Here is a 65,076-nt window from a genome sequence, read left to right as displayed (position 1 = left end):
CACATAATTAAATAACTCTAATTTAAAATTTTATCATTTTTATTTTTATTTTAAAATTTTAATTTATTACTTAATGATCCAATTTCATATATGGAAGGAATATGGTGCATGTACATATAAGAAAATGTAGAAAATAAATAAATGAAAAGCATGCATATATGGTAAGATAAGATCAATGTTTAGGAAAATTAAGAGGGCTTCTGAATAATAAGATTTCTCTAAAAATGGGAATTAAATTTAAAAAGGAATATCCATTTATTTGTTTCAATTTATTATGGAAAACACGCAAAAACAAAACGATGAAATGTAATAAAACAATATTAGAAAAATATGCTAAATTCCCTTGTTTGCTCTCACATGCAAAAATAGAATAAAATATAATAAGAAATCATGGAAAAATTTTATACTTTTAAATCCTTTATTCTTTATTTGAAGGTGGAATAGCATTAAATAAGTACAATATAAGAAAAAGTTTATTAAATTAAGCTTATATTTTATTTTCTTAATTTTTTGTTTTCTATTTTGTACTTTTATTTTACTTTTTGTTATTAAATTACGTTCAAAATCTTGCTTCTTACTTAAACTAGTGTAAAATTAGCAATAAAGCAATTTTATTATTTTTGAAAAGATAATGTTTTATCCACCATCTATTCTCAAACTCGTGCCGGTTGCCTTAAAAAAAACCAATTAATTAATTAATTTTAAAGACATGATTGTCACTTTTATTAATGTCCCACATCAATTTAGCGTATGAATTTGCCTTGATGAATTGATAAATTAAGATTAAATTTGAAAGTAATTGATTATTTGAAAAGGTGTTCGTGGTGATTCATAGACTCCGCCATTTCGCCTTACCACGGCCGCCACCCTCGTGCACCTCCGCCAGTAGCGGTGGCGCTTCCATTTACAAGGGCATGATTCTAGATGGTATACGTGTAAGGTAATTTCCATATAGATTGTTAATTCCCACATTTCAACCAAATTAATGAATATGATGTGGTGGTGATGGGTATGTATGGTTATGTTAAGGTTGGATTATTGTTCTTTAGATAAGGTAACTCATGGAGCAGATAAGGAAATAACGTATCATAAATTAGAAAATCTATTTTGGATTCCATAAATCTTGTCCTACTAAAAGGTAACGTAAACTTGATGGTAAAAAATGATGTATATTAAGAATTGTGGTTGAGGAAGACTGCACGGCCCATCCGAACCTCCTCTACTCTAAGCTTTATCTTTAGTGTCTTGCCATTTTTGTGTAATGAAATGAGCTTGGAATCAGATACGTTGCCATGTATTCCAGATACGAGCCATCCGCCACTTCTCTCCTCTTATATAAATCTCGTCTTTCGCCTTTCTTCCCACACTACAAGCCCATTTTCTTGTCCACCCATTTCATCCCTCTGATCTAGAATCGATCTGATCGATAGGAGATGAGTGGCAAAGGTTGCTCTATGACGTTGGCGACGTCTCCTTGCGGAGGTGCTCAGGAGAAGAAGGAGGCTCAGGGTCAAGAAGGCCCCGTACGGGAAGAGTTGGATCATGCGCTGGACTTGAGGCTGTCCAGTGATGTGGTGGGGGAAAGGGAGCATGTTTCCAAGCATGATGGACCTAAGGGGTCTGAATCGGCCAACGGGGTGGATCAGAATGGGGACGAGAAGAGGGACTTCTATTGCAAATACTGCAATAAGAAGTTTGCTAATTCGCAGGCGTTGGGTGGGCACCAGAATGCCCATAAGCGTGAGCGGGGCTCGACGAAAAAGGACAAAGTGGACGAGGAAGCCCTTGCACACATTGAATCTCATCTCTACTCTTATTCCTCCATTGTACCCTACAATCGTCACTATGGTTCTTACAGCAAGCCCTTAGGGATTCAGTCGCAGTCCATGATCAACAAGCCCCTCCACTCTTGGTCCCGAGGTGGACTCGGATACGGCTATGGTGGAGTTGGAGGGTGGTCTAGGTACTCCATGATGAACCACGGCCAGTTTCCTATGATGAACTGTACACGTCAACTCAGCATGGTGAACCAGCAATATGGAACGCAGCCGTCTCCAAGGACCAACAGCTACTGGGGTGGAAGTGGAGTTGGCGTTGGCGGTGGCGGATACCAACAACCACCACCACCACCATCACAGGCCAGACAGTTCAACATTGCTGGATATCAACAACCGCCGCCGCCGCAGAATAGAGGCTTCAACCTCAGTGGAACGACAGCGTTTCGGCCTCCCTTTGAGGGCGCTTATTTGCAGATAGGAACTTCAAGGTCTGTAGATAACAGAATTGATGGTTCTGCCGAGTATCGGGCAGGACAAAGAGGCAGCGTTGCCGAGAATCCAGGACAAGAAGTAGGAGGTAGCCTTTTAGAGAAAGGGAAGCAACAAGAAGCCAAAGACATTGACTTGACCCTTAAGCTATGACGTCATAAGGAGTGCTGGAGTAGTAGCAGTGTTATTGTTTGGGCACAGGGATAAAGATAGAAGCGAGTGGTAGCAGGAGCTGCAAAAATTGCAGCAAAGGCTACCTAATTTTTCTTTTAAAATTGTAAGGGAGTTGCATGTTTGGATGACACTTGTGAGTAGGCAGGTGAGTAAATATTTTGGAAAATAAAGAAAAATACTGCATGTATTCTAGAAGATGAGATTGTGTTATTTTGTTATTTTTCTTCATTTTAAAAATATTTATGATATATGGAAAATGCTTTTATTGGAATGACATTGGTTGCCATGTTTCTTAAAATACTTCATCAAATGTCTTGCATATTAATTAAAAAACACTTACATTGTGTTGTGGAAAAATCAAAGGGACTAGTCTTTTCTTTATATTTGGAAATGTCTACCATACTTCCCATCATTAATTTACTATTCTAATATCCACTAGATTTTTATCTTTTATATCATAAATTTTAAATACACAATCCATCCGTTAGAGATTAATATTTTTTAAATTAAGAATTAGTTTAAGAAAGTCCACTTGGTTCCACGTGGGATAATTAATATTATATAATGATACAACAACATAGATATTATAATATGAAGTTTTTAAATACTTATACTACTCATTTTTTTTTAATAATAATTTCATAGATTGAATTAAAGATATTAGCAACGCATGATTCAATATTTTAGAGGCCTCAATTATTTGAAACATAAAATAGAATTATAATAATAATATTCATATCTCTATATTTTAGATCAAATAGAAGAGAAAGTTCTTAATGTTATATAAGTTTGAATTCTTCTTAATCATATAAATGTATTTTAAAGTCATCAATTTACACGATTGAGTGCAAATTATTATAAATGCTATCAAAGTTAATCCTCGACCCCTCGGTGTGGGAATTTGTTTGACCCAGTGAGAGGTATTTGTATGTTTGACCCTACAGTCTTGTGAGATATAATGATGATATTGGATCGTTGTTTGTCATATCTTATATTAGATAGGTGAAAAAGTTCTTAGTACTATATAAACATGAATTCTTTTTAATTACGTAGATGCATTTTAAAGCCATAAAGACCTATTTTTGTCTTAAGAGTGGACAATATTTATATAATTTAGTGTGGGTCGTGAGTATCATTTTGGGTACCACAACAGGTGGACAATATTTATATAATTGGGTGCGTAAGAATAATAATTTTTATTTTTTAAACATGAAATATGGTTTTTCTTTTTGAGAAAAGAAACCTTTTACGGGTTTTTTAAAGCCCATTTCACATATGGTACTTTAAAAAACACATGAAAAAAAAATATTTATGTACAATTAGGTTATGTTTGTAATTTTTTTCAAAACGAGATGATTATTTATATTTTTACCTAAATTTATTTTATTTTTCTTGTTTTTGTGGATTCCATTTCCTTTAGTTATATTTAATACCTAAAAAATACTATGGAAAGAGAAAAACATTAGGAGAAATAATTTTCTTATGTTTGGTTTTACGGAAGAAAATACAAATGAAAATAATATATAATTAAAATTAGTTAAAAATTTATTTATTTTAAATTTATTTAATCTTTATATAGAAGAGAAAAAAACAAGTAAAATAAATTTAAAATAACATATAAAAATAATTTATTGACTTTAATTTTTATTTTTTTTTATCTTATTTCATTTTTTTCTTTCTTTTTTATTTTCTTTTCTCATTTTTATAGGAACCAAACATAATTTTTAGATTTTCTTTTTCCTTATTTAATTCTTGCGAACCATTCTCTAACATTGCATTTCTACACATGAACCCTTCCTTATAGGCGCCTTATAGGAAGGTAGCATTTGTTTGTTTGTTTTTTTTACTTAAATTTAAATTGTAATTCGATATAAAGCAAAAGTCATGGAGAAAAGTGAGTTTTGTCTCATTAATTTAAAATATATTAAAAAAACCTCTTAAATTTTGTAAGTAAGTTTTATTTTCATCAATTTAAAAATATTTTAAAATACATATACTATTTCATAAATCAGATAATTATTTACCATTTACTTGATAACATTAAATAAAATTATCAAAAAAATTATCATTTTAAGTTAATAAAAATATCTTACAAATAAATATATTATAAATTTTATTATATAATATGAGGTGCAAATCAATGTGGAAAAATTCTATAAGATCCTCAAATGATAAACAAAATTCTTACTAATCTTCTAATTAATAATGATTTTATATTTTATATTATATAAATCCTATCATTTCCTTATCTTTTAAAATAAAAGTGAATAAAATTTTTGTTGGTTGACATCAATAATAAAATAAGAAATTAAAAAATAAAAATAAAAATAAAAATAAAAGCTAAAAATATAAAAATAAAATATTGGCTTTCACTTTCCTTGTAAAATATGCTCATTAAAAATCTAAATATGGAGAAAAAGAAATAAATAGGAGTCAATTAATATTTTTAAAATTTTAAGTTTTTTATTTATTTTAAATGTGTTTATTTTTTATGTATTTTAGTTTTAATTGTATTTTTAATTTTTAAAATTTCTTATTTAGTGTTGTTTAATATTCCTAAGGAAGTTTGTTTCTCAAGAAAAAAAAAATCCTTCTCTTGATAAAAAAAATAATCAAAAACTAAAAAAGAGATCGGTTTTTTATAATTAAACATCTACATATTTACTCAATGTTATTGAAATAACATGTAAAAGAGTTATTTCAAGAAATGATTATCTAACTTATGAAAAAATGAATGTATTTTTAAATGAATGAAAAGAAAATTGATTTGTAAAATTTGAAGTTCTTTCTTCCGTATTTTTCAAATTAGTAATTCATAATCTACTTTTACCAAAATTGCCTTATTTTATTTTATTTTATGAAAAAAAAAAAAAGTTATAAGTAAAAATCGATTCTTGAAGAGGGCATTCCAAAATATCTTTAAAAAATAAAAAATAAAAATTGAACTAAAATCTTTTCTTGAAAAGATCTTTTTTTTTTTATTAAAAAACAAAATTATAAGTAAAAATCATATTTTTGAAGAAACAAATTCTGAAAATTCTTTTTAAAAAATTTAAACAAAAAAAATTTCTTAAAAAGATGATTTTTGCTTATAATTTTTTTAAAAATAAAATAAATAATTTCTTCAATAGACTATTTTTACTTTAAATCAAATTGCAAAACAATTCTCCCAATAACTTTCATTCTTAAATTGACATAAACTACGATAAAATTGAAAAATCTTTTTTCCACTTACAAATTATCTTTTTAAATTTCCTTACACACTTGTCAAAAACCCAATGTTATCCTCGTGGGCCCAATGTTTCTATCTCTGCCCTTTTACTTGTAAATGTAAGTTTTTCCATTTACATTCTTACTTACCATAATATTCCAAACAATATGACATCATTATTCTCACCATCCAGTTAAAGAGTGGATATGAAATATGTAGATTGACGATTCTGCTTTTAAAATTAATTTTCAAACTTGGTAAACTATAATCTTCTCAATAAATAAAGAAATAGGAAAATCATAAATGAGATGATCAGCCTGCAACCCATGAATCCTCTAAAAAAAAAATCATAAATTTAGAATTTTTATGAATCTTAATTTTAAACATTTAATTAACATAAGAAATATAAATTCTTGAAACATTGATAAAATTAGTGTCTAAACACATTGAACTCAATTATATAAATAGATTATCATAAAATATTTCATAGTTCTATTGAATTGGTTAGCATGTTATTTCAAATTGTTATTCAAATCATCTACTAAATTATTAAGACTATGTTTACCTTCCAAAAAATTTGAAGGAAAATGTTAAAAAAAGAAAAAAGAAAGGATAAATAGAAGGAAGGAAAAATTGAAAAAAAAAATTAAAAAAATTGATTTAGAGTCGATAAATTATTTTTATATATTATTTCAAACTTATTTTATTTATTTTAACACTTGGATTCAATGATTTGAAAAATATATAAATTTATAATTAATCTTAATTATATTAAATTTTCTTTGATATTTTTGATAGAATAATTAAACATGAGAAAATCATTTTTCTTAACATTATTTTTTTCTTATACTTTATGTGAATTAAACATAACTTAACTGTTTTCTATTTTAAATGAATCATTATTATAATTAAATATTGAAATTTTGTTCAAAAAGATAGAAAGATTATTAATTTCAAATAAAACTTTGTTGCAATTCATCCCCATTAATTAATTGAATGACACCCAAGAATTTATTTTTTTGATAGACCTTATTGATAATTTTCTATAATGTTTACCTAATATAAAGATTTGCTAGTGAAGACTATATTATGCTTAGTTCTCAAAAAATTAAAGGGAAAAATACGAGGCAAAAAAAATAAAAAAAATATATGTAAAAAAAGTAAAGAAAAATAAAAAATAAATTTGAAGTTAATAAATTATTTTTATATATTTTTTCGAACTCATTTCGTATTTTAAAATGCATAAAATTTTAATTAATTTTCATTTATACTTTTCACAGTAAAATTAAATATGAGAAAATCATTTACTTTAATATTTTTTTTCTTTCCATTGTTATTTTTAAGGAACCAAAGATAACATTAATGAATAAAATTTATGAGAAAAAGATTCTTGAATCTATACCAAATCGAATAGAGCGTGAAGCCAAGAAGTTCAATCCAGTAGCCTAACAAGTCTAAGGGCAGTTTTGAAATTTAATAGATTTAGTTTTAATGAAAAAAAAATAAGGCACTAACATGGATTTATGTATCATTTATGGCATCACTTTTAAATTTGATTTAATAATTTTAGCAATTATTCATGAAAAAAATAAACTACTTCATATTAATTATTCCATCAAAATTAATATGGTTGTTTATAAATTTAAGCCATGCTTGATATGAGATGAGACCCATATTATATGCCACTCACATATAAACAATCAACCACTAGTCAAATAAATATAAATAATTTTTTTTATAATTTACCCATTAATTGAAACCATATTACGCCATGTAATGCAAAAGTTTTAATTTTCTGTTATATAAATACGACAAGGATGGTATAAATTGCAGTGAAAAAATGAACAAATATTAGAAAAAATTTTGAAGACTAGTTTAAGGTTACTAAAAAGGGGTCTAATAAAGATATTATAATCATTAAAAAAGGTTATGAACTAAATTCACACAACTTGTAGTACATAAATGTGAGACAAGTTTGCTATTTTAAAAAGTAATTTAATTTACAAACTTGAGTTAATTGGTCATTTGAAACATTTTTAGAGGCATATGAACAGAGTGAATGTGCTTGACTATAATTACAATTATTAGCAAGATTAATAGGTATTAATTTGTATGCTACCACTTGTACTTTATTATTACATATATGTTGATGTGTTGCGATTCGTTTATCTAATTATAAATGTGTTAATTAAATATTTTTTATACCTTAGTTTCTGTTTCTTGGTTGTCATATTATAATCGAGCATCATATTATTTAATGTAATGTCTTATATTAAATAAGGAATAAAGTTCTATAAAAGTATGAGTTCCTCTTAACCAAGAAAACGCGTTTTAAAGTTATGATAGACCCCTTCAAGTCTATAATCCTATGAACAGAGTGAATGTGCTTGACTATAATTACAATTATTAGCAAGATTAATAGGTATTAATTTGTATGCTACCACTTGTACTTTATTATTACATATATGCTGATGTGTTGCGATTCGTTTATCTAATTATAAATGTGTTAATTAAAGATTTTTTATACCTTAGTTTCTGTTTCTTGGTTGTCATATTATAATCGAGCATCATATTATTTAATGTAATGTCTTATATTAAATAAGGAATAAAGTTCTATAAAAGTATGAGTTCCTCTTAACCAAGAAAACGCGTTTTAAAGTTATGATAGACCCCTTCAAGCCTATAATCCTATGAACAGAGTGAATGTGCTTGACTATAATTACAATTATTAGCAAGATTAATAGGTATTAATTTGTATGCTACCACTTGTACTTTATTATTACATATATGCTGATGTGTTGCGATTCGTTTATCTAATTATAAATGTGTTAATTAAAGATTTTTTATACCTTAGTTTCTGTTTCTTGGTTGTCATATTATAATCGAGCATCACATTATTTAATGTAATGTCTTATATTAAATAAGGAATAAAGTTCTATAAAAGTATGAGTTCCTCTTAACCAAGAAAACGCGTTTTAAAGTTATGATAGACCCCTTCAAGCCTATAATCCTATGGGATACGATCAAGACATTGTGTTCTCATGGGATGTGAGTCTTTACATTTAAAGACCGAAAATTATGGATTATGTAAAAATTTATCATAAATGAGAAAAATCAGGATATATCCCATGAATCTTCTCCCATTAGAAACATAGAAAACTTAGTGACAAAAATGATCCATATTAAGAAATATGACTGAGAAAGACTCCACAAGCATTCAAAATGTCTGCAAACTTAGGTTTATCTCTAGTCTTTACATGTCAGCGCAATCCAATCATTGTTTTATTTGTGGATAAATATACATAACCTGCCATCAAAGACACACAGGCTGTTCATTCCTCCCTCTTTAAATCTCATCTTTGTCCTTCTTCCCCACAATCTAGTGGGCCTTCCTTTTATATATACATTCTCAATGATGTCTGCTCAGGAAGAAATGAGTCCTAAGGGTTGTTGCTCTCTGAAGTTGGCAGAGACTCCATCCAATGAGGAAAAGGAGAAGCATGCCATTGATGATGAGTCCTTGGTTCGAGAAGAACACGAAAGAGATATGAAGTCGAATCAAGCTCTGAATCTCATCAAGATATCTGGTGCTGCTGCAGTAGAGGAACATGGCCAAGGTTGTAAGCTCGATGATGGCCCCAAGGAGAAATCCCCAAATGGATTCAAATCCTCCAATAGGGTGGTTGAGAATATGGTGATTGAATATGTAGGAGCAAGGAGGGATTTATATTGCAAATATTGCAATAAGAAATTCTCGAATTCTCAGGCATTGGGTGGCCACCAAAATGCCCACAAACGTGAGCGTGCCCTTGAAAGAAAGGAAAAAATGGACGAGATCACTCTTGCAAATGTAGCGTCTTGCTTCTACCCTCCTTTAACCCTTTCATCATACTATAGTCGTCATGCTTCTCTGAAGAGGCCCCTTGGGGTTCGCTCCCAGTCAGCCATACATAAGCCCTTCAACTCTTGGTCCTGCGGTGGAGTTGGACATGGCCATGGAGGAGCTGTAGGGTGGTGGTCAACCTACTCCAATCTAAACCGCCAAATCTCAACCATCAACCAACAACCAACCCTTATGGTGAATCCACAACCCCCCCTAGTGAACCAGCATTATAGAACGCAGCAGTACTCTCCAAGTATCGACAGTTATTGGAGTAGAGTTGGTGTTTTTGGGCATCAACCACCATCAGAGACTAGAACTGATCATTTCAACCTCGGTGGAAGAATGGCATTTCACCCTCCTTTTGAGGGTACTTCTTCTCAGATAGGAACTTCATCAAGCCCCGCCGATAATAGGAGTGGCAACGCTGATCATCGCCCAGGTGGCGTCGTTCCAGAGAAAGAGAAGGGAGAAGCTTTCGAACTTGACTTGACCCTTGCGCTCTGAAGTTTTCACTTCCTTCCTAGTCGCCAGTATTGTAGTTTAATTACTTCTCCTTTGGCTTTTAGCAAAACTGAGTTCTTCTGTTTCTTTAATTTGATTTATTGTTCTTGGGGTTTCAGTGACATGCCAATACTTCATTCAATAAAAGAATTTTGTCCATTGATCTGATATTGGATCTTCTCAATGATAAGATTAGTATTTTCTGTCTATGAGATTATGCTACCTTTCCCTCGTATTTTTGGACAACCAATATTTAATTACCACTATATTATTCCATGATCATATAAAAATCTTTGAATGGGGATGAAGTTAAAAATCAGGTTAATTAGATTTTGAGTATTAATGAAGATAAATTACTATCTAAATGCATTGAATTTAATTAATCGGAGTTGTTGTTCTAATCATCTAGTGAATTGGAAACTCTTTTTCATTGCAAATGAATGATCATTATAATAAAATATTAAAAAGTTGTTTGTTGGAAGGATTTTAATTTTAATTCGTTCTCATTAATTAATAATATCTAGAGGTGCAACTTGGACGGGTTGATCCGACGCAACTTGAACCTAATCCAATGTTTGGATAGGTTTGAGCAAACATTTTCATTACTCGGGTTGAGTTTGAGTTAAGTTTTCTCAACCCGAGATTAATTTGGGTTGGGCTCGGATCAAGGTTCAAACAACCTAAGTATAACTCGAATCCGATTTAATGTTTTTATAATATTTATAATGTTTATTATTCTATATAATAATATTCATTTTAAAAAAATATATCAAATCATAATTATATCATATATTTTTTTCTTTTTAAAAAAAGATATATAAGTTTATTTTACTTTTATATCATACACCTTTTTATTTAAAAAAAAAAGATATATAAAAGCTTGTTTTCATTTTTATTATGATTATCTTGAACTTTTATGCTAATATATATATATATAACCACTATTAGATTTTGAATCTTGCAATCTAATCAATTTGACTAAGTTAAGTGTCTGGATCAACTCAAGTCTAATTCAACCAATCCGAATATAGAAAAATAAGATTGAGTTGGACTTGAGTTGAGTACCTCGGGTTAGAAGTTGAATTGGGTTCAGTTTGAGTTAATTATTTCTTAATTCGGATTAGGTTTGAGTTAGTGATCAACCCAATCAATTTTTCCAAGTTGCAGACCTAATGATATCCAAGTATTTATTCTCGACAAACCATATTAGTAATTGTATACAATATTTTCCTAATATAAAAAGATGTCATTAACTTTTTGTGTAAACTAGTAAATTGGATCCTATTTATATAGCACTGGTGGATTGTGTAAGAAATTTAATTTAACGACTTTTTTAGGCATTCATGAAAAAGTTAGAAACTATTCTATATAAATAATTCCATTATATAATTAATTAATTGAATCATATTTATTTGAATGCTAGTACAAATATATAGTACAAATGTATAGATATGATACAAATAAATGAAATCAAATTACAAATAAATAATATTGAGATATAAAATAATGGGACCAAGATATAAAACAATGAAATATATATGAAATATGAAGTAATAAGACTTGAATTACGACATCATCTAAATAGTGTTACTTTTTGGTGGATACTAAATTAATACTGTAGTATGAATAAATGATAGAATCCTTTATTTGTAATTATTTTAATATATAATGTATTGTAATAAGATCGGATACATAGGTATCATATATCTCATAAATCCTTTGGTTGTCCTTATTCTTATCCATTTCTCACACCTTTGTTATCAACTTAATCACTTCTTGATATATAAATTTTTTACCCATACAATTAAATATATATTTGGTACAAAAATAAAAGAATATATTTATATTTATAATATAATTTAAAATAATATTTTAATATAATATTTAGCCTATAATGTAATTTTATGTTAAATCTATGATATAATGTTTAATTTATGTAAAAAAATTCAAATCTTTATCATAAATATTATTAATAAAAAATAAAAAATTCACTAAGAATTGTGAAGTGATGAATCTCCAAGAAATAATGCTCTATGGATAAAATTTTTCATATATATATATTTAAATACTAGACATTAAAATAAAATATATTTTTTCTTTTCCATAAAATATGTGAAATAGATATTTTTGATTATTTTCTAGGTCATTTTTTTATTATGGGACAAACTAAACATTTGCCTACCATATCATATCTCATGAAGACAATATCCCATTACATGTTCATCATATCCCTAGCCAGACTAATACCACTTGTGATGTACTAAACATGACTTTAGTGATCATGGTAGAAGGTGTGAAAAAGTCATAAATTCATGCTAGATTTATTATTTTACATCTTTTGAGCTCCTTGTATGAAGCATTAAATTTTTTATTCAAATATAGTCTGATTAATTAAATATGCCTTACCCAATATAATCTCCTAAGTTGATTCCTTGAATTTTGTTTAGTGTGGTTAGAGTTTGGTGATGTGAATTTTATTTTGTCCAATCTGAAAAACTCGTCATGTGACATATGTGGTAAAACTATAATTATGAGATTTTTTGGGAGGTTTGTGGTAGATTTTCTTCTTCTCTTCCTATGATCGATTTTTCTCATTTAGGGCTTTCTATATAAATATGTATGTCCTTATTCTGTTTTTTTTTTTTGCTTTTCCTCGTTATTGTGTAATAAGTATAATATAATCCTTTATTTTAATATTAATATAGAGTACATATAAAAAGAGATGAGATGTATTTGGTTGAAAGAAAAATTAAGAGAAAAAAATAGTTTAAAAGAAGATAAGTAAAAAAAAAAAAAAAAGTTGTAAAAATCTTTTTGCTAATTAGTTGTTCATGTAAATATTATAGGAAAGGGAACTAAATTTTTAAGGAAAGGATGTTCTTCTCCCAAACTTCCTCCATTTTTAAGGAAAATGATAGGGAAAATCTTTATGTTTTCCTCAAGATTTTTTTCCTAACTTTTTTCATATCATTCAAATATAAAAAAAAAATTATTTTTTTAACATTTTTTTTTTCTATCACTAAGAATCAAACAAAGTAAGCAGAATGGAAGAAAATCTTATCAACCTTAGTACTAAAGTGAAGAGAAAACTTGATTTGAAAATTAACAAATCAGTAAATCTAATCCATATTTGTATTATTCTATCATTCATTGTTAACATCCACAAAGGGACAAGTTTAATTAAGGCAAATCTTGATTAAAAAAAAGGCTTCACTTTTTCCTTTTTTAAAAACAGATAGAGAACTATTTAAATCAAACCTTAAAAGTGTGATTTTCTCTATATAGCTTGATGAAAATGAGGGAAAAAAAAACAATATTGTTAGATTTTATAGATTTGTTTTGTTTATACCCTTAAATATCATATACTACATCAGTTTGATCTTGCATTTAAGGCCAAATATGTAATTTCATTGGACTTTTATAGTACGTCATCCCACATCTCAACAAACTTGCTTTTTATTCTTAGTAATGAAAATTCGATAAGTTGGCTCTGTATTCCAAGTGTGTAGACATAATAGATTATGGTAACAATTAAAATAATTGATTTTTTTTCTAGTATTATAAATAAAATAAACTATTGTCTCTTTAATTAAGTGTGCACATGACAAATTATATTGGAAATGGATAAAAACCCATGAATCGTCAATCAAGGGATTAGAGAAGACAAAGACCAATAAATTATCGGTTAAAAAATTAGAGGGGATACAAATATGACAAAATATAGTTTCTTTAGTTCACAGGTGTGTTAAAAACTAAAAAAAAAATGATAAATATTTATTGTTCAATTATTTTGGTGGTGCAAATACGATAAATTATAAAAAAAAGATGAATAAAAAACAAGTATATAATTAATAAAGAGATTAGAAAGGAGTTGAACCTAGTTAGAAAAACAACTACATTACAAGTCTAGCTTAATTACCTCAAAGATCTTTTACAAGTAACCTTTTAAGTGAAAAACAACATCTAATGTTCATGTCTTGTTGTGTTTTGCAAGTTTGATAAAATACAAGTGAAGTTACGAAACTATTGGCTAGATGATTGATCCAAAGACCTACTTGGAGTTAAACTTAGTCAAGGGATCAAATGATAAAAATAACTAATAATATGAGTTCAATATATCTCCTAGTTGGGAATCGGTAACCTAAATTCTTCATCTTTGTTATAAATGTTGCATGTGTCGATATAACAAACTATGCAAAAACTAAAATGAACCAATAATGACAATAAATAATAGTTACCTAGAGAATAATAATTAAATCTAGTTAATTAAACGGCTAGCCAATAATCTAATCTACTAAATTGATAACGATAATAAATAATGGTTTACTTGGAGAATAATGATTAAACCTAGTTAATTAAGCGACTAACCAACAATTTGACATACTAAATTGATAATGATCATAAATATGGTTTACTTGCAAAATAATGATTAAACCTAGTTTAATTAAACGATAAACCAATGATCAAATCTACGAAATTGATTTATTCATTTGTAATGAAGTTCGGTAAATAGGAACCATTACCCTATAATATGCATGTTATCATAGTTTTGGTGTGCATTTGGTAAAATAAAGAACATTAATAATGTGCTTAGTAGTGATTTTAGTAAGTATTTTTAATATTTTTAATATTTAAAAAATAAATATTTTTAAGTGTTAACAAAACTAAAAATAGTTTTCAGAATTACTATCTCTAAGAAAAACTACTTAATAATTGATGAACAAATTATGAGTTAAACTTGAATAGGTAAAATATACGTATCAAGGAAGGGAGTGTCATGTTTACATTAGCAAAAATTGACTTTCATACTCACAAGTTTGTATAGAACAACTAAAATTTGAAAATTTTGTTTTTAACTTGAAATTTTTGTTTTTATAAGTTACTGAGATTCAACTTTATTTTATCAAATATAAAAAAATTTAGGGTAGGCCATTTTAAAAAATTGGTAATTTATCCATAAAATTAATTTAAAAACATTATTCTAAGGTTCTCCATTGCAATTGTGACCTTCAACCCTCCAATATAATTCCTTTTGTTATTCCATAATCACCATGGCTACCAAGACTATTGATAGAATTTATGAATGAATCAATGACATTACCCCATTATGGTAGGAGCATTGTTGCCATGCACCACCATCTTTTAATTAAGTGACTAAAAGTGTGATAGACATTCTAGATTATGTATAGGTTAATTTCCATGTGTGCTCTTACTTAACATATTTTGATAGAAGAATATGATTCAAACCCAATGAGACTGAGTCAAAGAGTGGATTTGCGTTATTTGGATGGTATATTTCACTTTAGAACTTCTTCTCAAACTAGGTAAAACATCCAGACAATTAAGGAAAAACATAATTATTATAATTTAGAGAATCAGATTTTATAAATTTGGTGTCATTAAAGGCAACGGGAGCTTACTTCTAAAAAAATATATACAAAGAAGAACCCATACACTCTAGCCTTTATCTTCAGTTTCTTGCCATTTCAGCGCCGTGCGATAAGTTGAGAATCCGATATCCTGTCATGTATTCCAGATACGCCATTCACTCTTCACTTCTCCCCTCTCTATAAATCTCATCTTTGCCTCTCTATAACCCCACAAAACATTTTCTTGGTCATCTGTGTCGAATCCGGTCAATGGTGTCTGCTGTGCAGGAAATGAGTTCTGAGAATGTGGCAATGAACTCTCCACCCAGAGACGGTGAGGAGAAGGAGGCCATGGAGGAGTCTGGGAGCAATCAAAAACCCAGAACAAGTGCAGAGTCGAATGATCCAGCTCTGGATCTGAAACTCTCTAATGATCATGTGCAGGAGCAAGGAGGTGATCGTTCCAAGATTGCAGCACTCCCCGGGAATATTAATGGGCCCAAACAAAATTCTCCAACTGCATCTCAGTCATCGAATGAGGTGGAAATGGATGCAGATCCACCCCATGAAGGGGAGAGAAGGAACTACTACTGTAAGTATTGCAATAAGATGTTTTCTAACTCACAGGCGTTGGGTGGGCACCAAAACGCCCACAAACGCGAGCGAGCTGCGGCCAAAAAGGAGAAGGGATTGGAGGAGGCTGCTCGTGCAGCCATAGAATATCGCCTTTATCCTTTTTCCACCATTTCACCCTACAATAGCCGCTATGGCTCTTTCAGCAGGCCCCTTGGGGTTCAAAGACAGTCCTTGATACATAAGCCCTTCAACTCCGGGCTCCATGGTGGAATTGGATATGGCAGTACTGGAGGAGTTGGAGGGCGGTCTGGATACTCCAATCATAATGGCCGGTTCCCTATCACAAACCGACCAACCCCTATGGTGAACCACCAATATGGGATACAGCAGCCTCGGAATATGAGCAATTACTGGGCTAGGGGCATGTCTGTTGGTGTCGGCGGATATCAACCACCACCACCACCACAGGCTAGACCCTTCAACATTGGTGGATATCAGCCACCACCGCAGCCTAGAGCCTTCAATATTGGTGGATCCACTGCAAATCCCCCTCCTTATGCTGGGCCGATGGGTGCTTCAAGGCCTGCTGATCACAGAATTGCCAGCGCTGATCATCGCCCAGGCGGTGGCCTTTTACAGTTTCAGAGACACGAGGCGCAAGGTGGTGTTCTAGCGACCGAGAAACAAAATGCCCCGGCGATTGATTTGACCCTTAGGCTCTGATGCTTTGTGTTGCTTTCCAGTCGATTTGTCCCTGTGTCTTGTTCATATATAAAATATGTATATGGGTTCTAGATAATATTCTGAGCTAGCTCCTCCTCTGTGTGTTAACGTAGAATTTGTTGCTTAATTAATTCAATGTTTTTCTTTCAGTCTTGAATATCCATAGCTAATACATACGAAATGATCAATGGGTTCAATTCAATAAAGTCATTTCTTTTTTTCCGTTCAAGACATGATTAAAAATTAACCAGCATATAGACAGCACAGAAACAATAGATATTACCGATGAATTCATCAAGCAAATCATCTCTATACTTAAATTTAAAAAAAAAAAAAAAAAAACCTTAAAAGGTTATGTTTGATGGTAAAAAGATTAATTAAGAAAAAATTTTAAAAATAAAAATTAAATTTAAAGTGAATAAATTATTTTTATATATTATTTTAAATTCATTTCATATATCTTTTTTTTTCTTTATATAATTTTTTTAACTAATTTCAATGTAATTTGATTTTATAATTTTTATAAAAAAATCAAATATAGTAAAATTTTATTTTACTCAACATATTTTTCCTTTAATGTTTTTAGGGAATCAAACATAATGGAAATGAAACTTTTAATAATTAAATTAATATTTCATTATAAAAAGGTTGGATTACTCGAATCCAATATTAAATATTTTCAAATTTACTTAAAATTTATTTCTATTATCAGAAAAAAAGCATATTTTTTTTCTTTACTTTTTTGCTAAATTTCTCTTGTATGTACAAGAATCTCTAAATCAATAACCTTTAAAAACTTTTTAACACTGAGTGTGATTAATAACCACATATCACTTTTCCTCTTAAATTAAATTATATATATGTGAAATTTTATTCCATAAATTATAGAGGAGTGTAATTTAACCAAAAATTCCTTTTCATCCTTTTTTTCCTTTGGGCGTCCACCTTTATAGAAAAAACTTTCTTTCATATATATTATCATTGAAATTGACTCCATATATAAGTTGAATTCAAATTCAGCATCTGAGTTGGATATGCCACATCGCACCTAAATGAATGTAAAAAGGAGTGAATTAATAATTGGTTCTTAAAATAGTAATTAAATTTGAGTATAATTTATGATTATGATTTTCATAAATTTTTTATAATCTTAGAAAAGAAGTAAAAATGGTATATAATATTTAACTTGGGTTGGAACCTTAAAAATGTAATTAGTATTCACTAATTAAGACATTAATTAAGTCAAAACCTTAAAATCAAAGAGAGAGAGAAATCAAAATAGGAGATTTTGTATAATATATTTAGATATTTTTTATTATTATTAAGAATAAAATAATAAAAATATTCATATGTAACATACCACTTAAAAACTAATTACTAATTGTATCTCTCCTTCTCATTTTTCTGCCATTAATAATTTATAATAATTTAAAAATTAATTAATTTGATGTGCCATTAAAAATTAATTTTATTAAAAACAAACAATATCTCACGTATCTCTATTGTAATTTTTTTTTAATTATTAATTTGAACACCATGACAAAGCAGCCATGTTTGTAAAAATCAACTCAACCAGTTGGGGTGGCACCAGAATAATTAAGGTCCACATTGATTTGCATTCACGTAAGGAAAAAAAATCTAATATCAGAATGAATTTTTTTTCTATTTTTAAATAAGAAAATGATATTAAGATAGAAAAAATGTTTTCATAAATTGTTTCAAAACCAATTTTTTAAAACTTTGGTCTGTTAAAATATTCACCAATAAAAAATATGGTCACTTTAATAATAAAAAATTATGTGCATGGATGTTAACCATTTCTATTAATTAATTTTTGAAAATGAAAATCTTGCTAAAAGAATAATTTCATTTCTCTTGAACGGATAACAAAGATATTTATTTAAACTTTGTGAGAGAGGAGATTGAGAGTGCTATTTGTAAACAGTTGTTTAGAAGAATTAATAAATTAATATTCAAGATAGATTTCAATATTTTGAATGCAAAGCTCAGATATAGAAATTAAGAACATTAACAATATTTTTATTATTGACATTTGGCATTCATTATTTTTTTCCCTTGTGAATTATTTTGGTCATTATATTAATTTAGGAAATCTACAAAAATTATAATAAAATTTATTTCAAAAATTAAACAATTTAAATAAAATAGGAAAGTAGAAACAACTTACTAGTTGAAACTTTTTTTTTTTTGATCATTTTTCTTCATCGTTTATTGAAATCAAAATTTCAGTATGAACGGTCAAAAACAATGTTTTTTTTACCCAAAAAAAAACTTAAAATGCATTTAAAGCTACACATAAGATATGTAAATGAACTTCATTTATTATCAATTCTGTTTTATTTATTTTTGGCATCTTATTAAATAAAGTCACAGTTCAGTCAATACTTTTAAGTATAATTAAATTACAAAAAGAAAAAAAGATTTGTAACTACTCGTACTCAATCCTATGGATATTATTTGCTCTAGGCCCAAAAAGACCTTCATGACTTAAAAAAAAAAAGTATTATTATTATTATTATTATTTTAGTTTTTAACCATGAGATAAAATTTGGAACTTTTTTACAAACATCCTATAGAAATACTAAGGTCGTTTGAAGAGTATGAAACATTTGGAGCGCTGACCCTCGTAAACAGTAGATGAGTTTAAGTTTTGTAAGGAAGGTTTCCAGTTTTTTTTTTTTTTTCCAATGGCCAATGAAGATATTATGGTTTTGCTTTAGAGATACTTCTTATCAAATGATTAAGGTCTTTTTAAGGGTTTTTCTTTAAGGCAATTTCTTTATTTTTGGTTTCACCTTCAATTCAAGAGAAAGAGATATAGATAAAGGTATTATATTGTTGTTTTTTATTTTTTGTTTTTTTCAAATTATGCCTTGAAGGAAAACATTATTAATGTCAAGTTGATGTGAATGTCACCCTTTTATGACAACAACAGTGAAAGTAACCCAAATGGTTGTTGGTTTTACAACTAACTTGAATGTGTCATGAAAATCTATGCCAAGACACTTATTGAAACCCTTAGCAATTAATCTTGCCTTGTATCATGCAAGTGACCCTTTAGGATTTCTCCTTACTCAAAATATCCATTTATATCCAATGATGTTTTGTGTGGGATGAGGAGGAATAAGGGTCCAAGTGGAGTTTCTCAAAAGTATATCAAATTCTTCACTCATGGCTTGACACCGAATTTTTTTAGGCATAGGAGAGTAATCTTGGTTCAAATGTATAAGGTGTTTATAAGGTGATGGAGTGATAGGTGAGGAAGTCATCCATGCTTTTTGAATTAAAGATATTGATATTATTATGAAATTGGGTAATAATGCTAGTAGGATGATGCAACTTTGGTGAGAAAGAGCTTGGATTGGATGGTGAGGTGGATGAAGAGGAGAGTTGATTTACTTGAGATTGAGAGCCCTCACTTGGAAAGCATGTTGATGAGGTTTATGCATGAATATATAACTATCATACTAGATGGTTGCATAGTTCCTTGGTCCACAAGGAAAGCAGGTGATGATTGGGATGTTGATGTTAAAAAGGAAAATGATGGAAATAACATCTTTATGAGAAAATTGAAGGTAGAAGGAGTTGATGAAGGATTTCCCTTGATTTAAGGGAAGTGAGGAATGTGTGGAAGAGTCCATGCCTAACCATTCAAAACACCCATTCTTTGATTATTCCTTGGTCAATTGTCATACCTATCTTAACTTTATTAGTAAAAACCTAATTTTTAGGGTTTAGAGAGGTGTTATACCTTATCATAATACTTTCCTAATAGGTAATCTGACCACCAAACCTAGATTTGATTTCTCTTTTATCCGCATTTTCTTCTCAAAAGTCACACATAAGGTTGTTATTTTTTATTTTGTTTTCCCTTTAAAAATAAAATAAAAATAAGTGGTAACTCCAAACAAATTTTCAAAAAATCTATTTTTTTTAAAAAAAAGAATTTCGCCATTCAAATGGGAATGTATGCAAAAAAAATGTGGGTCCACAATATCCTAATTTTTAGCCTAATTCTTCTTTTGATGATCGATTCAACATCTGATAAAAAAGATATAACTTTGTTACATGTCATTTATTCAAAAAGTTTAGTAATGAGCAAAATAACCCTATTATTCTGATGAGAGAAAAATCTATGATTAGCTTTTGCGGAGATTTCCAAACAAACAAACAATGTAACACTATATGTTGACGGGAAAACCTTTTTGGCATGGGGATCAAGACGATGATAAGTTTATGAATAGTGGAATAACCAATGAAAACACAAAGTCATGACTTGGGATTTATTGTCATTATTTTATATGTCGAATTCTTATTTGGTCAAAATACATATGATTTAAATTGAGTTGCAAAAATGAATATTACCTTAATTTCAAGATATTATTTATGATTATGCATGTGTTTATAAATAATGACATTACATATCCCGTTGTAATATAATAAATTATTGGACTTTTTAGACATTAATATCTTATGGGCATGATAACACATACACCAATGAAGTGTTTCATGCAGTTTGTTCCGAGACTCCACACCACTTATGAAGTAAGAGAGAGGCCTTAAGATGGGATTATGGGTTCTAATGTGGGGCTTGGGGGTAAAGCCCGAAGTGATAGAGTACGCTCTATCGTGCTCCTAATGGGATGACCAATAGATGAGCTCTTTAGTATTGTGATCTAGGGTAATAAGACTTTGAATCCCGTGTAGATGTAAGGGTTCACGAATAATAGGCTTTTGTATAGTCGATCACTTGACCAAAGATATGTTCACACCAATGATTGCATGTTTTACATTTTATATGTTCTTTAAATGTTATTATAGTTATTCTATATGCTAGTGTCTAATTATCAAATTTATTATAGATATATTTTAAAACTATCTTTAATATGGCTTGACCATCTTAACACTTGCATATTGTGACTATTCAATATTGAACTATTTGTTCACTCCATTTAAACTTTTTTTTTTTTTTTTTTCAGATGGTAGAAAAATATAGCACATATATCTCATGATTGAAATTATTTCATTCATTTTCAATATTTTCTATCTAGTTTGGTTTGCTTATTAAGAATGTGTTTGACAATATTTCTACTTGAAGTGTCTTGTCTAAAAATGTTTTTTTAGGAGAGTCACCTATTAAGTGTTTCTCCAAAAAATATTCTAAGTAATTTTTCAATATTACAAATGATTTTTCAAAATTTTAAAAATGTTTTCTAAATTTTCTCAAACACTTAATTTTATTTCACCTAAAATGTTTTTAAAAAAACATTATCGAACAAATTCTAACTACTGTCTACGTGTGCAGCAAGGAAAATTCATTCTCCAACTAATATGGTTAAACAATGCAAATTAGAGTGAAAACATATCCAATTTACCAGCCACACTCTGGTATACAACGAAGAAAACAAATACTAGGAAAATATGAGTTAAAAAATTAGGTAGCATAGCCAATTGCATCGCAGAACACCTCAAATTTCACAGCAAGGCTTTTGGGTCCACTGAGAACATTGGGTCTTGAACAAGCCACTAGGTTCTTCAAAGTCTCCGCTCTGCATGTAAAGGTATTACATTTTGTATAACTTTAATAAATTAAAAGCATAACAAGCACCAAAAGCTCTTGGGAAAAGAAAACCTGGAGAATGAAAACTAAATCCAAACAATATTTTATTTTATTTTATTTATTTATTACCTTTCTAACGATGTACTAATCCGTGGATTATGTTTTGGCAGTTTTGCCATTATGGCCCCAAACGCTTCCTTCCTTATGCAAGTGTTTATTCCTAAATATCTTTACACATCCATTTTAATTTTAAAAAATTATTACAAAATAATTTTTAATGAATTTATCAAAATATCCTAATATCCTGTTTGGTTAATTAGATATAGTATAAGATCGGATAAAAAAAGAAATAATATTTCTTATCTTGTACTTAGTTGATAATAAGATAAGATAAATTATTTCATCACTTATCTTATCCTATATTCAACCAAATAATAGGATAAGTGATAACATATATTATTCACCTTTTTTTATATAAAATTTTTATATAAGATATATTAATTTTAAGGTAAGATATAATATATATATATATATATATATATGAATCATATAACATAATTTTTTTATATTATTTATTTTATAAAATAATTTTTTTATTAATATATTATTTTAATAAAAAATTATTTATAAATTATAAATATTTTAATAATGAGTATTGTTAAACTTAAGATTAGAAAACATTGGAATGTAATATAATTTTTATTTTAAAGAAATATCGAACATTGAAAAATAATATACATTCTATTTTATTTTTCATTTATTTAAGAATATTATATTCCACTAATGATGATATTTTAAGATATGTACTTTTCCAATACTATATTTCTAAATATATTTAAAAGTGTTTGATATTATATTTTTTAACATTCTTATCTAAATTTTTCCTAACTGATTTTTAAATTTTCTTCCAACAAATTTTTGTCAAAATTTATATAAATTATTACCCTTAAAAATATATTCATGGGTAAAAACATGTGGATTAAAAAATGTATAAAAAAATTAGTTGGAATTAGGTTTGAACTTATCTCAAATACTTCTTTGTCAGCAAACAAGCCTTGGAAAAAAATATTTTGCCATGTTGTTAAGAAAAAAAATATATACATTAAATTTTTTTAAAATGTATTAATTGATTGATATTTTAAAGTGTATATATAACTAGGATAGCCATTTTAAGCCATGTTTGATTATTGGATATAGTATAAGATATAAATATTATATTTTATTTTATATTTAATTAGTGATAAGATAGGATAAATGATTTTATATAGGGTATATTAATCATAAACCAAAATATAAGATATGTATATCTCATATATCATAAATTTGTTTTTTTTATCAATTTTTTATTTTTTATATTACTTATTTTGAAAAATAAATATTTTTTATTATAAAATTAAATTTATGGTTAAAAAAAAGAATTAAAATATATTGTAAAATACATATTATTTTTATATATTGAATAACATAATATAAAAAATTTATTTATAAAGCTTAAATATTTTAATCATTGATAAATATAAAAGAAATTTTATCTTTTTTAAATAGAAAATATTGAAATATAATATAATTTTTATTTTAAACATTGAAAAATAATATATATTTCATGTTATTTTTTATCATTTCAATAGCTAAATATAAATATAACATAACATAATATATCTCATTGGATAATATTCAATAATATCATATCTTATTGAAAATCATAAAAAAATATATTTACATGCACATGTAAAAATAATCACAAAATATAAATTTTTTAAAAATAATTTTAGTTTTATGCACTTACTAGTCAAATATAGTATTTATAATTATAAAATGTAGTACATATATCATTAAAGAGTAGTATCTGAATGATCATAAGTAATACATTTGACAACTAAAAATATATGAAATGTTAATTATTTTTAAATAAATGTTTGAAATTTATATTTTATAAATTTAGGATTGTATTTTATGATTTTTTTAATATGACTGTACGGAAACGTACCTTTCCCAAAAAGTGTATGCAATGCCAATTATTTTTAGATAAATGTTTAAAATTTATATTTTATAAATATGAATTCCTATTTTATGGTTTTTTTATATAAGTGTATAAAAACACACTTTCTCCAAAATCTTATCTTCAAATATATATTTTTTGTCTTAAAATTTACATATTTTATCTTATCATATCTTACTAACCAAACTTATTATTTTTATACTTTCAATTTGTAAATAAATATATTTTAATAAATAATAAATTTAGTGTACTTTTGGATAAAAAAATTTAATGAGAAAATAGTAATAATTTTTGTATAAGATACAAGAATTTTTAAAGATTTATATTAAAAAAAATTAATTATTTTAAAAATTGTCAAAAGAAAATTGAGGTATAAAAAAATTCTTACAATTTCAAATTTTTCATAAAAAAGCTAATATACATATGTTTTAGATGATGTTTGTTTTTTGATTGAATAGAAAAAATAAAAAATATTTGACTTTTCTATTCCGTCAAAAAAACAAACATCATCTTACTTTTGTTTTTATTTTAGTATCTTTTAGGGTATAGTTCTTTTCTTTTCTTTTTTTTAAATATAAAATATATGATACCTTAAGGTTATGTTTGGTAGTAAAAAAAAAATACCGAATAAAGAAAAAAATATTAAGGAAATTGATTTACTCATATTTGATTATTCTATGAAAAATATTAAAGAAAATAAAATATAATCAAAATTAGTAAAAATACTTATACATTTTCAAATTATTTAATCTTGATATCAATGAGTTGAATTAAATAAATGAGTTTGAAGTAGTAAATAAAAAAAAATTATTGACTTTAAATATATATTTTTATTTTTCGTCACTTTTTCTTTTCTATTTTTTTTCCTTTACATTTTCCCTCAAAAAAAAAAAAAAGGTTTTAAAATCACTTTTAAAAAACTAAAATATTAAAAAAATTTAACATTAAATTTTTTAAAAATTGAAAGTAATTCTATACTTTTTATACAAGATATTCCACTTTTTATATAAAATTTAAAATTATTTTATTTTTAACAATAAAAATTAACTCATTTTTTTTATTGGTGAATGCATAGAATGCGTGGGGTCCATCCTCCCATTACAAAAAAAAAAAAAAAAAAAAAAAACACCATTTTACATGCAACAAAATTAATGTTAACTGATCTCAAATTTACTATGATTAGTAAATTTTCTTTTTTTTTCTTTGAGAAGTTAAATAATAAATGCATTTTAATAAAAATTATAAATATATTTTATATTTTTAAATAAAATTAAAATTTACTATTAATTTTTACAAGATATAAAGAAATATTGCATATAAAAAATAATGGTTTTAAAACCTATTTAAAAAATTAAAGAAATAAAAAATTACTAAAATTTTAAAATAATGTTTAAAAAGGGACGCATATATATATATATATATATATATATATATATATATATATATATATATATATATATATATATGTATTATAGAGGTTGAAAAAAAGAAAAAGGAGGAGAGAGAAGGGAGGAAACGGACGCATGAAAGTCCCGAGTTTCGAGCGATTCTTTCATCATTGTAAACGGTCTCTACTGTTTATTTGATTCTCTGGATCCGAAAACTGATCCTGAAGAATTCTCTCTCTGCGCCCATCCCAGTAACGATCGTGAGGCTCTCCCACTCATTCACATATACCATTGCTCCATAGACAAACGTTTCTAATATAACATGTTTTCAGGTTCCTTTTTCTCTATTTCTTCTGTGTTATTTATTAATGTATTTTTCGTTTTTTTTTTTCACTCTTTGGTTGTATTTTCTCATTAGGGTTTCATGTTTGTCTCGTGTTTTTGTCTTATGAATGCTTTTGATGATGATGGAATCTAATTTGAGTTTGTTTTTAGTGGTTTTGGTGTTGTAGAAGTTGCATGATGGATGATGTTGGTTGCAAGACTGTTGTGAATGAATCTGGAGTGGATGCGGAGGATTGGAGAGCCGGATTCAATTGGGATGCTCGAGAGAAAGTCGTAAATAGAATGTAATGCTTGTTACTTTGTAATGCAAGACTATGAATTTCAATTTTTTCTTTTTCTTTTTCTTTTTTAAATTTGGTCTTGGTTGTCTCGGTGTTTTGGTTTTCTTGATTGTTTGTTATTGTATATGCTTATCTGGATGTATTGACCCGTGAATGTTTATGGCTGATTTACAAAAAAAAAAACAAAGAATTACCCCCACATATCTTTCCTTTTTAGACATTTGTTTCATTATCATTGAGTTTTGACTGAAACTATTCCGCCACATATGTTTCCTTTTAAAGACATTTTCTTTCATTGCCCCATCAGTTAATCTGTTTGGCCAAAACTGTTTAGATTGGCGTCTATATACTAGACTCAACCATCATAAAGGTCATTATTTGCTTGATTGTGAGCAAGAAAAGTATGAGGTTATGTGCCTCTTTAGTGGCTATTTGATTTGTCTTCATGAAAGGGAATTCACCAATCCTTAAAAGAGAAGAAAACCTAGGAGTGTAAAAGGGTGTGGGGGCTCTGAGGTGCCCTTGTTGCTTCTGTTATCTACTGAGATTAGTTAGTTGTTTTAGGCTAGTTACTTCTGTCCAAGATTCTAAACAGCACTTTAACCTCTATTATCACCAGGAGGATAAGAAATACTTTTATTGATAGTTTTGATGAATTTGGTATTGAATTTTTACGCTACTTTTTTGGCATAGAAGTGTCTGTATAAGAGAAGGTATGGTGTATCTGTGCTTTCAAAGAAAATATAACCTGTGATCCCTTGAAGAGACTAGGGGACTTGGATGCAAACCTATAGACTTGCATTTTTCCTTGTTCAGGTTGGTCAGTCTGTCTTCTATTTATTTCTCGATAAATATGATATAACTTATGCATTTACTTTGGTGTGCCCCTTTTTGGCGCTTTTCAATGCTACTTTTATTTATCTATCAGAAAAAATGATATAGCTTATGCATTTTGCTCAACAAACCAATTTATGCATAAACAGCACAATGCTTGAAAACCTTATACAAAGCATTGTTTTAGTTGAAATCATTTGTTGTAAAAGGAATTTGGCACTCAATGCAATGGCCTTACAAGGGTAGAAGCTATAGATGGTAACTAGCTTTACCTCAGAAAAGATCAACATCTAGCTACTTGGTCTTGGTGGGGTTAATTTAGGGATGTGGAAAAGTAAAGGAGTCATATGTTGCTTGGTCAAGTGTGCAGGCTAAATTTCCCTCATGGAAATGGAATTTGCAAGTTTATGTGGGTAGAGAAGCATTATTATAGTGCATAATCTTGTTCAGCACAATGAAACTACATATTGAAGTAAATAGGCGCTTTGAGAAGAAGGTCAAAACTAGGCAAGTGTTATACATGCAATCGATTGAGGGTAAATACAGTCAAGAAGAGGTTTTTATGCTCCATTTATTAGTGTTTGGACAATTAGTAGAGGACAAGTAAGTTTCCAACCATATCAGGCTTATGTCAAGGACTGAATTTTGAACCCTTATCCTTTTGCATTGATTATAGACATTTGCTTTACATAGAGGACCACTCAATGAATTTGATAGATTTTGTAGATTGGCTGAGTGTCAAGTAAGGAGAGGGTTTTCTTTTATCTCCTACTTGCCTAGATTGGGCATCCTTTGTATACACCACACATATGTTGTTGTGCCTCCTTTTAGGCGCTTTTAATATATTTACTCATTTACCTATCAAAAACAGACACTTGCTATGCATATTCAGGATGATATCAAATGGTATATATATTTTTTCTGCTGATGTACTTTTGCTTTATGGAATTAGAGATTGGGTTAACTTTTTATAGAACCTAGCAATATATGTATTAAAATATAAACGATTTAGGATCAGTAGGACCAGGACACGAATTCATCAGATGCAATTTAGTAAAACAGGAAGCAGAGAGCAGGTATAATTAAAATTGAAAGCCAAAGGATACCCAAAAGTGTCCATTTTCTTTATCTTTGTCCGATTATCCATAGGGAAGGGAGAATATTCTGTAGGTGTCTGCCCTTACAATTAGAGCAGGATGGATGAAGTGTAGCGATACTTCTAAGGATCTGAATGGTAGTAAAATTCCTATCAATTGGAAAGGTCAATTTTATGGCAGTTTATAACATCAGCTATACTTTGTGATACAAAATATTAGGCATTTAAGAAGCGAGATGTTTTGAAAATAAGGATGACCAAAGTGAGGATGCTAAGATTGATTTGTTGATCAGGGAAAGTTCTCTTAGATAGTTCCACCACATTCAGCAAAGATGAATGAATGACTAATTTGGAGTGAGTCAATTCAAGTTTTATTCAGCTCTGAGGTGGGTTGACCTGGTGAGGAAATACACGAATACCAAGGATGTAACAGAAAGATATGGCTTTAAATAGAATTAGGATTTGTGCATCCAACACCAAAGAGTTGGGGTTAATGATTTAATGAGTTGAGTAGAGTGGAGTCTGAGCATATCTTTAATAATATACTGAGTTGGCAGGACAATGTTTCTATAACTGGACAGGTGGATATATTTATAGAAACTTGCATCTTATTGCATTCTGAATTTTGGCATTTCCTTAAAAAATTGCTTGATACTTGAGTATTTGGCTTAACTTTGAAACCTTCATCACCTAGAATTCATCATTATAATGGCCTTCCAGAGGTTTATATCGTTGAAATAATAATAATAATTCTCCATCATTTTATGTTTAGATTTAGTTTTCATTCAGCAAGTTTTCTTTTACATGAGCTTTTATATTTCTCATAGCATACTTGTTTTGCTTAATTCATTTACGTTTTAAAAAAAGCAATACCTTTACATGCAGAGTGGAGACTTTGAAGAACCAGGTGCCTTGTTCTGATGCCAATGCTCTAAATGAACTAAAAAATGTTGCTGTGAAATTTGAGGACAAGATATTTTGCGATGCAGCAACAAAGGTATATAGATTAATCCAATTGGCTATGCTACCTAATTTTTCTTTTAGCTACTTGAATTAAACTCTTATATACTTTCCTATGATCTATTAGTATTTATTTTCTTCATTGTTTGTCAGAGTTGTCACTGATAATTTGAATTTTTTTTTCTTCACTCTTAGAGCCTTTTTTTTTTTTTTTTACCTAATTTGCATTACTTAGCCATGATTAGTTTGGGAATGAATTTTCCTTACTGAACAGGGTACTTAATAGGCAAATCAAACTAGACAGAGAAGATTGAAAATGTGTGAAATAGTTTCAATACTGTGATATATGTTTCCACTTTTCTGCCATTAGGCCTTTTACTTACCTATAGAGCTGCAATTGTTGTCTTTGAGTGGATTGGATTTGTTTTAATTCAGTGAACCTGTTTCATGCACCAAGAACAAAATTACGGACTTGGGCTATAGGCAACCTAAGGCCTATTTAGACTTAACAGGAAATCAGTTCCCAACAACTCAATCACCCTATTAGAACAAATAGAAATAGGATTAGTATTAAAATAAAAAATAAAAATACTCCATAATTCTTAAACCAGGTATTATCATAAAAATTCAAATAATAATATTTATGATAATCACATTAATTCTCAATACTAGGATTACATGCTTGATCAGAATAAAAGGGTAGATATAACACTCAGGATTTCCTGTCCTGATGTTGCCGGGGCTTTGATTTCCTTTCTAGTTTCCACATATATTTCTTGATGTGATTTTTGGTCACTTTTGCTCTGCCACCAATTAGAATTAGTCAGAACAAATGACCAGATTTTATTAGAGAAGGAAAGGAAAGAAGCAAGAAGAAAAAAGAAGGGAACTTGTGTGATTGGTTATTATACTGAGAACATATGTTAGCTTAAAAAGTGAGGGGTCATTCAATGCTCTTATAGCAATTGCCCTTCTATTTATTCCTTTACAATTTTAGGAGCTATGAAATATGGAGAAATTCAGATCACTGAAATATTTGAAAGATTCTTATGCTTTTTATTATTATTATTCTTTTTTTGGTTTGGATGATGATGCATTTGAAACAAAGAGCATGTACATTTTATGCATCCATTGCTTAGCTCTTTGTTGTTCATATCAATATTTTGTCATTTCGTTTTGTTTCTACAAATTTCTCTTTTTTATATTTGTTTTCGTGTTAACTAAATCAGTGTTCACATTATCTGTTATTCAGGATGATTACACATACAGAATATGTCACAGGATGTTGAAAATGGAGAACCTAAAATATCAAAATGTTTCCACATCTTCGTCCACTCCAGGTAACTAAGGTAACTAGCTTTTAGGTAGCTATTGCTTCATGGTTCTGCAAGGCGCAAGGCACACTTAAAGGGAAAGATCTCTTAAGGCCTATGCACAAGTCAGAACACAAGGTGCAGGGCACAGGGCTTGTGCCTGGGTGAAGTGAGGCACAACCTAAGATAGTTAATAGTTCTATTGATACCAAAAGTTCTAATTATTACATTATAAATAACTGATTGAATTACATTCACTCATATCCTGATGCAAAACAAGTAAGACTCAAAATGTTCACTGCAAAGTTTTGAGGTTCCCAAGACCCAAAACTTTTATATCAAAATCTCAGAATTTATTATAACACATTGCATTTTTGAGGCTTATGCCTCAGTAGCCTCGAGGATTAAACCTCAGTAGCCTTAAGATTGCATGCCTCAATTTCCTTGTCTTGAGGATATAGTCTTTGGTCTACCTTCAAGTTCCTCAACTTGTGGCAAGCCTTAAGGAATGTGCCTCAAATGACTTCCAAAACACTGCCTATCATAAACATATGACTGTTTTTCAATGCTTCCTGAACTATCAATAATGAAAAGGAATGGATAAAATCATAATGGGGCTCCAATTGAGGATAGAATGACATAATGTATACCTCTTTTCATAGAGTTTAGAAGTGTAAAGGTCAACATAGTTGTGGATATCTAAATTCACATTCAACAAAAGTAGGTGTATGTCAGTCTTGATAAGTATCCCACATATTTTATTACACTTTCCAGCCACTTATGGGAACTGACCCCTATACCCACACAAAAAAAATGTAAAAGCAAATTGTCTTTCTTTGTATAGAGCATATGTAAGCCCTGATTGAGAGAGCTTCTTAAATTCTAAAAATAGTATTTGAAGGTTAAACACAACTTCTAAGGCTATCTTCATAGAATTATCAAACGTAACCCATGGCTTGTGTCAAACATGATGTAGGGAGCATTTTTTTTTAAAAATTTAATTTAATCTTTTTAAAATTTCAAAATTTTCCTTTTTTTAATAAAAGAATTTTAAAATATGATTTCAAAACATAAATTCAATCACGCAAGTAAATTGACTACTTTTAGTTTCACTTCTTCTATTGCTAGAAACAGAAGTTAAAAACTACCTCAAAATCAACATAATGGCTGTAATTCTAGAGAATTTAATGTAGTTGTATTTGCTAAGGTAAGGATCTACTAATGTGATATTGCCTCTACCATCTGTTACAGGAATAAGTCAAACCACCAAGCTAGAAGTTGTAGGGCATAGCTCCAGCTTGCAGAATGTTTCTGGATTTTCACATGAACTTGTAGGCAATTCGGTAGGGCAACATGTGCGTTCAAATGCTTTTGCCAATACACAAAGAGAGATGCAAGGAAGTCAGCCTTCACAACAAGTGGCTTTCCAGCCACACCAAAGGCAGCACTTGCCACATCAGTTTTTGAAGCAGAAGGTTCAGAAACAAAATATTCATCCCTCATTCATGCAACCCAACATCCATTACAGTCATCATGATCAACAGCAGCAGCAGATCCTATCACAGCCAACCCCACTACAATCTTCTCAGCAGTTAATGTTACCAACACAACAGCCTCGACAACTAATCGGGCAGCAATTAAACACAACACTATTGCAACAGAATCATCAATTTGGCCAGCAAAATAATCTGTCAGAGCACCAGCTGCAGCAACCGTCATTTTATATGCAGAATATGTCAAATTCATTCCAACAGCCACTGAACCCACAAAGTAATGTTTCTGGAGTACAGCAACAGCAGAAGATTGTTGGACCACAATCAGATGTCTTGAACATGCAGGTACATCAGCATTCAGTAAACATCCTTCAACAAGCTGAGACAAACACTGCACAAAAGAATGTCCCATGGACATCACAAACGTTACAGTTGCATAAGCTACTGGGTTCACAACAGAAAAATAATTCATTACCAGAGAGCACTCCACATAGGCCTCAAACATCACCTGCCTTGCTTCAGCCTCAGAATGTAATAGATAAGCAGAAACAACTACTTAAGTCACAGAGAGTGCTTCCAGAGGCATCATCAGGTATGTAACTACATCAAATAGTAGGCGGAAACAACTTTATTGCTTTTCTTTTTTCTCCCATGATGATGCATTATTATGATCACTTCAATGACTAACTGTAAACTGGTGATCAAGCTTTATTTTTCTGCCGATTCCTCTTGTTCTTTGCAAAAAAGTGCATGTCATTACCTTCGCATTGGTTAGGACTAAGAATGAGTGAGGATCAGTACCTATAAACTCAGCAAGCCACAAGGAAAACCAGGCCAAGTTCCCAGGAAAGAAGGGATTTTAAGTTGGATAGGCTCAAAGAATCTATTTGACCTAGTTGGCTCATTCCTGACTTGCAAAAAGTTAGAGATCAGTTAGAAACATTGATCTTTTTGTTTAATTTCTGCAATTGGATCCTTAAATTTTTTTTGTTTTGAGTTGAATATCCATTTTTCTTGTGAGTTCAACCTTTTTGCCTGTTTGTAATTTTTTCTTAAATGTCATAATATTCGCATTTTAACTTGAATGAGCTGGAATCTACTCGGTTTGTCATCATTCTGAGTAGGCCTACTGTTGTTATGCTACAGCTATGAGGCTATGAAATTGTTGATTTAGCTGTCCTTCAGGCAGTATTTCATCATATCAGGTTTGGGTTGCCTGGTCAGTTCCAGGTCCACAAGATCACATTACCCAAAGTTACTTAATTTGGGTTATTGTTGGGTCTAGGTTGGGAGGCCAAATTCAAACCATGGACCTCTTCTATACCAACTCATGTTGCTTCCATAAGCAATATCAGGATACAGGTCAAAACACATACAACACCATTGGTATTGGGAAACAACTTTGTATTCTAGGAAAAAAAGTTAAAACTTAAAAAACCTAGAAAGTAATTAAAAAATATAAATTTAATATATTAAAGAGGTTAAACGAGTTATAATCATGTTGATGAGTTAGAATCGTATTAAATAATTAGAATTGTATTAATGGGTTATCTTTCTTAATTTAACCCATTTATTAAACAGGTTAAATAGGTCATAGGGTATTATTTCTGTAATAAATGAATCATGCTCATGATAGATCATTCTAACATGATCATTAAACAAGTCATAGGGGGGTAGGGTGTTTACAAATATCAAAGATCACTAATGAAACATCCACAAGGGAAATGAGGAAGTGAGAGCAGTGAAGAGAAGGGATGAAGACTACCAATGTAAGCCGCATGAGCACGGCACATTCCAGAGCTTCTCAGGATTGCTTGGTTTAAATTCCTAGTCACCTGTCACAGCCACATAGCCCATCTCCCATCCCAAATTGCAAGTCGGGAGAGTGGTAACTATAGAATAAAATTTCTGTAGTGGGGAAGGAAGTAGGTGTCATTCTCGTTTTTCTTCATTGTATAAAAGAATAAGACTTGTGAAGGCCCAAATTCATGTTTTAGTGGTGGTTGAGAACGAAATTCCCCATTAGAATTTAGTGGATATTGGGTTGAATTTGACAAGAGTGGAGCTTGAAGAAACCTAAAAATCACAAAATTAAGGGGTAAAAGGGGACCCTAAGGCTTTTTGGAAATACTAATGACACACTAGTTCTTGGTTGGAGTTGAAGTATGGATCTTCTCTGGGCCTAAGGAAGTGCACCCCAATGCTACTGTCAGCTACGTACAAGTATTGGAACTTTTGCAAAGAGGATTGTAGGGAATTCTATGGTGATAAAAGCAAATCAAAATATGAAAAAGGGGAAAGAAAAGGAGAAGATAACAATAGCAAAGGCAGTTGCTTGGAGATAGTGGAGTGCTGAGGAAGAGGAATGTTTAGGGCGAGTCATGGGGCAAGGTTGGGGGCTTTCTCTTTGAAGCATGTCTCTCACCACATTAAATGTTCCATGTCATTAAATGATATATGTTGTCAAATGAGGAGTGGGGGCTCCACTTAATTCCTAAAACAGCATCACTCTAGATTTAGGTCATTTTAGGAACCAAAAAGAGGGGTGGGGGTGGGGAGGCATTTTTCAGTTTAGTGGGAATGATGTGACTGAAGTATCTGACAGTGGAAAAACTCAGTCAACAGAAAGGAATACAGTACCTGAATAAAAGGAGTAAAAAGTGGAATAGAACCATGGCATTACAAGGATTGTGGAAGGACATGTGGCGGAATTAATGGATAGAATAACCCAGGGTTAACAAAAATGTAGCAAAGATTAGTTAGAATCTTGTACTACAAATATGACAAAGGAGATATGTTAGGGGATTTTATGGCACTACCAATGTATTATGCTTTTATTTAACTATAGTGAAGAAGAAATTTCTTTTGAACATTTTACCCTACTCTTGCTATCTAGTTCCATTATTATAGACTGATTAATTTTTTTAGGTTTCTCTAATCCCAACTGTTAATATGAGCATACTATAATCAGCAAAATATATTACTTTTGCATTCTATGATTGCTCAGCTTCATTTGGGGAATTATTTCATGATGCAATATTTTTCTGGGAATATCTTGCTTCTTCTTTTGCTTGGAATATTTTTTGTCTAGATACTAGAATGAAAAAGTATCAATTAACAATTTCGCGTGCAGTGCCAGTAGAGTCCACAGCACATATAGAAAATCCAAATACAGCAGATTGGTATGATCAAGCCTATCAGAAGGTGATTCTGTAGTTTCTCAATTTTTGCATGTGTATGGATGCCAAGTTCTATTATCTCAACTGCACTTTAGTCTCTGATTTATGGTGATATAGATATTAAACTGATATGAAAATGTTCTCTAATTGTCAATTTCATTGGGCTTGACCAAAGAGCTTTTCTTTCCCTTCTTTTACTCTGGTGGTTGTAATTGAAGGTAATGCAGGCTAGGTTAATAGATTCCTATTTAACATCATAATCATTATTTAGAATCAATCTCCTCGTGTTTGCTCGGTTTCATATTCATCCGGTCTACATTTTGCTGAGCATTATTGTAAACTTTCATGTAAAAAATTAAAGTGGCTTCTGCACAAAAAGTGAATTTTATAAGGATCTGAACTTTTAGTCAATTGTGTGGTCTCCACAAGCAAAAAGATGGCCTGTCTTCAACACATTTCTTTATACATGCACAATAAATCATCTGAATGTTTTGTTTTTCTTCTTAATCATGTGATTCTCAAGTCCCAATTATACTGCAATCTCTTCTCCACTGCTTTAATGGAAATTGAAAATTTTTTTGGTCAGTTACTTGCTTCAAACTAAAACTCTTTTTTCTCCCTTGATGCCATTATTTTCCATGCTGACTTTCCATACAATTAACTATAGTTCTCATATTCTGTGTTAGCATAAATTTTATCACCTCTAGGAAAGGGTAATAATAGTTTGGGTTCTATCAATCTCTCAATTCCTTTTAATTGCATGGCTAATGTCAAAATTCATACCCACCAAATATCACTTGATCCATTCCTTCGATGACAAGTTGAAATGTTGTTGTGATGTGATGCTTGGTCATCCCTATTCTTTGAGTTTGAAAAGAGTTTGACATCTTTTGGGACCCATTCATGTGGTTGCTTTTGAAGGTGTAAATGTGGTTTTGTAGCAATGAGTTGCATTACATCATAGTACCAAGGTTGGTTTTCTAGAACCTAACATTTGTGTTAATAAAACTTGGCACTAGCCTACGTTCTAAAGGACAAATTTGAGTTCCATAGTTTAGCTTTTTCTTGACCATAGACAAATATGAACACTTTAAATAGGCAAGAAGACAATATTTCTCTCAACATTCACCATTTATTGCAGGCCACCCATGTTAAGGCAAATCTGCAAGATGTATAGCAAAAATTATCCAAATTGTGTTCTTCTAGAATCATCTTACAAGCAATACTATTTTTATAACTAGTGAAAACATTAATTGCCAAAAGGAGGTATATTAGTTCTTAGAAAGAGTATCCTAGATTGAAAAGGATTCAAAGAGATTTTTGTGGGAAAATCTTTGGGAAGGTAATAAAATGGCACTTAGTGAGCTGGTCTAATGTCTGTAAGGATAAAAAGTTTGGAAGATTGGGTATTTGAAGTCTGGAGGTTCTTAATCAGGCCTTACTTGGCAAATGGTTGTGGAGGTTTGCCCTTGAGTGGGAGAGGTGGTGGAGGTTGATCATTCAAGGAAAGTTTGGGGAAATGGATGGGGGTGGAATACTTGCAAGTTGAGGGAGACTTTTGGTATGAGTCTGTGGAAAGACATTAGAAAATGATGGGAGGAGTTCAAGCTTAGGACAACTATTCAGGTTAATATTGGTACATGAGCAAAATTTTGGTGGGATAGTTAGGTCAGGGAGAATTGTTTGAAAGAAGCATTTCCTCTAATGTTCAGTTTAGTCACCCATAGGAATGCTATATTTACCAGCCTGTGGTAAGGGGGAGGCAATGGAGGTTAGTGGCTGGAGCAATTTAGAAAACCTTTCCATGACCAGGAATTGGAAGGGGTATCCAAATTTTTGGAGCTTAGTTATACAATGAAAGTGCAAGAAATAGGAGAAGATGCCTTAAGAAAAGGAAACTTCAGTGTCAAATCGTGCTACAGTTATTTGTGTGCTGAAACTAGAGTAAATCTCCCAGCCAAGGAAATTTAGGGCTCTCAAGCTTCTTTGAGATCTTGCTTTTTCACTTAGGAAGCAATATCAGGGAAGATTTTAACTACAGACTTGTTAATGAAGATGGGGTTGGTCAATGGTTAAAATAGATGTAATCTATGTAAAGAGAGCGGAGAGTCTACTAACCACATTCTAATTCCTTATAGGTGGTCAAAGGAGTTAGGGATGTTCCTCTTAGCAATCTTTAGTTTGAAATGGGTGTTTCTAGAGATAAGAAATATGCTCCTCAAATGGAAGGTTAATGGATTGGATAAGAAGAGATGCTCTATTTGGCGAATGGCTCCCCTATGTGTGTTCTAGTGCATAAGGAAAGAGCATGAACGCTGAATCTTTAAGGGTGAAGAACTCTTAGATTGGAGGTTAAAGGAGAACTACACTAGATCCCTCTTGGAGGGGTCAAATGTTTCATTAGATTTAGGAAACTTCTCAATATTTTGACTTTTTAGATAGTCTTAGTTGTGACTAGATTGGGATTTGTGGCTATTTTTTTTAGATACCTATTGGTATTCTTTGTTGGTTTTTTTATGCGTATATTACCTGTATGCATAGTATGCCCCCATTTTCTTGGTGCCTTTTAATAGAATGCTCAATTTGATTATTTAGACCAAAAAAAAAAAAAAAGGATTACTTGGATCAGGTTGGCTATGATACTCCAGGTTTCTTTGTTTGGTCCTATAGGCTTCTTAGGAATAGGATTCTAATGATGCTTAGGCAATCAAGTTGAGATAAGTGAGTTGTAAAATTTTAAAATAGGAATTATGAAGTTTCTAGAACCTAATGCTCAGGATGCTTGTCCTAGGGAAGATTAGCAAATCAGAAATGCAAAAAAGAAATAAGATTTGTACCCTGAATTCAACGTTTCACCAAATATTTCAAATTAAAAAAAAAAAATCACAACACATCTGTGATTTTGTCTTTCTGTTTTTCAGTCATAAAATTACTATATAGATTTTGTTTTGATAGAAAAATGAGGCTAGCTAAAATGTGGATATGAGGTGGATGAGTGGGAATGAAAAAGAATAGGGAAGAAAGAATAAATGCATCAGTGTGAAGATAGAGGTGAGGGAGAGTCATGTGATTAGATTTGTATTAAAGGCTCGACAAGCACGAGGAATTTTTTTTTTTTTTTGATAGGCAACAAGGACAAGGAATTCAAAAGAGAACATGGGTTGAGATGGTGAAAAAAGACATGATGCACTAGGATTTAACAAAACGAAATGTCCTAGAGAAAGCTGAATGGTGAAACAAGAGTCTAGTAGATGCCCCCCAGGTAAGTTACTTAAGGAGCTGACTCATTTTACCTGATACAGGTTGAAGTTATAAACAGATAGATGGTGCAGGGTTTTTGGCTTCTTTAGCTGAAATTACACGGGTAGCACCAAGATGGCACACTTGATAGTGATATCATTTTGAGAGTTTAGGAGGAGCCCTAAAGAAAGAGCATTATGGAATGGAGCCATCCTTGCTACTACTGGTGATCTGATCAGAGAGGCATGCTGGAATTTGTTAGGACAGGAATAAATTGGTGGATGACTTATGGGACAATGTACACGTCTTGAATACTCTTTGGATGTTTACCTCCAAGGAGTTAAAAGGTAACTGCATGTGCTCTGTTGCTGAATTGGAGGTTTGCCCGTCTTTCTTGGATTGGTTATTAAAGTTGAGTGGACTCCCCACCCTGGCCTTGGGGTTTCAAAACTCAGTTTTCATTTTTATTTTTTGGGTAATCCAGGTGGATGGTTACTTTAGCCTTATTAAAGATGAGAGAGAGGGACAATTCTAAGAGCCTTTGTGAAGCCAGTTAATTTGGGTTTGGCTATTGAAGTACTGATCCTAGTTCTATTATTGGATTTAAGAAATGTCTTTGGCATGGCCATGCCTAATTTGTTATCTAAAGATGACTTAATATCAATAACTCCTAGGCTACACTGGACAGGAGAGGACCTTGGAGATACACTCATTGGCTCCCGAGGCTAGTGTATCTTTCTAGAGTCGTTGTTCTCTTGTTCTGGTAGATCTGGAGAGGCAAATTAAGGGGCTGATTGTCTCGCAGAGGCCTCTCTCTTGTATTTTTTTTTCCCTTTTATGGAGATTATCTGCCCCATGACCTTCATTAGTTTTTTGTTTTTGTTTGTCTTTTTATTCGTTTGCTTTTTTTTTTCTTTTTTTTGGTGTGCCAAGTTCTCACTGTGCTTATTTTTCTCTTATGTTATCTATTTGTTTTGTGTACATGATGGAAGGACCTCTTGTCCTTTCTGTATAGAAATTTCCTCTACCTGGAATCTTCTCTCATTTCTTATAAAATAAAATTCATGTTGGTGCCTCCAAGCAGGTAAGGAACTATTCTAATACAAGATGAACCACTAGAAGCACTGTAGAAACTGATTGGCATATGTCTAATTTGTCCAACTATTTTGAAATCTCTAGAAAAGAAATTAGGAACTTGAGGGAAAAGCCCCAACTTAACTCTAAAAGAAAAGGCAACTTAATTCTAAAAACAAAGGCAACAATCTTGAAACTCAGACTTCTGTTTTATATATATGGAAGTTGTCTGGTGCTACTCAGAAGCACCATGTTATGCTGTTCCAATATAAGATTAGGTCACAGTACTTAAGATTGACCCTTATCTGTACCATCAAATTAATTAGACAACACTTTTGCATGTGGCTGCTGCTGTCCCTTAATAAATGAATGCTTATATCCTTTGATGATGAGTTTGAGGAATTCATGGGTAATGCTCATATTTCTCTTTGCCATATTACTTGCTGATTTGTTGTGGGTACTCCACCCTCCTCTCAATCACTTGCTGATTTATTGTGGGTAATCCTCCCTCCCCACCTGCACTCCCATTCTCTTTCTCCCCCTCAAACACACTCACATATCACCTGCTCATTTGTTCATACTTCTTATGATGGGATCTGCATGCCACATATGTTTGGTATTCTCATAACAAGGAATACAGCATTATGGTCAAAACATCTGTATTCATTTCGGTCAAGGATAACAATAAATGTCTAAGCCGACATCTAAAAGCATGAATCCTTTTCTTACTGTCCAAATATTTGTAATTTGCTTTGCAGCTTCAGCCCGTGAGGGAGAAGGTTTTATCAGAACTGCTTAAAGCATATAAGTCAGTTCATTCCATTTGCCTTAAGGTACTAATGCCTAAATATTTCCTTTCATTTCACTTCCTTTGCAAATCCAACTTATGAATTAAAATTGATCTGTTAGTTCTTGATTTGTTTTTTGATTTTTTGTTGTTGTTGTGTGTATGATAGTGAGATTCCTTCTTGCAGGCATTAGAGCCGGGAGTGGCTGAGAAGTGGAAAAATAAAAAGTCAATGTTGGAGAAAATGATCAGATTCTTGCAACTTTCAAGAAGTGATATTGTACATTGCCCAAAGGACAAGGTGGTTTACTATCAACATATGATATTAAACTACTGGAGTTCAATTTGCAAGAGTCATGGTTCTGCACAGAACCAGGGACCTCAACTTCAGGTTCCTGGTAGTCAATCTCTGACACAGCTGCAGCAACAGAGAAACATGAAACCATCACTCAGCCCCATGAACTTGATCTCAAGTACCCCAGCTGGTACTATTCCTATGTTATCAACGCATCAAGGGGTTCCAAATTCACAACCTAATACAAGTTCACTTCAATCCAGTTCCCAAGTTGGTTTAGAACAAAGGAATGCATTGAGTCCATTTCACCAGACTTTCATGAAGCCCATGCAGCAAAATGTTGTAAATGTGCTACAAGCAACAAACTCCCCCTCTAATACCACCTTAGATCATACCATGAGTTCCCCTCAGCCAAGTTCTGCTGGTGCCACTTTCCCACAACTGAAGCAACAACAGAAACATCAAATCATGCAGACACAAAAACTGAAGCCACAAATGCACCAGCAATGGATTCACAGGAAGCAACAGATGATGCAGAAAATGTATGATAGTGATGGGAGTGTGAAACCGTTAATAGGTGTCAGTTCAGGGATGGTTCAGCAGCATCATTCAACTGGCCAAAACTTAGATTATCTCCATCAATCATTATTGTCCGCAAATCCTCATCACCTGCATGCCACTTCCCCTCAAACATCTCAGCATTCTTGTCCACAGATTGACCAGCAAAATTATTTATCACCACTTTCAAAATCTGGGACTCCTTTGCAATCTGATGCTTCACTTTTCATTGTTCCTTCTCCTTCTACTCCCTTGACCCCATCTTCTGTACCAGTTGACCTGGATAAACACCCTTCTGGTGTTTTGCCACTCTCAGTTGCAGAAAATAATGGACACCCTCAGACACCTGTTGCCCTTGCCCAAGTCCAGATTCAGAACCAGGCCCTTACCATGGGAACTCCTGGGATATCAGTTTCCCCCTTGCTCGCGGAGTTAACTAGTCCAGATGGAAATGAACAATCACACATTATGGAGCAGCCACTTGATCGCTTACTTAAAGCGGTCTGATCATTCAGCTTCTCTCTGATGATGCTTACTTAGAAATTTTCTTCCTTTTTTTATTCGTTTCTTCTTTCTAGTTAGATGTTGTCTGCTATATTCTAAATATATTAATATTTTTCAGGTTAAATCAATATCACCAAAAGCATTGAGTGCTTCTGTCCAGGAAATTGGCTCAGTCGGCAGTATGATTGACCGGATAGCCAGAACAACAGACTGTAATGAATCTAGAGCTGCTATTTCTTTGGACTTGGTGGCTAATACTAGATATCATTTGCAAGTACAGAATCTTAGTGGGAGTCCTCCATCAGAAAAGATGAACCGCCATATAAGTGCAATGGCTTTTGATGAATTATCCCCATCTGTCATCAAAGTTAATAATCTCAAGCAATTAAGGGGTCAGATTTCTGACATAGATTCGACTGCTAATTCTAGGATCAAGAGGCCCCGGATTGAGGTATGATTTCAGCTCCTGCATATTTTGCTATTCAACTGAGTGATATTGACAGAATTGCAATGTGATTGAAGATGCTTTTATTGTTTATTGTACTCCTCACATGATACCTGACTGGGTGCAGATGCTTTTATTGTTTATTGTAAATATGCAGTATCATGAAGATGATGTCCTCATTGATCATAATATCCCCCAAGCATTACAGAAAATATTTTTAAAATCAAGTCATATGCTTGCTCATGATTTTATGGAGGATATGGCCCTAAACAAAGTTCCAAGGGCTGATGGACAAGATTCCTTTAGCTGACTCCAAGTATTTGATTTAGACTTTATTGAGTACTGTACCGTTAGAATTATGGTTTTCACATGCATAACATACTGATCCCAGAAAATCTAGTAATCTTCCTTTCAATGCTATTATATTATTAAAAGGTCCTCCAGTTTACTTATAGATGGAACTGTGTATATTGTTCAGACATCATTACCAGCTATCTTTTATTTGTTCTGTGCCAAGAATAAAAAAGAACCAGACATGTAACTTGGTTGATGTGATTAATGAAACCAAATAGAGATTAAAATAAGAAACCGATGTCAGTTATAAATAATATACAAAAGAATATGTCTATAAACTATAATATACTGAAAATGGAATTTCATGAGAACATTCTTAAGAAGCCAATGTCATGTTATATATTTACAGTTTCTTGTGAATACATGCTGTTTCTTTGACTAATATGCTTTGTCAAATGTTTAATAATATATGCTATCATCAAGCAGGTGGAGTTATGCTTTTCTGAATTGAGTTTATCTCCTATTACGATCGACAAACCATAAGGAATATCTTAAAAATGATCATTTTTTTGTTTGTTTACATTATAATTGATAAATATTTGGCAGGAAAATTACTTACCTATGTTAATATCAAAGATCACATGTTTTTAACCGCATGTATGCCACATCTGCAGTATAGCTGCAAGCATGGTTTCTTGAAGGTAGAATGATTTAGATTTGTCTTGTACTTCTGGAGAAATTTATCAGATCAATCCCAGGTTTCTGCTGTTTCATTTTATCAAATCTTTTTCTCATTTCTTCCAGCTCCCTTTCATCGATGGCTTGATGGTTTGTTCTCACTGATTTCTCTCTAAAAGTGTAGACCAAAGCAATTAACTCGGCTTGCTTCATAACCAATGGCATATATCTTCTAGATGTTCTGTAATTTCATATTGGATCTTAAACCAGTTCTGATTCATGAATTTAGTTGTTGGTAAAATGACTGAAGAGTATGATATTTTGATTTTCAACAGGGCATCATCAAGCTATACATCCCTTTTTCCAATTCATTATGGTCTAGTTTATTGTTAGTCCAAACCGATTCTTTTTGCTTTCCATAAGAAAGAGCAATTTCATAACTTGTATCAGCCTGCTTTAGTTTTTACCATCATCATCCCTGCTGTACCTTTTACATGGACCAGATCACTACTTTTCATTGTTCAGAAGCTGACAGTGGTAGTGGACTTCCATTTATCTTTCTCTCAACTATCTCTTTCTTCTGGATGCTTTCTTTTCTAGTTCTATGCTTGTCTTGCAACTCATTTGTTTCAACACCCTCATTGAGCCATCCTCTTTTGCACTCATATATCTCATGGAATTAACTGGTCCCTGTAATTGCAGCCTTGCAATGAATTATTGGAAGAGATCAGACACATCAACCAGCGACAAGTTGAAATTGTAGTAGATATTGTTTCAGTTTCAGCTGAAGATGTTGGTACAGCTAGTGCTGGTGAAGGAACTACTGTCAGATGCTCATACAATGCAGTGGCTCTACGTGAAAATTTTAAATTGAAGTGTGCAGCATCACAAATTGTGAGATTTGTAAATTTCTGACCACATTGTAATTATCAATACATTGATATCTGTTTTTTTACTGATGTATATCTTTCTACAGCTGTCAATTCTTCCAATATGGTTTCTTGTCCCTGCAAACTATCCAAATTCTTCTCCTACAGTCCTAGATAAGTTGCCATTTGACTGGAGGTGAGGAAATAGTATGTTCATATATATTTTTGCATATTAATACTCCTTTATGCTATATGTTGGATCAAGTTTCAATATATAGTGATTCGCAGAGAGAACTACTACATTTGTGTATTATTGTCTGTATGCTCGGGTTTATGCCTACTGTCACTTTTTTATGATTCTCAGATCTTCTGTTTTGGCTGTTTGAATACAACTATAAAAAGAAGTCTGACATAGAGTTTCCACTCTTGTACAGTAGCAACAGGAAAGAGCATGAAGATCTATCACAGAAGGCAAGGTCAAGGTTCAACTTATCTCTCCGCAACCTCTCTCAGCCCATGTCACTAACAGAGATGGCAAAAACTTGGGAGGTTTGTGCTCACGCCGTGTTTTATGAGTATGCCCAGCTGATGGGAGGAGAATGCTTCACTTCAAGATATGGCACATGGGAGAATTGTGTAGTTGCGTCTTGATCATTTTGCTAGCTTCCTCTGAATCAGTTTCGTGAGAGTACATGCTTTTAATCATTCTGAGCTGATTAATTTTGGGTACCACAAAGGGCCGTTCTTAATCTAGGACACTATAATTTGGTATATTTGGACTGAAAGGACCTTCCCTATCCATTGAAACATCTAGCATTTGAGCACACAGGAGTGGGTTCACCTCTAGTATAACGTGAAAACCACTGGCTTGTCTTGGGAATGATTTTTCCTTGTGCCGCAATCTCCCGGTCTTTTGGTGTAAATTTAAAACATAAAAACCAGTGAAAGCAAGGTAAAACAAACTACTGGCCCCAGATGGCTATACCAGGCAAATTAAACCACCTGAAATTTAGGTGAATTTCAGAAAATGTTGCAATTCTAGAAATCCAAACTAGATATGTTGATTATATAAAGAAACTGCTTTACAGGGGCTTTGGTTTTCCTAGACCTTGCATTAGAAGTCTATATGCAGGAAAAACCGACTATGTTGCTTGTAAGCTTTCTTGATCAATTGGCTATCAGGTCATCTTCTTTCTCAGGTTTTCATGGTAAACCTGTGAACATGATGACACTTCCGTTAGCTTAAAAATAAGCCCAAACTATTTCTGCTGAGTTGTGAGATCATGAATACGTTTTCACATTTCTGCTTTTCACCCCGTTCTTTATTTGACTGAATGTATGGAACTTGTATTACATTCAAAACCAACACTGTATATATTGCAATCAGGCAAGCGGACATTTGTATATATGTATGAATATTTAACGCAAATGTACAGTTAAGCTAATAACATAAGCATTACTATCAGAATCAGAGCCAGCTTCTTAGCTCTACCCCCCTGACTCTGAGTCATCCCCCTCTGTAACAGGATATCTACACCCAGATAATTACACCAATTCCACGAGGCCAGGAACTTCATTCCATTCCTGGCACCCCCTGAGAACAAAATTATGCCACTGCCATTCCAACAAATGCTGCACAGATTTCTAGGAACATAAAGGGCGGCCCATGAAGCAATTGCGAATCCAGAAGATACCGATTGTCATTTGTTTTATAAAGCTGTTGAAGTGAGAGAGAGAGCATGTCAATAAAATCAATAATAAAATATATTAGTTTACTTGCCCTACATAAACAACAATAGGAAGAAAATGTTGATTACGAAAAATCAGAGATTTTCCAAGAATTAAGTATATGCTATTTATTCAGCAAGAGCCTGACTTATTAATTCAAAGAAAATCTCAAGTTCCTTGAGAAAACATCCTGCATGTGGGTCGAGTAATATCCCTACTAATTCCAACACATGCCTATGTATTTACAGCACACAATGATCCTAAACAATTGCAGGGTAAATTCCTTTCTTCTGTTTTTTTTTTTCTTTTTCTTTTTTTAATCTCACATTTTCCACAGAATTCATTTAGTTTATCCAATGAGAAGTATGGCATTAAACAGTTGTAATTAGACATAGCTGATTACTGTAAAAGAAAATGACCATCACTTCTTCCCATTTAAGACTGCCCTTACCACCATCAGCTAGTGTAGCTGGTTCCAATTGGTACATCAATCATTTTCCCACTTCAATTGGTAAGTATTTGCATTGGATACCTAGATTTTTGACATATTCTTTCACTACAAAGTCTTACCTGAATTTCAAACTTCACAGCATTTTGCGATCTAATTGCTCTTTTGTTCATAGCCATAATTGAAGGATCCACACTACAGATGTGATCTTGTGCAGGATCATTACCAACTGTCGACTTGGGATAGGCAGCAAATGGTGGTATCCAAAGACATTTCATGTTGTAAGGACCTATCTTCTTCCATTTAACATTCAATCTCTCAAAAACCTTCAAAACAGTTGTCATTGTTTCGATGGGACGTGCTTGAGACTGTGGACAGATGAGAAAATCAATTAAAAAATAACGTGCGTAATATGGTAATGACTATCAGCAAGATTTTAATGGTTAAGAGGGACCTTCAATCCAAGTGCCCATTGTCGTTGCATGGGAGCCAGTGAACTCATTTGCATTTCAGGATGATCAGTGGGATTGGGATCCTGTGGCTGCCAAATAAGAGATTAGAGAAATGAGCTAAGAAAAGCAGTGACCAAGTAAATTTGAATGCTCAAGACAGAGTGTTGCAGTTTTAACTTGTCTATTACAGTCAAACCTTCATTTTCTCAATAGACGATCACTTTTTTCCTCTCTACTCACCCAATGTTTGATCTTGGAAACAATGAAGGGAAGGAGAGTAAAGTCCTCAAAAATACTTAAGAAAGAAGAAGATTTCTCTTGTTCTTCCTGAGAATAAAAGAGTGCTAAACCACTGCGACTGGTTGATTTATGAAAATATTTTTAAAGAAAAGAGTGTTCGGAATTGGTAAAGAATGATAGGGTTCAAATGGGTAGTGGCCATTAGTTTAGTGCTTAACCATCCTCTCCCAGCTTCCTGGCAAGGGTTAAAAGGGACCATTTTAAAGGCTTCCAAGAAAAAAAAGTTCTCATTAAAAGAAAGGTTCCAGAGGATATGTGCTCCAAAGGAGCCATTATATCATGATTGCCACATTTCATGTGAAGGAGCCTTCCCCAAAAATGACGGTAAAAGACTATACCAGCAACATTTCTGAAATCCAAACACTATAATATGCAATGAAGAAAACCATTTCACACACTATCAGAAGGAGAATGAATAATTTCAGCATACACAATGATATCCAATACAAGTGAATGGATAAGATACTCACCAAGGATTCTATAAATTCATTTTTAAGGTAACTGCAATGGATTCGAAAATGATTGTCCAACAGCAAATGATATGCAACTGTTGCCTGAAAATGCCATAAAGCGTCAGTTTTGCAGCCAATACAGCTACAGAAGCTATCATAGTTGAGAAAACCTGAGCACCTCATTTTGCAGTCTATTTTGAAGAGACTGGATCACTTCATTAATGTCAAAGCCTATCTTTACCACCTGTTGGACAATTTCCTCATCAACCTATCCAAACATAGCAGCTGCAAGATTAGTTTTCAACTAACAACTTTGAGTATGAAAACATGTGCCCTATAAACTCCTGAGAAAAATCAAGGCAAAAACACCAAATTTACTAAAATAATAAGCAAAAACAAAACTTCAACCAAAACTAGAATGCAAAGTATTAGAATGCCAACAAACAACAAAACATAGGCTTATACATATTCACTGGATCTGTAGCAGTAAAGATGGACAATTATTGTGGTGGCATTTGCATACATATGTGAATGAATGCATGGCATGCACACACACTTACAGTGCTGATACCTGTAAACATATATACCGGCATATCCTCATTAATTCAGAGTAAATTTTCACATTCTCCTATTTGGCAACTAATCTTGTATTAGAGCCCAAATGGGCAATCAATAATTTCTGAGTCTTAGTGCCAAAGATTGATAGATCTATGAACAATACTCTGCCATTGGATCTCACCTTGCAACTGAAATAAGCCAATAAGCATTTAGCAAGCTTTCAGAAATTTTTTTGCACACACCAACTTCTAGTTGGTGACAGGAACATTGCTGGAACCTTCCCTAATCAAAGGGTCATAACTGATTCCCTAATCATTTTATGATGCCAGAATCCAATGACTCAAGGACATAATGTTGATGATATGAATAGTGCTAGTTTTTCAATTAAAAAAATAATAATTTGCATTCTAGAACACTTCAAAAGGGAATTTAATATAAAATATACCATCTAACTGAAAATAAGGGGGGGAAAGGTTTTTAACTGAAAATACACTGATTAAAAAGGATTAACATGTTCCATTGCAAATGTTAGAACCCAATCATTATAAAACAAATTTCCAGAATTACAAGTGTAAGAAAATCACGAAGAAATCAAACTTACCTTGTTTGTAGTGTATATGGCATCTATTGTGCGCAGAGCTATGTATCTGGGAAGGTGCTGTTGAAACCAAGGATGCCGGCGTATCTCAGGAATTGAAATACGTTTGATCGGATCTACTACAAGTATCCGAGCAATCAAATCCCGAGCAGCACGAGATAAATGATTTGGGAATGTGTATATTCCACTCTGATGACAAAGAAATTTTTAGATTCAAACTATAATTAATTCTCTGGAGGCAGTTAATATGCAAAATTCACATAACCTTTATTTTTGCATATAAACCCGAAAGATTATCAGCATCAAAAGGAAGCCTTCCACAGAGAAGAGCAAATAAAATGACACCACAACTCCAAACATCAACCTCAGGACCAGAATATAGTTGTTCAGAAATAACCTGCACAAGCAGTATTTCATTGTACACAGGAGAGCATAATTATTCACAAGTTCATTGGCAACTTATATAACAAGTTGACCCATACCTCAGGAGCAGCATAATTTGGACTTCCACAGCTTGTTTTGAGAAAATGACCATCACGCATCACATTGCTGAGTCCAAAGTCTGCAACTTTGACATTGCGTTTTGTATCCAAGAGTAAATTCTCTGGCTTGAGGTCTCGGTGAACCACCATATTGACGTGGCAACATTCAACACCTGAAATAATCTGCTCTAACATTGAACAATATTATATCTGATTCATTCAAGCTAATACAGTTGCCAGTAAAATGTACTTATAAGAATAAGTAAAACAATATTAAATAGAAACCACAAAAATGGAGTTCCATTCTAAATATACTGTCTATAATGTGAAATTAACTCAGAAAATGTTTCATGATGTTGATGAGAAAATTAGAATAACTTCTTAGGAGTAAGGACATGTATTAACTAGATTTTCATTTCTAAATATAAAAAATAAAAATATTAATGAAGTTAGTGTCAAATTTTGTGCTTCAGTTTTGATCAGACATAATCTTTCTTTTTCTAACTTCAGCAGATATCCATATATTGGCATGTTTCCAACTATGAGAATTAACTATACATGTCGGATTTTGCCTTATTAGTCTACTCTTGGCATGCACTTGTAACGTGACAAGCTTGAATTTTGGAGCCAAAACATTCCCCTCTACTCAAGGCCCGTAGGAAGCAAGCTTGCCAAAAGCTCATTTATTAACCAACCAAGTGGAGCCATGCACAAGTATGAAATCTAATATCCTTTGATTATAAGTTGGGTTTGATCCATCTCCATAAGTTCCATATATAGGCCTTTTTATGCAGTTTGTGAACTTTTGGGTTTCTTGTGGGTTTTGTTTGCCATGTGGCTATTTTCCTGCTAATTGTGCTTGTTAAAGAAAGTCTCATCCTTCCTTATACTTGATTTTCTTTCCTTATTTTAATAACATTATTCGGGTTTTTCCTTCTCCCTGGTACCATAACAGTGTAAAAGAATAACAATTATTAAGGACAAGAAGTAAAAAGGACAATAACCAATTTGTATATCAATATAAGATACGCGTAAGGAAATGATTAAGAATCTTGCAGTGACATTGAAAATACTTTCCATAAAGAAAACCAAAAATGGAAAAGATAAAATATAAATAAATAAACAAAAAAAATGAGAAAAAAAAAAAAGAACGAGTTTTAAGGAAAAGTATCGCCATTTATACCTGTTGAAAAAAGTGGCGAGCCTCATCCTCTTGGAGTCTATCATTCTCTGTAATATAATCAAATAGCTCACCAGAATTCATGTACTCCATGACAACATAAATTTTTGTCCTTGTCTCTATGACCTCATAAAGACGAACTATATGAGGATGTGAAAATAACCTCAATATATTAATCTCTCGTTTCACTGAAACATTCACATACACAGCAAACAAAACAAAAAGATAACGTGAGGAGACAACAGTATATGATGTCATAATGCTCGACTAAATAGATAGATGCTGCATGTGTTTGTTTCAAGCAGGAAAACACTTGTAAATTGTTGCCTGATGGTATAATACCTATCAAGTGAAAAAGTAAAATGCATAAGAAGGATGTAAGTCTAGCTATTTTTCATGATAAAAATCGTTGGGGAATCCAGACCATGTTTAGAAAGTGAGGTAGCTAAAATTGGGAGTGAAGACAAAAGAACTGTAATACAAAGAAATAATAAAAAGTGAACAGATGTGAGGCACCATAAGTATTCCATCTAAGATGGTTTGATCATGTGTGTCATGAAGACAAATAGATTAACCAGTAAGGAGGAATAATTTGATTTAAGTTGAGGCACAACAAAAACAGGACAAAGTCCAAGAAAAGGATTGAGACATTGGGCGAAAATAATGGTTGCCAATGATTTAATGGAGGATAAAATGCTAGATAGATCTAAGATGCAATAGAGGATCAATCCAACTTAAAACCAAATGCAATTTAAGATATGGTTTTATAACCTGTATAGAGATCTGTAAACTGCTAGTATAACTATTTGTATTTGTTTGTACAAATATGATCATACATTAAAGGGGTTTGGAACATGCTGTGGAAATTCAATCATCTCATTCAATTTTACATGACATTTTAGATGGATCTAGTATAATATTCTCTTAGGATTTGGCTATGCCAGTTCTTTTCCCCAACACATTCAAAATAGGAATGGAGGGCTCCCCTCAATGTGCATCCATCATAGTTTTTGGAGCCAAAAAGAAGAAAAATACCTGCTTAAAATCATGATACCTTAGAATTTCAGTATATGACAGATTCCTATTTAATCACCACCATATTGGTGATAATGACTAACAATTACTCCATTTCACATGACCAACTTGCACAAACTGTTCCGTGGCACATAATTCATTCTATGGATATACAAACACCTTCTAGGCACATAATTGCACATATGCACAGCTATTCTCAAAACAGAATCTTATGAATTTTGACCAATTTGCAATTGAGAAATTGAGATGCAAGAAAATGTTTCAATTTGCATATAGTACCACATCAGTTCTCGAGCAGTATTGCATACCTCTGTCTGCCGTCGAATCATCAATAGATTGGCGATCAAGGATCTTAATAGCAACTTTTAGCTTTGTTGTTGTATGAAGTGCAACCTTCACTTTACCAAAGGCCCCAATTCCGAGTGTCTTTCCCAATCTATAATTCCCTAGAGTTTTTTGAGAAGGCATACTCCCCATAGTTTCATCCATTGAAGCTGTTAGAAAGTAGATAATTAAAATTTTGAACATTAAAACAACAACATCGGTCATCTATTATTGCTTGTGCGTGTGAGTTTAACTATACATATGCTTGCCTAAGGGCATCAAGTCCTCCCAACTATGCCACAAATGCCTCATCAAAATCATTAAATGATACCATCAAACACAAAAATAACTAATAGTTATTGATACAATAATAACAACTTAGTTGACAAAAATACTCAAATTTACTAATAGACAAATACAAAAAACTGGATGATAACTATGAAACCAAGAATAGTAGAAACCTGAAGTTTGAAGATCACTACAATGAGCAACTCACCACTCACATGGATAACTAAAAAGGTCCCAAAAGAATATAAAATGCACATAAGAGAAAAATGATGAAGTAAGAATTCAGAATCAACTACCATACTAATATATTGAGAAAGAAGCAAAAAAATAGACTTATAAAAAAATGTCTACAACCCCAATTGAAGGCATTAAAGACCATTTCTCGGGCATGAACAAATATAATTCAGAGGGGAATTTAGATTAAAGAGAAAACATATCAATTCCAGTAACTGGGGCTAAAAGCAGGTACTGGTGCAGCAATAGATTTTAATCCGAAAGAAAGCAAAAACAACATGAAAATCCACCAAATATCTAATAAATTGACCAAAATTTAAGAGTCCTTGACATGAACCGGCATTGGCTTGGCTTATAAACTTCAAACCACACTAAAATATATGAAGATTAACTTCAAACCCAATTCACATGAAATTCAAGAACTAGCTTAGATATGCCACGAAGGATATGGAAGCAATAGACTTTTACAGAAGTAAGCAAAACCGAATAGAAAAATAACATGAGAATCCTCCCAAAAATTAAAATAAATTGATCAAATTGTAAGAGTTCTTGGCCTTAACCAGTATTGGCCGAGAAACCTGAAAACCCAACTAAAATGGATGAAAACAAAGTTGAAACGAAGAAAAACCCAATTGAAATCAATCCAAGAACATGCAGAAACAAATGACATAGACAACATCGAAGCCAAGCAATAGATATCTACACGAAACTAAAGAAACCCAACTCAAAACAACAAGAGAATCCACCAAAAACCCAATAGATTTACCAAATTGTCAGAGCTGCTGGCGTCAGTCAGTATCTGCTAAGAAAGCTCAAAAAAAGACAAGAAAAGAGGACGACAAAACACCAAACGAAGCAACCCCAATTCTCATCAACTCCAGAGGCAGCAGAAACATACATGAATATGACGACCATAAAAAAAAACGGGGACGATGTGGAGGCGTCGAGCGAGACAAAGCAAAGGGAAAAAAATTGAAACGTGTATTGGCCTAGACAGCCACTTCTCACTCAAGCACTCTGACACCAGCTTCGAAAACACCGTACACCAGACAAAACCTCTTGTTTTTTTTTTTTTTTTTTTGCTCAAATTATTTATTTATTATTAATTTTTCTCTCTTTTTTTCCTAAGAAAAAAAAAAACAAATGGTTTTTCAAACCAGCTCAGCTCCGAGTTTGCTGCATAAAAACGTACAAATCAGTCACGCTTGCCATTAAATTCAGTGGGAAATTATGATTTTTTATTTAAAAAAAATTTAATTTATAAGAACATGCTTGGTGTCCTTTTGTAGTGCAAAGAGATGAAAGACGTGAATGACTTTCCTCTTTCTTGTGATTATTTTAATAATAAACCTCAGTTGCTATCACATGCTTTGAAGTTTATGGAAGCACAATTTTTTTAGTGACTTTTATAAGTCTTTGACCAAATATATTGCATAAATACCATTGGATATATTTTTTTAAAAAATAAAAATATTAATACGGTATTGGAAGTGCGAAAATTAATTTAGTCATTTCCGTTTATTACAAAAAAAAAAAAAATCAACTTTCAAATTTACTGTATCCACTTCAGTTACTGGTTTTCGCTTTTCAGGGATAATGACAGGAGCAGCCTTCCTTTCCTTTGATATGGCTTGTGCGCTCATACCCATTACTCGCATAAATTCAATATCATAATGAGGTAAAGTCCAAAGATAAAACCATGTCTTTATTTTTAGACACGGCTCTTCATCATGTGTGTTAGGCTGTTAGCCCTTGCCCCTTGAGGCCTTGGGGGGTTATGGAGGCTCCAGATCTGTGATTAATTAGTAGAATCTAAGGAGACCCACATTACTGAGTTCATTCAATGAACAGGGGAGGGGACTATTACTTGGTCAGTTGGTCAGAGTGGAATAGGAGGGCATTTATTCCAAAAGGAGATACCCAAAATCACCATTCACCACTACTTTTTCTTCAAACCTGTTGTCCACTTAGATGAAGTAAACTTCTTTGATATTCGTTGGCATTTCCCCTGCTTGAAACCTAAAATCCAGCTTCACCTCCATTACTGCTAAACTGCCTCCACTTGCCACCACAGCCAGCCTCTCCCACTCTACTACTGCCCCCACTGTGTACACAGTGCCTCCCCCAATTTGTAAATAACTAAATTGAGTGGTTATTTTCCCTGATTCAAGGTCACAGGTAAAAGACTATATTGCCTTCTCCCCACCTACCTTCATCTCCTCCATTACCCCAAATCCGTATTTTTCATAGAAATAAAAACTATCTACGCCCATCAACATCTGATGAATGAAAAGTGAAAACACAGGCAAGCAAATTAATATCAACTCCAATATATTTTTTTTATCAAGTCGAAAACAAAGATTTTCAGTATGTATGAAACTCTACCGAATTTCATGGCATCGCAACCAAACAACAGAACCATTACAGTTTCCGATTTTTCCCTAATTTCCGTCAAGATTACAAACATATACAAAAGTAAATCCAATCATGATATAGACTATTAGGCACGGTATTGTAGGGAAATCCCAAACATTGAATGCCTAAGAAGTGCAGAAATCACTAACAACCATTATCATTTCTCCTTGAAAATCTTGAAAATCTTGAAAATGCAGAACCCAGCAAAACCCACTACAGTTTTTCTAACGTCGAGATGCATTTAGGGTCGTCCCAATCTCGGAGGAAAGAAAAGCATCAACACAAGCGTACTGCACCTGATCAGTAGAGAGATAGAAATTGTCCCACCTACTCAGAGTAACCCTCCTCGGCTTCTGAACCTCCTTCCCAAGAACCTCTAGCCCCAGACGCTTAAGACCCGCATTGCGGAGTTCCATCTTATTCAACTCATGGGCCGCCAACCCACGCAGATCAACAGCATTGGACACTCCCAACCCATGATCCCCTACCAACTTCTCCAAATCGTCGTTGATCCCAACACCCACAAAAGTATAACCAGGGTTGCGGAGAAAAGCATTCAGGGATGCGGGTATCGCCGGGGCGTGTAAGAGCTGAAAAATGAGGCAAGAACGACCCACGCACAGCTGCAAAGTGGCCACCGGGTTCTCGATTTGGGGGTTGAAATTGGGTCGCCATTCCACGTCTAGACCCACGATGAGTCTGTCAAGACCGTTGTGAGGGTTACTTGACTCGACGTTTTGGATCCAAGAATCAACGATGTTTGGAGTGTTGGTAACGAGGGTTTGGACGCTGTCACCGAAGAAGATGACCTCATAAAGGGCGTGGGTTTCGGAGGAGAGGTCGAGGGCTGTAATGGAGACTGTCATGATTGGGGGTTCTCTCGATTTTCTTGGCTGCTTCACTTGGAAGAGGAGAGTGGAGAAAGGTAAAGAGAATGTGAACGAATGAATACAAAAGATAATAAAATTAATTATTCAGTTTTTTTTTTGCTACATTCGCGTCCTGGCGCGTATGTCTGAATTCCCTTTCGCCTTTTGGGCGGGTTTTTCTTGGTTTAATAACTCAAATGGATATATCTTATTATTTATGATAATTATTTATTATTATTATTATTATTATTATTTTGCACGAGTAAGTAAATTCAAGCTATAAAACCCCAATGTATTGAGGGTCCATTTGGTGATCTATTTTAAAATAATTCTAAAAAAAAAATTATACTTTTTGACATCATCATTCTCAATTACTTTCAACAATAAAATTTTATTTAAAATTTTAAATATAAAAATAGTTTATTTAATATTACTTCATTTGTGTACAACATAAATTTTTAAATTTGTTTCTTAAAACAATTTACAACATTCCAAATTTATTGTTAAAAACAATATATGTAAGATAAATGTATTTTTTAAATCATAAAACTATTTCAAAGATACATCCCCGAGTGACCAAAAGTATTAGGGAATGGAAAAAGTGTTTTTTAAAAACTAGTTTTTATGGATGATATAAAAAAAAATTGCTAAGAAAATTCCTAATACGTTCATCTTGCTTATTAAAAAAGTTAGTGGAAAGCACATTCATTGGGAGTTCCCCTTTATTTTTTCCTTTTCTTTTTCTTCTTTTTCTTTTCCCACCACCTTTACGTTATTCTTCTTCAGATGTATACTGTTTTCTTACAAACTAAGGAAAAATAAAGATGAGCACTTTGTCCCACGGAAAGTGAGAGAGAGAGGGAAGGAAAGGAGGGGAAGACTTTGTCCCAAAACCCTAGGTCTACCGTCTACTTTCCTCCTCACTTCTCTCCCTCAATTTCTTCCATTATCCCCGTCATTTTCCTTCCCTCCAAACACCCAAAATCTTTGTCCATTTCATATTTAAAGAGGCAGAAAGAAAGTTAGCAAAGTCGAATGGCGGCTTAGTCAGACATTGTCTGGAGTAGTGATGTCTTGTTCAATCATCCTAAGGCTTCTTTTATCATTTATCAAAGACTGAAGTGTGACTTTCTTTATGTATTCCATCACCCTTTTTATAGCTTTCTTTGAAATTTATTGAAAATCTTTCACCAATTTCAAAAAGATTGAAAAGAAAGAGGGAAATTCTTAAAAAAAATATCATGAAAGGAATCCCAATGACAAATACTATATGAAAGGGAGCAAAAATTCTTTTGTCAATCTCACTTTTTTTTGCAAGAAATTTCGGGTATGTTTATAAATTATTTTCAATAATAGTTTTTAATTTTTATTCTCCAAAACAGAAAAAACATTTATTTTTAAAAAACATATTTTACTTGTTTTAATTGTTTTCAATTATTTTTTAAAAATTATCTTAAAAATAATTATACTTAGAATAATTGAAAATAAAATATTAAATATAAAATTATTTTTAAAACATATTAAAAATATTTTAAATAAACTTTTATTCTACAAAATATTAGTAAACAATTTTCAAAACAATTTTTTTAAACTGTTTTTGAAAACATTTTTGAAACAGTGTTTTGGTCTCCCTTTTCTAGCATACTATGACCATTTTTGTTTTTTGTTTTTATTTCCAGACACCTAAATGCTTCCTAGTTGATTACTTCAGCATTAAGAAATTCACTGTAACAAAAGTTGATGGACGATTTAAATATGGAACAACAAATCAAGCATACTCTGCACTCAATCAACCATCCCATCAATCTTTCTTTTTTTCTCTCTCTTTTTTTTTTTTTTACTTTTCAGATTCATTTTCTATGTTATGGAATAGGGATGTTTAAACCATCACAATCAAATAAAAACATTCTTGCAAAAGTTTGTTGCCATTCATTCTCCATTTAGCACTTCACTTAGTTTTCCCTCTCATTTTTCTGAACCCAAGAACATAGACTGTGTTTTCTTTTTCCTCATCTTTCTTTGAATGAACCAGAAAATGGTAAAATAAACAGAGAGCGGACAAGGAAAAGAAAACGATTGAAATGATTCAAGGAGTCTGATTAGGATCATAATATTCACAATGGTTTTCCAAATCCAAACATCTAAAGCCCCAAATCATCAACAAAACATAGCCTAACCCAGAAGCAGTAATTCACAAAAAGCTTCCAAATACCAGTATCAATAATAGGCATCCATATTAGATAAGAGTTGTAGTTGGTACTTAGTACGCAGAGGCATTGAGACACCTTCCAACCTCAAAGGAGACAAAAGCATCGACACAAGCATAGTGTACCTGAGCGTCAGAAAGCCAGTCAGTGTCCCACCGACTCCTAGCCACATGCTTCGGCTTCTCCACCTCCCTTCCCAGAACCTCTCGGGCCAGACGCTTTATACCCGCATTCCGAAGCTCCCTCGTGTTCAAAACCCTCGCCGCCAACACCGCAAGATCCACGACATTCCCCACCCTCAGGTTGTGATCATTCAGCAACTTCTGGGAATCCGCCTGAATTCCAACCCCCACAAACGTGTAATCAGTATCACCCAGAAAATCAATCAGAGATGTGGGTATCTCCGGAGCGTATAAAAGCTGAAAGATGAGGCAACGGCGACCCACGCAGAGCTGCAGGATGGCCACCGGGTTGGTGTAGCGGGCGTTGTTGGGACGCCACTCGATGTCGAGACCCACGATGAGTTTGTGAAGCCGGTGGCGGTGGATGTGCTCGATGTCGCCGATCCAAGAATCCACCATGTGTGGCACGTGGGTGACAAGGGTTTCGATGCAGTCGTCGTGGAATGCCACCCGAAAAAGTTCGTGGGTTCGGCATCTTTCGAGCTCTGCAACGGCCATAGCAATGGCTTCACTTTTCTTGATTTTTCTTGATTTTGTTAGGATTTTTGCAGACGCAGTCCACAGAGAGAGAGGATTTGACAATGGAAGACGATGTGCATGAAATGAAAGAAAACCTGATCCTAATGCTGAAAAGTCACCAAAAATGGATAACCTCCAACACCCTAGTCGCATCTCCGGCGCGTGTTCCACAAAATTCTTATTCATTTTTAATATTTTTTTTACACTGTTTCCGATATTTTCAAAAATGGTTATTTAACTGAAAAAAATTATCAGTTGAAAAGTGAACCGACGTGTAGTTACGTGATAAATATATAATTTATATGTTATTAAAATTAAAAATGGTTATAAAAATAAAATAATAATTTATATATTATTTAAAAATTAAAAAATTAGTTTTATAAATTAAAATTAATATCTAAATTTTAATTTAAAAATTAAAATTTTAAAATTTATTTTTAAATAAAAAACTTATTTTAAAATCATAAAATTTATTTAAAATTATAATATTTTCATTAATTAAAATTAAAATCATAAGTTTTAAAAATCATAAAGTTAAAAAATAACAAATATAAACTAAAAAAATAATAAATGGAGATGAACTAATAAGGTAATAAAAATAAATAAATATAAAAAAAAATTCTAGAAAGGAAGAAGGAAAATGAGGCAATCGGAGGCAACTGGAAAACGAAAGGGGTGGCGACAACACCGAAGGCAACAGTGGAAGTTGGAAAGGGGTGGACGCGAGGAAAAATGAATTCTTTTATAGTGAGTAAAATGGTGACGTTTTAATAGGAAAAAAAATATATAATAGGGTTGATCGTTCAGCTCGGAGGAACCAGCTATTTCGTTCAGTTTTCTGATCTGATCTTGGGTTCATCCGATCCGATTCCGATTCAACCCATAACTGTTTAACTAACCGAATCGAACTGTGACCGACTAGCCTGATTTTTAAAACCATGATTATTATTAATAATAATGTTAATATTGTTTTTCAAAAACTTATTTTGGAGAGCTAACTCATTTAGCTTAATTTAAGGTTTTCAACTCCATAACTTTTGTATTTATTGAGCTACACCTCCATTTTAGTGTTTATAAAATTACTTTTTCACTTCTTTATTTTCATAAAATTTCCTAAGTTTATTCAAAATAAAATATTTGAAGTCAATTGATTGGTGCAAATTTTAAGGTTAGTAATGTTTTTTTTTTTTACTTCTAACTTAGGTTAATAATGTTAAATATTAAATTGTGTTGTAAATGAAGTGGTGAATGACCACATTGAGTCATTTATGAACTTCATTTACTCATCTTTAAGATGAGTAATGGGAGTTCATATTGTGAAGCCTATAAAAGGCTTCTTACACCCCATGTAATAAGTATCCCGAGTAAAAGAAATATATTTTTTTCCTCTCATTCTCTCTCTCTTTCTTTCATTCTCTCAACATATCTCTTCTTTGATTTTTTTATTCTCTCTCTCTCTATATATATATATATATATATATATATATAAATATATATTATTAAAGTAATACATAGTCATTTCTACTTTTATTTGAGTCACATTTATTCTCATTTACAACACGTTATCAGCACGAATTGCTCTGAAGGTAATTCTCGTATCTTAAACTTGAAGTTATTTATATAGAATAAAATTTTACATATTTATATTATTGTTGATTTGTTTTGTTACATATTGTTAAAAGTTATAAACAAATTATTTGATTTTGTTTATAATCAAAGTTATACCAATGCTATCAAGTTATTATAACTTATTCTAATAATAGTGTTTTGTCATATATATGAAGTTATTTGACAATGTCGAATATCACAAAACTCAAATTTGTGGCACTTGACATTTCGGGAAAGAACTATTTATCTTGGATCCTTGATGTTAAATTACATCTTGATGCAATGAACCTTGGAACTACGATCAAAGAAGGAAATCAACCATCCCTGCAGGATCGCGCAAATGCATTGATTTTCCTTCGCCATCACCTCCATGAAGGTTTAAAAAATGAGTATATTACGGTAAAGGACCCTTTTACTCTATGGAGTAATTTGAAGGAAATATATGACCACTAGAAAACTATGATTCTCCCAAAAGCTCGATATGATTGGATGCACCTAAGGTTACAAGATTTTAAAACTGTTAATGAATACAACTCCACACTTTTCAAAATCAGCTCTCAATTAAAGCTGTGTGGAGAAAAAAATCACAGAAGAAGACATGTTAGAGAAAACTTTTACTACGTTTCATGCCTCGAATGTGCTCCTACAGCAGCAATATCGAGAGCGTAGATTTATAAAATATTCTGAATTAATATCATGTATTCTTGTTGCTGAACAAAATAATGAGCTTTTGATAAAAAATCACTAGTCTCGTCCAACTAGATCTGAACCATTCCCTGAAGTGAATGCAATATCGTCCCAAACTCGTGGACGTGGACGAAGACGATGACGTGGTTGTAGTCGTGGAAGAAATCCCTGATACCATGGTTCTTATAGTAATAATTCTCAGAAAATGAATGCTTCATTGCACCACAAGAAAATGGGAAGCGTTTACAAGATGAACCTCCTAAGAACCATGAGAATAATTGTTATAGATGTGGTATGAAGGGACATTGGTCGCGTACCTGTCGTACGTCCAAACATTTGGTCGACTTTTACCAAGCATCAATAAAAGCAAAAGGAAAAGAGATAGAGATGAACTTTACCGATGGCGATGGATTGGACCTAACCTACTATGACATTGATTTTTTTAGAGGTCCCAATGAAAAAACAAATCATTTGATAAATGATGAGAAAATTAACATTGATTGATGTTACTTTATATATGAAATAATATATTATTATGTCTTATATTTACATATGATTTTCTTTGTTATTTACATTATGCTTTGTTTTTTTTTTGTTATATCTGAAACCCATGTGTTATTTGGCCTCAAGATGAATGAGGATGATGTATGTCTCGCAGATTGTGTGACCACGCACACAATTCTTCGAGATAAAAGATATTTCCTCGAATTGACATTAATAAAAGCTAATGTAAGTACCACATCTGGTATTATAAACTTAGTTGAAGGCTCTAGAAGAGCAAACATAACGTTACTAAATGGAACTAGATTCCATGTAAATGACGCTCTATATTCTAGCAAATCCAAAAGAAATTTGCTCAGTTTAATAGATATTCGTATAAATGGATATCATATTGAAACTATGAATGAAGATAATGTAGAATATCTTTACATTACTTCCATTATATCTGGCTAGAAGCTTATAATGGAAAAACTCTTAGTTTTCTCCTCTAGGTTGTATCATACAACTACAAAGTCTATTGAATCATATGTTATCGTAAACCAGAAGTTCAACAACCCAAAAGTTTTTGTCCTTTAGCCTGACAGGCTAAGTCACCCAGGGTCTTTAATGATGCGTCGAATAATTGAACACTCACATAGGCATCCACTAAAGGACCAGAAATTCTTTCACCTAATGAATACTCATATGCTGCCTACTCATAAGGTAAATTGGTAATCAGACCATCTTTTACTAAAGTCATATATAAGTCACCAGTCTTTTTAGAAAGAATACATGGGGACATATGTGAGCTTATCCATCCACCATGTGGACCATTCCGTAATTTTATGATCTTAATAGATGCTTCTACTAGGTGGTCACATGTTTGTCTTCATTCTACACGTAAACTTGCCTTTGCTAGACTCCTTGCACAAATAATCAGATTACGAGCACAATTTCCAGATTATCCAATTAAAACAATACGTCTTGATAATCCTAGCGAATTTACTTCTCAAACATTCATTGACTATTGCATGTCAGTAGGGATAAATATTGAGCATCATGTTACTCATACTCATACCTAAAATGGTTTAGCAGAATCCTTCATCAAACGTCTCCAATTAATAGCTCGACCATTACTAATGAAAACCAAATTACCTACTTCCGCCTGGGGACATGCTATTATGCATGCTGCAACTTTAGTCCGTATTCGACCTACAACTTACCATGAATACTCCCCTTCACAACTTGTGCTTGGAAAACAACCAAATATCTCTCACTTACGAATCTTTGGTTATGCAGTATATGTACCAATTGCACCTACACAACACACTAAAATGGGTCCCTAATGAAGACTTGAGATTTATGTAGGTTTTGATTCTCCATCTATCATAAGATATCTTAAACCTTTGACATGCGATCTTTTTACAGCCGCTTTACGGATTGTCATTTTAATGAGAGTGTTTTCATGTCATTAGGGGGAGAAAAGTCGATTCCTGAAGAACGATGAGAAATTAGTTGGAAGACATCTACTATGACCCATCTTGATCCTCGTACAAATCAATGTGAACTAGAAGTTCAATGGATCATTCATTTGCAAAATCTTGCAAATCAATTATAAGATGCATTCATTGATACAAAGAAAGTGACAAAATCACATATCCCGATTGCAAATACTCCAGCACGGATTGATATCCCTATAGGACAGTTAACAAATGAATCTAAGATATGCCTGAAGCATGGTAAACCTATTAGCTCGAATGATGTAACTCCCCGGAAGAGGAGAACCCAAGAAAAACTTGGCACTCTAGAAGAGACCATCAAAATGACTAATCAGTTTAAAATTGATAAATCTATAGCCCTAGAAAAGGCATAAATAATGCAGAATGCCCTTGAAGAGGCACATATTGAACAATAAGCCCCTAAAAAGTCACATATTGAACAAGAAGCCCTTGAAGAGCCATATATTGAACTAGAAGCCCCTGAAGAGGCATATGTACCTGAAAATTGTGAGATCTCAGTAAGTTATGTACACACGAAAGAAAAATGGGATCGAAATAATATTGTTATTAACAATATTTTTGTTTTCCAAGTAGTCTCTGATATCATAAGAAATGATGAAGATCCCGAACCACGAAATGTGGAAGAATGTTGACATAGAAATGATTGGCCAAAATAGAAAGAAGCTATACAAGTAGAGTTAAACTCATTAACAAAATGAGAAGTTTTTGGACCTGTAATCCAAACACCTGAAGATGTAAAGCCTATTGGGTATAAATAGGTATTTGTATGAAAGCGCAATGAGAATAAGGAGATCATAAGATATAAAGCGCGATTAGTAGCACAAGGTTTCTCGTAGAGACCTGGTATTGACTACGAGGAAACATATTCTCCCGTTATGGACGTAATCACATTTCGTTTCTTAATTAGTTTGGCACTCTCAGAAGGACTGGATATGCATCTCATGGATGTTATTACAACATATTTCTACAGATCCATGGAGAATGATATATACATGAAAATCCCTAAAAGATTTAAATTGCCTGGAGCAAATAGTACAAAGCTTCGTAGCATGTACTCAATCAAGTTACAATGATCATTGTATGGATTAAAGCAATCTAGACGTATGTGACACAATCGCTTTAGCGAATACTTGCTAAAAGAAGGGTATGTGAATAACCCTATATGCCCATGCATCTTCATTAAGAAATCATAAATCGTTTTGCAATTATTGCAGTGTATATTGATGACTTAAATCTTGTTGGAACTCCTAAAGAGCTCATAAGAACAATAAATTACTTGAAAAAGGAATTTGAGATGAAAAATCTTGGAAAAACAAAATTTTGTCTCGGCCTGCAGATCGAGCATTTTCCAAATGGAGTTTTAATACATCAATCAACATATATTAAGAAAGTTTTGAAGCGTTTTTATATGGATAAAGTGCATACTTTAAGTTCTCCAATGGTTGTCCGATCACTTGATGTGAAAAATGACTCATTTCGTCCTTGCGAAAAAGATGAAGAGTTACTTGGTCCTGAAGTACCATATTTTGGTGTTATTAGTGTACTTATATATCTTGCCAATCGTACACGTTCAGACATTGATTTTTCTGTCAATTTATTAACAAGATACAGTTCCGCTCCAACTCGAAGACATTAGAATGGTATCAAACATATATTACGTTATCTTCATGGAACTACTTATATGAGTTTATTTTACTCAAGGGAATCAAAGCAACAATTGCTTAGATATGAAGATGCAGAATATGTGTTTAATTGCAATGATACTACTATTTCATGGAAATCTGTCAAACAAACAATGGTGGTCACATCATCAAATCATTCAGAAATATTGACAATTCATGAAACAAGTCGTGAATGTATATGGCTAAGATCTATGATCCAGCATATTCAGGAATCATATGGACTCTCCTCTATCAAAGGTGACCTGACAATATTATTTGAAGATAATGTTGCATGCATTGCACAAATAACAGGAGGGTTATATTAAAGGAGATAGAACTAAACACATTTCACCAAAATTCTTTTATACACATGAAGTCCAGAAGAGTGGTGAAATTGATGTGCAACAAATACGCTTAAGTGATAATCTAGCATATTTATTCACAAAATCATTGTCAACCTCAACATTCAAGAAGTTAATACACAAGATTGGAATGCGTCAACTCAAGAATATCGACATGAGGGGGAGTATGCTTGTAAAATGGTGTTAGTGTACTATACTATTTTTTTCCTTCGTCCAGCTTTTGTCCTACTGGGTTTTACTGGCAAGGTTTTTAACGAGACTGTCCTAATATACCAAGAAAAGAATATTGTACTATTTTTTCTTCGCTAGGTTTTTCTTATAGGGTTTTTTACTAGCAAGGTTTTAATGAGGCATATTCTTTTAATATGGTGGTCATCTAAGGGGGAGTGTTGTAAATGAAGTGGTGAATGACCACATTGATGGTCATTTATGAACTTCATTTACTCATCTTTAAGATGAGTAACGGGAGTTCATATTGTGAAGCCTATAAAAGGTTTCTTACACCTCATATAAGAAGCATCCCGAGTAAAAGAAAGATATTCTCTTCCTCTCATTCTCTCTCTCTCTTTC

At 32.2% G+C, this 65,076-nt stretch overlaps 4 protein-coding genes across 6 annotated transcripts; 1 reads left to right on the top strand and 3 right to left on the bottom strand.

The window, feature by feature from the left end:
* Positions 1–25,799: 25,799 nt before the first annotated feature.
* Positions 25,800–44,945, top strand: LOC117920791 (mediator of RNA polymerase II transcription subunit 15a-like). 2 transcript variants are annotated; one of them, XM_034838426.1, is made up of 12 exons: positions 25,800–26,004; positions 26,168–26,301; positions 29,114–29,225; positions 30,441–30,528; positions 31,753–32,586; positions 35,128–35,198; positions 40,246–40,320; positions 40,462–41,628; positions 41,750–42,082; positions 43,751–43,942; positions 44,025–44,113; positions 44,352–44,945. In XM_034838426.1, exons 2-12 carry the CDS (start codon positions 26,192–26,194, stop codon positions 44,566–44,568), a joined length of 3,288 nt encoding a protein of 1,095 aa, XP_034694317.1. In that variant the 5' UTR covers positions 25,800–26,004; positions 26,168–26,191; the 3' UTR covers positions 44,569–44,945. The 2 variants fall into 2 exon arrangements, with proteins under 2 accessions (XP_034694317.1, XP_034694318.1); XM_034838427.1 differs by lacking the exons at positions 25,800–26,004; positions 26,168–26,301; positions 29,114–29,225 and having other exon boundaries at positions 30,451–30,537.
* Positions 44,946–45,267: 322 nt separating this feature from the next.
* Positions 45,268–53,004, bottom strand: LOC117920792 (SNF1-related protein kinase catalytic subunit alpha KIN10-like). Of its 2 annotated transcripts, none has more exons than XM_034838429.1 (11): positions 52,895–53,004; positions 51,459–51,644; positions 50,119–50,303; positions 48,936–49,118; positions 48,719–48,850; positions 48,457–48,642; positions 47,476–47,565; positions 47,316–47,399; positions 46,548–46,634; positions 46,216–46,461; positions 45,268–45,634 (listed from the first exon to the last, which is right to left on the bottom strand). In XM_034838429.1, exons 2-11 carry the CDS (start codon positions 51,637–51,639, stop codon positions 45,524–45,526), a joined length of 1,485 nt encoding a protein of 494 aa, XP_034694320.1. In that variant the 5' UTR covers positions 51,640–51,644; positions 52,895–53,004; the 3' UTR covers positions 45,268–45,523. The 2 variants fall into 2 exon arrangements, with proteins under 2 accessions (XP_034694320.1, XP_034694319.1); XM_034838428.1 differs by having other exon boundaries at positions 45,291–45,634; positions 52,763–53,003.
* A 1,306-nt stretch (positions 53,005–54,310) lies between these two features.
* Positions 54,311–55,322, bottom strand: LOC117920808 (Werner Syndrome-like exonuclease). The gene has a single exon (XM_034838448.1). It carries the CDS (start codon positions 55,275–55,277, stop codon positions 54,636–54,638), a length of 642 nt encoding a protein of 213 aa, XP_034694339.1. The 5' UTR covers positions 55,278–55,322; the 3' UTR covers positions 54,311–54,635.
* Positions 55,323–57,341: 2,019 nt separating this feature from the next.
* On the bottom strand, positions 57,342–58,319 carry LOC117920887 (Werner Syndrome-like exonuclease). Its single transcript, XM_034838565.1, has one exon. It carries the CDS (start codon positions 58,165–58,167, stop codon positions 57,541–57,543), a length of 627 nt encoding a protein of 208 aa, XP_034694456.1. The 5' UTR covers positions 58,168–58,319; the 3' UTR covers positions 57,342–57,540.
* Positions 58,320–65,076: the final 6,757 nt, after the last annotated feature.

Source organism: Vitis riparia, chromosome 8 (genome assembly GCF_004353265.1).
Source record: "Vitis riparia cultivar Riparia Gloire de Montpellier isolate 1030 chromosome 8, EGFV_Vit.rip_1.0, whole genome shotgun sequence".
Lineage (NCBI taxonomy): Eukaryota > Viridiplantae > Streptophyta > Magnoliopsida > Vitales > Vitaceae > Vitis > Vitis riparia.
This window is presented reverse-complemented; position numbering and strand designations above follow the sequence as displayed.

Excerpts from the sequence above, each read along its gene's own strand:
- LOC117920791 (XM_034838426.1), top strand. The coding sequence starts at position 26,192 with ATGATGGATGATGTTGGTTGCAAGACTGTTGTGAATGAATCTGGAGTG. Across the intron at positions 30,529-31,752 it reads CACATCTTCGTCCACTCCAG|GAATAAGTCAAACCACCAAG; the intron begins GTAACTAAGGTA and ends CATCTGTTACAG. Across the intron at positions 44,114-44,351 it reads AAGTTGCCATTTGACTGGAG|TAGCAACAGGAAAGAGCATG; the intron begins GTGAGGAAATAG and ends ACTCTTGTACAG.
- LOC117920792 (XM_034838429.1), bottom strand. The coding sequence starts at position 51,639 with ATGGATGAAACTATGGGGAGTATGCCTTCTCAAAAAACTCTAGGGAAT. Across the intron at positions 50,304-51,458 it reads TGATTCGACGGCAGACAGAG|TGAAACGAGAGATTAATATA; the intron begins GTATGCAATACT and ends TGAATGTTTCAG. Across the intron at positions 47,566-48,456 it reads CCATATACACTACAAACAAG|GTTGATGAGGAAATTGTCCA; the intron begins GTAAGTTTGATT and ends ATGTTTGGATAG.
- LOC117920808 (XM_034838448.1), bottom strand. The coding sequence starts at position 55,277 with ATGACAGTCTCCATTACAGCCCTCGACCTCTCCTCCGAAACCCACGCC.
- LOC117920887 (XM_034838565.1), bottom strand. The coding sequence starts at position 58,167 with ATGGCCGTTGCAGAGCTCGAAAGATGCCGAACCCACGAACTTTTTCGG.